Raw genomic sequence first — 64999 nt, 5'->3', positions numbered from 1 at the left:
TAGGAGAGATAAGGGTCCCACAAGTAGGCAAAAGTATCAGGGACAGCCCCTGTTGCCACTGTTAGGATTTTCCAAGATCAAGCTACTCAGCCATAACATATATGTAGAGAGGACCTAGATCCGACCCAATACAGACTCTCTGATCTCTGTGAGCCCCCATGAATCCCTGTCAGTTGATTCTGTGAGGAGAGAGGAGAAATTGTGATCAGGATGCAATATATAATAGAAGTACGAAAAGCAAAAGAAAATAAAATCTGTCTTAAAAAATAAAGCAGAAGAAAATGAGCATTTTAAAAAATGGTCAAAGTGTGGTATCTCAAAAATCTATAAACAGGTCTCAGTTCCACCTTAGATCAGTATGTGATATGGATAAACTATCATCTGGGCTTCAATGGCCTCAGCATAGAGCAAGGAGCTGCTTTCAAGGGTGGTTTTGAGAATGAAACAGGCAATGAGTAGAGAGACCTTGGCAGCACATACAGTTTAAAGAAACCCCACCCCCATGAACGGTAGTCATACCTGTTACCTTGTACATAACTTTCCCCTGTAGCTTTGGAATCTGTTATTTCAGATATTACTTTGCAGGCTTTGAAGCACAAGTAGATGGCTTAGAATTTAGGTTCTTCCATTCACTAAAGCCTGACTCACATACTCCCACAGTGGAATCTGGTATCCTTCCTTCTGTGCCAGTCAATGTCTGAGTTCTGGGGATAAAGAGATGGAATGACAAGGTCTTTATTCTTAGCATATGTCTTGGCATCCTAATAATACAGGCTGGCGATAAAAAAATTAAACAGAAAAAAAAAAATTAAACAGGATAAAGTAAAACAAATTGGAATGCTACTATAAAGAAAATAACAAGTCACTGCTTTGTGAGGGGGTGATTAGGAAGGAGGACAGTGTGGTTGGGGTGCAGACGAAGTATTTCTTGCAGGACTCAATCTATAGAAGTAAGTGAACATGCAAAGACCCGTGAAGAGCATCCCCCATCAAGAGAAGGGTCAGTGTCAAGTCCTAGAGTGGGGAATGCTTGGCTTGGTGGAGGGTAGATAGACCTGGAATGCGGTGAGCAAGGAGCTGCTGCTAGAAGGTGAGGGTCTGTAAAGGAACTAGGATGAGGGAGAGTCTGTTAACTGTGGAGAAGAGAAATTGAATAGAACCTTAAGAATAACAGGAAGCCTCTGGGGGAATTTTAATCGATAGGAGGATTTATTCTTCTGCATTTTCTTGTGGAAGCTGTTTCTTCCTGATTTTACACATAATCATTAAAAAAATGTATTCTTTATTCTTTCACAATTTCCCACATGACGTCACATGGCCTCTCCACTCTCTCCTCTTTTCCCAATTCTCAGTTATCCCTTCTCTTTTTTTTTTTTTTTTAAGATTTATTTATTTATTTATTATATGTAAGTACACTGTAGCTGTCTTCAGACACTCCAGAAGAGGGCACCAGATATCGTTAAGGATGGTTGTGAGCCACCATGTGGTTGCTGGGATTTGAACTCTGGACCTTCGGAAGAGCAGTCGGGTGCTCTTACCCACTGAGCCATCTCACCAGCCCTATCCCTTCTTTCCAACAAATCCCTTTCCACATTTCTGTCTTTGTGTGTGTGTCCTGCTGTGTTTAAATAAAGTTACTTGCCTGAGCATGATTTTGTGTGTGTGTGTGTGTGTGTGTGTGTAGTTACAACTTGGGCAAAAGAAACTTCCTAGTGGTTATACCTTTAAGGAATAAGACTTCCCCTCCCCCAGCCTCTCTAGTGCCTTAGGGAGGGGTGGGCTCTCAAGATCCCTACCCATTGTTGTGGGCCCAGTGTTGTGCAGTGGGACCTGTCTCTTGAGCATAGAAAGTAGTGCATAGCAGTAGGCACACCTGGTAGATGTGGGCAGAGTGAACGAGACATTCTGAGGAAAACACTAGCTTGTACAAATAATCACGAAACACAGGTCCTGATGTTGGTGTATACAGCTGCTATGGACAGAAAGTTGTGTCCCCCTCCTAAGTTCCTGTGTTGCAGCCTCAGTGTGACTGTGTTGGGAAGAAGGCCTTTAAAGGAGTAATGGAGGACAGAGAGGTGGTTAGCAGTAGGGCTGGCGACTTCTAAGAAGAGAACGAGACACCAGAGCTCTCTTTCCACCCGGCAGGAAGTAATGAGGAGAGTTGTTGTGACATGGGTGCTAATGGAGTCATATTTACATACTTTCTGTATTCATTTTATTTTAAAAAATGTGCGCAATGAAAGGAACAAATTAGGTAATAAAAGAAACAGGCTACAAAATAGACTAGGCACGGAGGAGATAAAGATAATTTATCTCAAGTGGGAATATGCACTCTTTTCAGAAATCAGAAAAGCAAAATTGTATCCTCCTGTTATGATCCACTGCCATGTCTGTGACAGACTAAGGTTCAGGCTAATAGCTAAGGACCCTCAAGTGGGCTAGGCTTGGCTGGGCAGAGAGAGCCGGGCTGTGCTGTCACACAAGAGCACCGTGAGGCCAGCCAGCAGGGGGGTAGATGGGATCCGAGAGCTTGGCACTGATCTGTAGCAGATGTCCTGGCTGGTTGGTTCGGGCTCTCGGGCTGGCAGCAGGCAGGCAGTGAGTGGCCAAGCAGGCAGGTGGTTGTGTGAAGAGGGCTCCTAGCAGGTAGTTCTCATGATGCTCCTGTAATAGGGCCTGACCTCCACATCGTGAGTGGAATAGGAGGAAATGAAATTCAGCTCCAGAGGAATTAGGACAAGGCAGGAAATCAGGCAGCCCCTGAGTTCTTACAAATGGTCTACAATGTGGAAGTTTGGTGGAAAGAATCTCTGAGCCTGAAGCTATTTTGAGTCTACAGGTGGGCGTGGGGTATTTATAGCTATGGAGCTTGGAGGCCAGAGAGAGGGCCAGGGAACTAGGCTGAAGTGTGACTTGCAGTGCCCAGGTAAAAAAAAGTACCAGAAAAAAAAACCCATAAAATGTTAGTATGGAAGAGAACCTTAAAAGTCATCCCATTCAATTCTTCCACTTTACAGGATGGGAAGCTGCTTGAATATTACCTGCGTGGAGCACCGGCAATTGCTTTTCCCACGCTAATCCATCCGATCCCCATAATAACCAGAGAGTTACACAGTTTTATTTTTATTTACAGGTGGATCAGAGATGTTAAGAGACTTCTTCGGTGTTAGACAGCACCTGCAGTATTTTCATCCAGATCTGTTCGGAGTGCAAACCCGTGATTAAACAGCGAGTTATGATAGAGCTGGCTATCAAATTCACCTTTCTCGACTTGTGGGTTTATTCTAACAAAACATAAATACCTGTACTTTTATTTATGTACTTTTTTTGTTCATTGCTTGGGCAAACTATCTGACAGAAGTAATTTAAGGGAAGGATTTATTTTTGGTTCATGGGTCAAGATGTGGGATGTAGTCCAATCTAGCAGGTAGGCATAGCAGCAAGATTGTGTTCAGTCAGAAGAAGGGCAATTAATGGTGATGGTTAAGTCCCCTGAGCCCCCAAATTCTCCCTATCTACCTTTACTTCAAGCCCTCTTGGGATGGTTGCTACCCACACTCATGGTGGGTCTTTATTATTAAAGTTCTCTGGATGTGACTTCGAGGTGATTCCAAATTCATTCAAGATGACAGTGAAGGTTATCCCATCACACAGGGATTGACTGACCATCAGAGAGTCTATGATTTCAATGTTTTTCCAATGGCTAGCTTTAGGGAAGGAAAATTGGAGCAGGCTAAAGTTAAAAAAAAAAAAAGCCAAAAAAAAAAAAATCCAATAGGAAAGTTCTAGCCAACTATTTTGAAGCTCTTCGTTGGCAAGAGATGAGCCGATAGAGTCAGGGAAGGCTAATGACACCCTTGTAGCCTGCTATCAGGGTACGATTAGCCCCACAGTAGGAGTGGAGAAGACAATGGGAGCGATATGCTAGGACTGGGGGAGGCATTTCCAATGCCACCTGAAAAGCTGAATAATTATAGAGAGGTACCTGAAATTTAGCCAGAAACAAGGCACGGGCAAATCATTTAACACCTTTATTCATCTTGTCTGAAACCTAGATAAAAGCTCTTCATCTGCTTACCTTATGGAGCGTAAGAAGACATGCAATTTTAGTCTTGGGAGTCTTAACAGCTACTTCACAGAGCATTCTCTCTAGAGACAATGTGTTGTTGGGACCCCCTTCTTTCTGCTTTCTGTGTAGGGACAGTTTTGAAGATGCGTTAAGTGGTTTGGGCGAGTCACGGATAATGTGGTCTCCATTTGCCAGGAGCGCGAAGTCTTTGTGGATGGTAGACCATTTCACTAGCACCTACTAGCAGCCGTGCTAGTGATCATGCATGTGTATGATATGAGCACACGTGTGTATGATACACAGAGAAAAGTTCATTGTTCTATTGCATGCTACCTTCCCTCTAGCCGGCAGATGGCTATTGTCATGTGTCGAGTTACAAGCTCTACTCTCATCTCCTTCCTGTCCATGCTGTACTTTCAGTTTAGAATGTCTGTATACCTGGGGGTGCTGCTGTACATTCAGTCACCTTTACTAACCACAACTTTTCCTTCATCTTATAAACCTGGCTTATACAGTCTTGAATTAGCCTTGTAGAGATATTATTTTCTAATTGTCTTATATTTTCTGTGACTCAATTTTCAGCCTTTAAAGGAGTCTTCATTTTCTACATTCAGTTTTGGTGTCCCATTGTGCCAAACACAGTTTCAGATGTGGGACAGCACTTCACAAAGGTTCATTTGCTTCCTGCTTCTTCTCTCCCTCCTCCTGCCCTCCCTCTTTGTCCTCCCCTTTCCCCTCCTCTCCTCTCTTCTCTTCTCTATCCATCTCTCCCTTTCATTCATCTCTTGCTTTGATAAATCAAGATGAAAAGCGAAAAAACATTTTTTTAATCATCAAAAAAGTTTTCCTTTTCTGTGCAATGCCAAGTAGTCAAACGTCGCTGAGCATCTAGCAGCTCTGAAGCACCTGTGTAGTGCATTATGGGAAATCAAAGATGCTGTTCATTCCAAGACAGCTTGGAGGATACAGTATAAGCCAAATGTCCCAGGGGGTAGGGAAAATGTGGCCATTTCCATCCAAGTTTTATTTTTTCCTGTAGTGAAGTAAACTTAGAAACATATTCACGATGTGACATGGAGAGAAAGGAGACCATGCATCCGAGGCTGAAGGATGATTGACAGAGATGCTGGAGAGAAGTCGGTCAAAATGTACAGGGCCTCAGCTACACAGGATCAGTTCTGGATATCTATATTAGAAAAAGAGTAGGCTTTAAGTGGTCTGTTAAAATTTCGAACAAATCAAGGTGGCAGGTAAGTTAATGAGCTTGATTTAGTCATTTTTATGTTTAACACATGTATCAAAGCCTCATGTCATATACTATAATTGTATGAAACGTCTTGTCAATTATATCTTAATGAAGCTGGGAAGAAAAGCACCCAAAACCCTTGGTTGCAAGACTCAGTTCTGGAAGAAAGAGGAGGAAATAGAGACCACGCAGTGTGGCTTATCACATGGAAGCACAGCTCTGGTGTTGACTGTTTTAAAAATTTCAGGAAAATTCAGAAATTTAAATTTTAATACAAAATCTATATTTTGTATATTTGATATACAATTATTAATATAATATATATTAATATATAATAAATAATTATATCTATCAATATAAATTTAAAATATAATTTGTTTTTTTCAAATGTTATTAATGCCTCCTACCGAGTTTGAAGGTTTGTGCCTAGTCTTATAACTTGTCATGCCGTGTTCAGTTGAAATCCCTGAGAAGCCAGGTCTTCTTTTTCTTCTTAAAGGGAAACAGAGGAGGAGTGAATATGGGGGAGAGGGGAGTTGGGGGAAGGAGCTTGGAGGACTGGAGGGAGGAGGGAGAACTGTTATCAGGATGAGAGAAGAATAAAACAGACAAACCAAACAACAAAAACTTTTGATGTAAATTTTGTTTTGAAGTTAGAATCAGCAAGGAAAGGGGAATGACCGAGGATGCCATGGGGATTGGGGGTTGACACAGCCGCGCAGATGGTGAAGAGGTGAGGGGACATTCAGAAGGAATTTCAGCTGCTTCTCAGCTTTCTCACAGCAGAAGTCATTGATTATTTCTTTTAAACTGGAAGCATCCTATTTTGGCTCCTCCAGATAGCTATTTCTAGTTCTTTCATTGGTTCTGTCCAATAGTCTACTATATTTCTCATTTGCTTTGTGACCCAATTTTTTTTTTTAGTAGACATTTTTAGGTATCTAAGAAGTTCTGATTTTTTTTTTAATTGCCTTCCTTGCACTGTGGTTAGAAAATAGGTCCTGGGATCTAGGGAAGGGACTTGGTGGGTAAAGTGCTTGATTGGCAATTGTGACTTTTCTGAGTTCGGATCCCCAGACCCCTGGAAAGATACAGAGAGATAGAGGATGAGGCCTAAGTCAATCTCTTCACACAGAAATGAGCACACTTTCACACACATGTATGTATCACACACACACTAAGAGTAAAACATAGTCTGTCCAAATTCTGATTTTATGTATCTACTAGTACTTCCCTTTTATCCAGTCCAAAAGTAGTTTTTTTAAAACCTGTTTTGTTCTCAATTTAACATTGCTACAACCTTCAGCGTCTTAGAAATCATACCAGAATGTCTTACTCAGATGTAATTCAAGAAAGAAGAATTATTATTTTTTAAACATAGCCGATTTGCTTTGTTCTTTTTTATTAGACATTTTCTTTATTTACATTTCTTTGTTCTTAAAACTGCATGTAACATAAAATTTAACATTTGGGGGTCATTTTTTAACCATCCTTTCCATATGCCTTTTCAAGGGAATAAACCAAAAATTTGCTAGGAACTATTTTACTTAGGCTTAAGTTGATTGTTATTGCTTCTATGTGGGCGTGCGCTGTAGGTGTTTGTGGCACAAGAGTAGGCTGCAGGATGACTGTTGGAATCTGTTCTCGTTTGCTTCCTTTCCCCGAGTGCTGGGGTCCAACCGAGGTCACCAGGCTTGCACTGCAAGCGCTGTGCCCAGTGAAGCCACCCCGAAGCTCCATATCCACTTTCCTTAACTTGGACTTTGACAAAAGCCAATGTCATTTTGGACCTTGTGGGAGGGAGTTAGACCTCTCCCGAAGGATTTAAACCATGAAGGCAAGAGCTTCATGCACAATTTTGGGGATGCTTTCTCAAAGCGTGCCACAATTCCAAACCCCCTGCTTAATCGGCTGGCCTTTCTGTCCCGCCCGTCTCTCTAAGGCGCTACAAGTTGTTTCTACAAGTTGTTTTTTTGTTTTTTGTTTTGTTTTGTTTTGATGCTGTCCAGGAAGTACTGAATTTTATGCACGTCAATTTCTTGATATTTCCCTTTCTCGTTATGTTTCCCTGCAGCTCATCCATGGAGTGAAGGTCACTTGCTATTAACCCCTTTACTGGTTCTTTTAATCTCTATTCCGGTAAGTGCTCACGCAGAGAAAATGCTTGACAACGGCCGGGTTTCAGTTGCAGTCACGTGACTTGTTTTGTTTGCCTGTTGATTTTTATATTTTACCTTTCTTTTCTCATTTTGCTCCCTACTTGAAACCTCCTGGGAAGAGTGGAGATTGTTTATTTTGTAAGCAAAGGTAATTCTTTTTCACTCATTATAACAAGGCATTCAACATCAAATCTGTTTATCCCCACGCGATCCTGGACTTCAGCTTACACATTATTATATTCTCTTTGTGAATGGCTAAACTCAATTTTCAAGAGAAAGAGAATATTGAAAAGAGTCTAATGAAGCCCACTTGCAGCCCGTAGCTCGCGGGGAAAGAACCCCTCTCTCATAGGGAAGAGTTTGAAGTATTACCAAACTAAAAGTTTTGCTCAGAGTGAGACAAGGTCAACGGTCTGCTTTCTCTCCCCACTGTTAGCCAATATTTCCAAGTGTGAACTGAAAAATGAGTAGTTTACCAGCTACTAAGTAGGCTCAAAGACATTATCATAGGCAAAAATTTATATGGGAGCTAAGTGCAGGCTCAGGAAGAGAGAAGCCTAGGCTTTACTCCTTGGCTCTGCGCCTCACTTCATTTCAGCTGGCTTCTGGAAGAAGCAATCAGCGGTGGTTTCCAGTGTTGCGGTGTTCCTGTGATGTGCACTCACCGAAAATCATTGATGTTTCTGCTTTAACTAGATTTAGCTGCTTTGGGTTGAAAGCTCTGTGCTGTTTGAAATCCCATTTTACTAAGCCAGACAGTGAGTAAAACCACCGAGTCCTTCAGGAAAATTCCATCTCACAGTTAGAGGAAGCTGTTAATTACAGTTACAATCGACTCTGAAGCACTACCTTAAAGGTACAGGACTTCTGCCTGCTCCAGCTGGTCTTTGTATCCAGCCCAGGTGGTGCCATTCAAGTGGTGTCTTGTGGCTTAGTTTCTTTTGATGTGTTTCCAGGGAGCCTAGGATTGCTGTGACCCTGTAGAATGCTTCGAGATTGAGGCCACAGATTTTTTTTTTCTGGCATCTTGTCCATTTTCCATTTCTGGGATTGCAGGCTTCTCTGTTCCCCTTATCCCTCTTTATAAAGTAGCTAATTCTTAAAAAATGAATCCAAACCAGCTCGACACTCAATTACTTGTATAACTGGTCCCTCTGCACAGAAAAAGCTACCTTGGGAACTGAGACAAACTGTAGGCTTATGGACTATGAAGGTTTTTTTTTTTTTTTTTTTTTTTTACCTTAATGAAAATTTAATTTGTTATGAATGGCTCATCATAACATATGCCAAGAAGAGCGTGCCAGAAATAACAATCTGAAGGAACACACGGGATCTAACGCTTCCATACTTCTCGGAGAGGAGAGGAGATCACTGAAACAACACATGTCAGGTTCTGTTACTGTCATTTGCTGAGGCCATCTGTTAAAGACCAAGATCAGGACCTGCTGCGTTCACTGAATCTGCAGTTCTGGGAAGGACAATGTCACATGAAATTAAATTGATTCTGTTAAGGGGACTGTACCTGAGGGATTAATTTTTTATTATTATTTTTTTTTATTTTAAAGGGTGAGCTCATGTTATTCTTCTACAGACTCACACAAATGTAGCAGCTTTCCAAAGGAGCACTCAAATCTGCCTCACGACGCCAGCTATTCGGTTTTTGAAACACAAATTGCGGAAATAATTTGTATATGTGGATAGATATTTGAATGTATGCATGTAAAGATGCTGAAACTATATACCTGGTAAAGTTGGTATTTAGAATACTTTGGCTTTTGGAATACATCAAGGATGACCATAATAGACTATCTGATAGTTCCTAAGTGAAAAATAGAGGACCGTTTCCTTTCATATTCTGATGAGGCTTAGAAGGCAGAATGGAAAAGTGGCTTTTAATGAGACGCCTGCTCACATCCCAGCCGTTCTTGCTTTTATATTGAAATATCAAGCTGTTTTTATTAAACAATAACGACACAGGCCTCCCAGTTTCCTAAAGCATTTCTTTGTGTGTGATTTCAAGTGTTGCTGTGAACATTCCATTTGCATGCTCTTCCTGTTTCCTTGCAATACACCCTCCCGTCACACAAGTAACAAAAGAGGATCACTTCCTTTTCCCTTCCTATTTCTTAGCTCTGTGATGCTTTTTCTTTGGTTCAATTGAGTCTTCATCGATGGCTAAAATTATTAGGCAACTGATGGAAAATACTTCAATTTTAGTTCCCTTATACGTGAAATGTCTAGAGTAGTTTTAATCAGTAATATTCCATCCATCTCTGAAGAGAGAACAATTCTGCCAGCACTAGCTAGCCGATTCACCTTGACGCTTCATAGATTGACAGAGGTCCAGAACTCATGAGGAAACATTATTTTATTTTTTTATATTTTAAAGGATTTACTTATTTTATTTATATGAGTACACTGTAGCTGCCAGACACACCAGAAGAGGGCATCAGATCCCATTACAGATGGCTGTGAGCCACAATGTGGTTGCTGGGAACTGAACTCAGGACCTCTGGAAGAGCAGTCAGTGCTCTTAACTGCTGAGCCATCTCTCCAGCCCCCGTCCCCCTTTTTAGCTATATATGTAGATGAGGAAGGCCTAGTTGGCTATCATTTGGAGGAGAGGCCCTTGGTCCTGTGAAGGTTCTATACCCCAGTATAGGGGAATGCCAGGACTGGGAATGGAAGTGGGTGGGTGGGAAGCAGGGGGAGGGGGGAGGGGATGGGGATTTTTGGAGGGGAAACTAGGAAAGGGGATAACATTTAAAATGCAAATAAAGAAAATATCTGATTAAAAAATGAATTATTTATTTATTTTATATATATGAGTACACTGTAGCTGTCTTCAGACACATCAGAAGAGGGCATCAGATTCAATTACAGATGGTTGTGAGTCACCATGTGGTTGCTGGGAATTGAACTCAAGACCTCTGGAAGAGCAGTCAGTGAGCCATCTCCAGCCCATGAGAAAACTTTGAACTGTTTATATATGTATGCATATACATTTATATACATATGTGCACAAATATTTGATTAAATTCAACAAAACCACTTTCAATTATATATAAAGATGGACGCAGAGTACAAGATAAAGTGTCTTTGTTGTTTTTTTTTTTTGTTCTTGAGGATATTAAAGGGTGAGAAAAAACAGCATATGTATTGGTTCCAAGATTCTTATGTTAAAATTCCTAAAACTGAAACTTCTCTTTTTCTAAAAACAATTTTTATTAGATATTTTCTTTAATTACATTTCAAATGTTATCTCCTTCCCCAGGTTCCCCTCCAAAAATCCCCTCCCCCTGCTCCCCAACCAACCCACTCCTGCTTCCTGGCCCTGGCATTTCCCTATACTGGGGCATAGAACCTTCACAGGAGCAAGGGCCTCTGCTCCCACTGATGACCAATTAGGCCATCCTCTGCTACATATGCAGCTAGAGCCATGAGTCCCACCATGCGTTTTCTCTGGTGGTTTAGTCCCAGGGAGCTCTGGAGGTACTGGTTAGTTTATATTGTTGTTCCTCCTATAGGGCTGCAAACCCCTTCAGCTTCTTGGATCCTTTCTCTAGCTCCTTCATTGGGGACCCTGTGCTCCGTCCAATGGATGGCTGTGAGCAGCCACTTCTGTATTTGTCAGGCACTGGCAGAGCCTCTCAGGAGACAGCTATATCAGGCTCCTGTCAACAAGCTCTTGTTGGCATCCACAAAAGTTTGGTGTTTGGTGGCTGTTTATGGGGTGGATCCTCAGGTGGGGCAGTCTCTGGATGGTCATTCTTTCATCTCTGCTCCACACTTTGTCTCTGTAACTCCTTCCATGGGTATTTTGTTCCTGCTTCTAAGAAGGATCAAAATATCCACACTTTGGTTTTCTTTCCTCTTGAGTTTCATGTGGTTTGCAAATTGTATCTTGGGTATTCCAAGCTTTTGGGCTAATAGCTACTTATCAGCGAGTGTATATCATGTGTGTTCTTTTGTGATTGGCTTACCTCACTTAGGATGATATCCTCCAGATACATCCATTTGTCTAAGAATTTCATAAATTCATTGTTTTTAATAACTGAGTAGTACTCCATTGTGTAAATGTACCATATTTTCTGTATCCATTCCTCTGTTGAGGGACATCTGGGTTCTTTCCAGCTTCTGGGTATAAATAAGGCTGCTATGAACATAGTGGAGCATGTGTCTTTATTACAAGTTGGAGTATCTTCTGGGTATATGCCCAGGAATGGATCTTCCAGTAGTATTATGTCCAGTTTTCTGAGGTACCACCAAGCAGATTTCCAGAGTAGTTGTACAAGCTTGCAATCCCACCAGCAATGGAGGAGTGTTCCTCTTTCTCCATATCCTTGCCAGCATCTGCTGTCACTCGAGTTTTTGATCTTAGCCATTTTGATTGGTATGAGGTGGAATCTCAGGGTTGTTTTGATTTGCATTTCCCCGATGATTAAGGATGTTGAACACTTTTTTAGGTGCTTCTCAGCCATTCGGTATTTCTCAGTTGAGAATTCTTTGTTTAGCTCTGTACCCCATTTTTAAAAAATAGGGTTATTTGGTTTTCTGGAGTCTAACTTTTTTAGTTTTTTTGTATATATTGGATATTAGCCCTCTATTGGATTTAGAATTGGTAAAGGTCTTTTCCCAATCTGTTGGTTGCCTTTTTGTCTTATTGACAGTGTTCTTTGCCTTACAGAAGCTTTGAAACTTCTCTATGACTGATGGATGATATAATCTGATTGGCAGAATTTAAATTTTCTTAATGGTGTATATATAACATTCTGTCTTATAGTTGATACCTTCCTATCCATGGATGTGTGGTAGCAGCAGAAAATAGAGGAAGCTGTAGTGCCATTCCAATTCAGTGTGCTAACAGTGATTTCAGGTTAAGGCACAGGATCCTGTATTCCTGTGAGTTGATCTGAGTGCCAGCTCCTACACACTTCCCATTTGTATCTCACCAGCTGGCAATGATTCAGGGCTTAAAGATTCATCTTTACATCATATCAGGCAGACCAAGTGCCTCATTTGGCATTCAGTAGATAAACTAGAAATCTCTTACCCCAGTGGAGGGAACAGTGTTTTAATTGAATAGAAAACAATATGAAGGACTTTAGCTTGTCCCATTTCCAAGAGACTCTGAAGCATAAATGAGACGGAGTATGAGTTTCATATATCATAACTCATATCAGGTATAATTTCCCTTCATTCTATGGAGCAAAATCGGATGTGATTTATTTTACATTGACATGAAGACTCTAGGCGGCCCACTCACTTCCCAACATTTGTGTTTTTGGAGAACTCATCACATTCTCATCTTATGGGCAGGGTTCTCACTTAGTCTGTAATAGGGAGATTCCAAGAGACAGCACTATAGATTTTTTCCTTTAAGGATGTTGTAGCATATACAAATATTTAAATGGATAAATATTTATCATCATTGATATTTTTAAATATTTTCATAGTTTAATGCTATTTGAACAGAATTTGAAATACAATGAGTGCTACATGGAAGTGCTAAAAGAAAGAAGAACCACTCAAAGCAAGGGAAAGCTATAGTATACACAATATGGAACACGTGACATTAGAATATTATTCAATAATACAAAGGGAATCAAAATACAGTGATGTACTTCAGTAGGTGTGATCCTACAGCTAAGGAAATACTTTTGAATCTCTTGTGTGCGAAATGGAAGGATTCCTTGAAGAGGCAGAAAATACAGCATTTCTGATCTAGAGACTGTCAGAAGCCAAGTATATGTAAGCTAGCTTGTTTTCACACATGGGAACATACTTACCTGCTGTAGAGAAGAGCCAGATTAGACATAAAGGCTCAGGACCCAGGACCACAGATGGCATCAAATGAAAAAGCATGACTTGAGAGAGGTAAGAGGTGATGGGCCCAGGACTTGGGCATGGGGGTAAAATCTTAAGTAACATCAGTGATGACTGTGTCTCTCAGACAGCAAGAAAGAAAGGAGTAGCTACAGGCATGGGTGAATTAAATTCAGGCATGAGGAATTTGGAAGGAGAGGAGTTTTCGTGTACAGGATTCTATTTTCTCTTTGAAATAGGAAGTAATCTGGTGATACCAAAAGGGATAGAGCCTGTGTTGGTCACGATGAATGAGCAAGGACTGACGATAACAACAGAGCCCTGGAATAACTGCTCAGGGAGTAGGAGAAGAAATTGAACAAAGACAGTAACAGAAAATATTGCTGAGCAACATGGAAGGCTCATTTTAGGTGGCAGTGCATAACTGGTAATAGTCTGTGCTGTTGTGTGATTCCCCCAACAACTCTTAACAGCTGAAGTATAGGATGGAAGGAGAGATGCAGAACTCCAGAGGCACCACAGAGTCAGTCACTTTGGTAATTGCAGCCCACCAGTGAAGGGAGAAAAGCCACATGGCTGTAGAAAGAGAAGGAAGTAGATGGGTCAGTATTCTGAGAGCCTGAAGAAGTTTAACACTACATGGGAGGAATGAGGGAGTGGGCTATGCTTACTGAGAGATTAAGTTTGCGGGGCACGGTGTTAGTTTCTCTAGTGCTAAGGTTGAATCAGGTCTCGGCAGTTCAAAGGCTTTGGTGCTACAATCACTTCAGTAGTGACTTTCGTGACAGACCTAGAAACCTGGACACAATCCTGAGGTGAAAAGTTCACGGAAACTTAGTCTCCTGGAACCGTGGCATCCTATATAATGAACACTCCAAATCTGTCCTTGCTTTAGTTGGGTGTATGATTCTGTGTGCTTTCTTTCAATATTGTTTTATTATAAGTGCCTTTAAGGGTTGATTTTGACATATAGCTAAGTTAGATAAACCTCCACCAGTGTTCCAATGTTCTAGGTAGTCCTTGAGCTGACCCTGAGCTTGGAATTCAGTAAGAATGTTAGCTATTCAGTATCATTCAGAATTACCTCTAGTATTGTAAGGGAGACAGTGAAAGAAATCAGGCATTAAAATTTACTTGAATAGAGCTAGTAATCTCAGGGCTAGTCTACATAGTAAATACTTAGAACAATAGCGGAATCATTCCCATACACAGGAATTTACTATGGCCTAGGAAGAAGGTGGGTTGTGGTTTCAGGAGGAGCTGTAGTATTATTCATGAGAGGGTTAGTAGAACAGAATTCCCCTGGTGCAGGTTTTTTACTAGGCCCAGAGGAATAGTATAATCAGGTATTTACTAAGGGACCCCTGGTGGCGGGTTTAACAATAGATTAGCATTGCATCAGACCACTCACCTGGCTCCTGTGTTTAGCTGATCTTAATTAAAGGCTGTTCCTATCTCAGTTGTAAACACTGCCTGGCTTCCCCTAGCTTTTTAGGTATGCATTTTCTTTGTTTTGTGTAAAGAACCATTACGCATCTCAATGTACCTTGGCGGAATACATCCTAGCTTTCTTGTTTTTCTTCTATATTATAAGACTGGTGCTCGCTTTTGAGAAATTACATTTCAGATACCATACTCCCTTGTGTCTGTGTCTGTTTGTCACCCTCTTTTTGCTGACTCCTGCCCATCTGGAACTGGAACCCTGATTTCTCCCGAGGATTGAGGGGGGCGGGGCGACTGAGGCTGGTCTGTGGCACTTTGGAATAGTTACCCATATTGATATAAAGTCAACCCACCTTCCAAATAGTCCGTGGCTCTTGGTAAGTGACCTGGAGGTCACAGATGATAACAGAAGATTAAAAAGTAATTATGAGAAGGCCAAATGTACTACAAAGTAGTGAAGGCACATAAAAATAATTGTGAGTATAGAAAATGAATGATGTCTCCAAGAAACAGAAAGAAAAATGTAATAATCCAGTGATTTTAGCCAGAAGTGCATGGGTTACATGCGAATGAGCGTTAGTGTGGTGTTGTAGTAGATACTTTTCCATTGTGGAGGCCCAAATCATGAGGTTCAGTTCAGAGTAGCAAGGAATGCATAGTGGGTGTGTGTGTGGTCCATAGTGTTGAGGATGTGAGCTGGCACTGTACACATAACATGGACCAAGACAGAGAACACGGCTAATATCTTAACTTAGGTCCTCATAATTGGCCAGCAACTACTTTAACCATGTGAGCCACTTTACCTCATCCCACCATTCCTTAATCGTGTCCTTTAAATGATCAACTGTTTAGGCACAATGCAATTCATTAATATAGCATGTTGATTCTTTTTTTTCCATCTTCCATGCAACCAATACTTAAAGAAGAGGGGTCTCTGTCTACTTTTATAAGAATCTCATATGGTACTTGAGAAGGGTAGGCACTCGAATATTTGTTAATGGGATGACCTAAGAAGTAAATGAATAATTATAGCTAATGTTCCTTATGGTGGCAATTGGGTCAAAAAACTTCATTAATGCCATCTGCTACTGTTCATGTTTTCCTTCAGCAGGGGGAGGGAATAATAAAGACTCCATCTTGAATAGGTTTGGGAAAAAAGGGATAGGAAGAAGAGATTTTAGGTTGACATACATTGGCAAGCAGATTATGACCTCAAAATAAGGCTCAGCAGGCTATTGGTTTCTCTGTAAGAGCTCTTTGGAAGGAGGTACCGTAAGGAGGGAAGAGGTAGGAAGTAGTTTACCCAGAGATAATTATTACTAACAGGAATGAACCTTTTCCCACTCTGACTCACTCAATGGAGACTACTTTTAAGTAATTATCTTCGTTTAATTTTTATTAATCTTTTGGCACCGAGTGAGATGGGGTACTTTAGTGAAGGATGCTGTTTACCATTATGGGAGCATCTGAATGAGAATAGAGTTTGATAGCAGGATTGATTTAGGAGTGGCTGCTCACGTTTTTTCCTTACTGTTGCTCTTTTTATATCTTGCATGTTTGAGCAATTAGTGACTTTAAGAGAGAATTGCAAATTTCCAGTACTAAGAATACAGGATTTTCTGATTAGTTTGAGAGATTTTATGCCTTTTGAATTTTGATGCTTTGCCTTCTTGTGCTACCTCTTGTGTTATTGAAAGCGTTTAATTGCTATACTGGACAGAAGAATTTTATGTCTGACTGAGGAATGAAGGTATTTTTAAAATTAACATTTTATATTACCGACATTACTCATTTTCATCATAGGAAACGTTAATAATGCAGAAAATGTACAAAGAAGATAACCAGCCTTGAACTTACTCAACCCTTGGAAAATCACCACTAGTCTCTTGATTACTGCACATATTTTACTCTAAGTCACTCTGACAACTGGACAGATATTTTTCCTGTGGGGCACGATCATTTGGTGTACAAATATCTTGAACTTCCACAGGGCAGAGATTTCTAATAAAATATACTAATAGATTTCTTACATATGAGAATCTAGTAAAATTATAGATCCCCTTCCCCCCAAATTACCATATGGTCATATATATATATTTACATATATATATAAATTCTATACTTACCATCAGTGATATAATGGCCATTCTTCATCTTATAATGGCCTGTGGATTCTAGGATGAAATTCTTCATGTTGAATAAAAGTCTTTTTCTTTTCTTCAGATTTTAAAAACTGAAAAGCACAGACTAGTGAGATGGCTCACAGGTAAAAGCATTTGCCACGCAAGCCTGAAAGCCTGAGTTCAATCCCTGAAATCTACAGAAATGTAGAAAGAGAGAACCAACTACACAATGTTGTCTTCTGAAATTCACACACACACACACACACACACACACACACACACACACACACACACACACACACATGCTGTGGCATCTTTGCAACTGCTTTTACATGCATCATATATACAGCACCCACTAACAACATGGTTTAAAGACGTAATAAAAACCTGATAAGTTATTAATATTAGAATTCTTATTTTAACATTTTAATTCCTTGACAATTGTATACATGCATATAAAAAATATGATCATATCTACTCCAACGTCTTTCCACCCCTGGCATCCCCAACAGCATCTTCCCAAATCTATGTGTTCTTTTATGTTGTTTTGATTACCCACTAAGTCCAATTAATGCTGTCTACATGTTCATAGGTGAGGTTGCTATGGTGTCAAGTTGAGCATGGACAACCCACCAGTGATGACACCCATAAGGAAGAATTATTCTACCTCCCCACTGGTGACTGCCAACAGCTCTTAAGTAAGGAACAGAGTCTAGAGAGCATGTCCCCCATCTAGGCCAGATTTTTGGCTGGCTTGTCCTTGTGTGGGTAACCACAATTGCTATTAGCTTATGATAGCGCTCTTCTCTGGGTCTTCTCTTACTCATTCTTTCTGTCTCCTTATTCTCTTTGTTCACTGAACCTTTGAAGAGAAGTAGGTCAGGTGTGGATACGGGATCAGTGGGTCAGTGGGCTAGCGCTGAACACTCACAAGCTTTTATTCTTGGCACGTTGACCAGCTATACATCTCTGCATTGACTGCTGTATACTGTGAAAATAAATTTCTGACCAATACTAAGAGCAAGCCAGGTCTGAGTGTAAGCATAAATATTTATGAGGCAATTTGATAACATGACCATTTAATGTAATAACAATAGTGAATTTTACCCTAGGACTTATGACTTCCGTATTCAAGGGATTTTGGCCAACATTACGTGAGTATGTATCAGGGAATGAGATTCTTTCTATATGACAGATCTCAATGTCAATTATAGTGTTTGATTACCCTACAGGATTACCCTTTTGTCTGGTGTGTCCGTACTGAAGTATGAAGGATCTAGAACTGGGTAAGACTGTGGATATTTTTTTTTTCTTCCCCAGCAACCTGCACAGAACTTCTGGTGTCATGAGAGCTAGCCCACATGCTGAAAGTTTCTCCATCATTTCACGATTGGGGTTTCTGTGTCTTGTGTCCAAAGTGTGTGATGTCTCTATTAATAGGTCTTTCCATGTATTTATGGTGCGTAAGCAGGGACAGTGACACTTGTTTTGGAGAGTGCTGGTGCTTCACAGGGAGGCAGCCCAAAAACATCATCTCAGGAAGCTCACATTTTCTCTTGGTAAGTATAGTAGACATACTACTTTTTTCTTCTTAGCGCTTATTTTATTTCTTTTTTAAAAAAAATGTAATGCTGGCCAGCCTTCATTCTGGATACATGAGGGTAGGCATGCAATCTAGGTTGTACCATAACAACATCTGACTTTACAATAGCTACAAAATAACTTTAAACTAAAAAGAAACAGACAAGTTTCCCAATATGCAAGGGCCTACCCATCTGAATGAGTGATTTCTTTCCCTGTGATCACCTTGGGAGATTTGGTTTGCATTAAAACATCTGAGTTACCCTCACAGAGTTAAAAAAAAATTCTGAGTTATATAGGAAAACCACAACATTAAGTCTTGGTAAAGGTTTTACTGTGCTGGAGAGATGGCTCAGCAGTTAAGAGCACTGGCTGTTCTTCCAGAGGTTCTGAGTTCAATTCCCAGCAACCACATGGTAACTTACAACCAACCATCTGTAATGGGATCTAATGCATTCTTCTGGTGTGTCTGAAGTGTACTAACATATATAAAATAAATATATACTATACTATAATATAGTATAATATAATAAAAAATAACTCTTTTAAAAACAGTTTTACCAAGTATAATCTTTAACCATATAAATTTAAAAAGGGAAAACGTCATTGCTCATATAACTACAACACATAGAGGTACACGATTTTATGCAGGTAGATAGAGAAATTCAAACAATACAATTAGCATCTATATAAAATAGTTAGGATCAATACAGTTATTCTCTTTATCTCTGGCTCTCCTACTTCTTGACTTCCAAGGTTATTATAGCATTCTTTTAGGCTGAAGCCTTGAAGAAGCAGAGAGTACCATTTCTGTAACTCCCAGAGAGATCCAGAGACTTAAACTGTGTTCAATGAGATCATTTCAGAGGTTGGGGGGCACAGTTGATTTTGGCTTTATTTCTGAGGCACATAGAACAAGAGGAATCTTGTCCTAAACACAGTAAATGGGTCAACAGTGAAAGATGAATCTCATTGTAATAGAGGCCGATTGCTTGAAAAAAATGCTAAAGGATATTGACCATTTTCTCCAATGTTTAGTGTGAGATACCAGTCTCTTCACTCTTGTTCAGCATATGCTTGAACTCATTGCAAGAATCCAAAAGAAAGATATAAAATGGAGAATGGTTAGAAAAAAAAATTTAAACTATCACATCTACAGATAGCATGACTCTATACTTGAACAATTCCACAAGTCTACCCCTTTTATTAAAATATCAGGGTATAAATTAGTAACTTCTATAGACATAATCAGCAAACTTGCTCAGAAAAAAATCAGCAAAAATATTCTATTAATAATAGCCTTAAAATATATATATATATAAGTGAACATTACTAAGGAGGTGAAAGACTTCTCTACAAGGGAAAAGAATTCTAAAAGGAGAGACTCTAGGTGATGGAGACATTTTCTATGCTCCTGGATTGCTAAAATTAATCTTGGAAAAGTGGCTATTATGTCAAAAGCAATCTGCAGACTCAATGTAATACCCATCAAAATGCTTGCAACATTCTTTACAAAACTAGAGAACAATATCAAAATTTGCATAGGAAGATTAAAGCCCACACATAGTCAAAAAGTCTCTAAGCACAAAGAACACAGCTGGAGGCATCAAATTATTTGACCTCAAACTACACTACAGAGCCAAAGTGATTGGGACAGAACAACATTGGCATAAAAATAGTTGTATAGAGCAATGCGGCACAGTGGGGACTCAGAGATAGACCTACAATGTGTGAACAGCTAATTCTGATAAATGTGTCAAAGGCATGAACCTAGGAAAAGGCCTTTGTTTGTTTAAAACGATGCTGCGTAACTCTTGACTACATACTTGCAAAATAATAAAAAAAATTCATCATGTGCAAAATTCAAACTTGATCAAGTTCTTAATCTACAACTAGAGATGCTGAAACCACAAAGGAGGAAAACATACAAAGGATACAAGGAAAACATTTCAGAACATAGGTAATGGTAGCAAATTTTAGAACAGAGCCTCAATAGCACACTAGACAGCTGCTGGAATTGATGGGTAGAACCTCATGGAATTCAAATCCTCTGTGTAGCAAAAGAAATTGTCAGCAGAGTGAGCAGACAGATTGTAGAATGAGAAAAAAAAATCTTATCCTGCCATAATCCAGACAAAAGTTAACATCTAAAATATATGGAATATATAAAGAATGGCAAAGGTTAAATATAAAAACCCTTAAAACTTAAAAGTGTGAATCCGTGCATTCGTCATAGAAAGCAGTGTGATGTTTCCCAAAACACCTAAAACAGGGCTACTATATGACCCGCTGTCCTTCTCATGAACAGTTTGACATCTTCTATAGAGACAGTCACACACCCATGTTTACCACTATTCTTTGATGTCTATCCAAAATACATTTAAAATGAAAATGTGGCGCACGCACACACACACACACACACACACACACACACACACACACACACACACACACACACAGACTTTTATTCACCTGGAAAGAAAAATAGAATTTGTCAAAAAAAATGGGCAGAACTGGAAAACATAAAGCAAAGTTACCCATTCTCATGAAGACAAATGCATGGGTTCACACTCCCGCCAACTGGGCATGTGGGTTCCCTCTTACCAGCTTCGCCTGTCATCTGGTGCCTCCATACTGTTGGGATAATGAGACAGTGACAGTTCCATGGATAGGAAATTTCAAATTGGTTTTATTTGCATTTAGCTGATGGCTAGAAATGCAGATCACAGCCTCTAAGTGTTGGATATGTCTTTCTAGGTAGGGGTATATATGGATGAAAGGGGGGAAACCAGAAAGCGGCTCATGAGGAAAAAAAAAAGCTTTAAGAGAGAGAAGTGAGGAGGAGAATAGAATAAAATAGAGCAAGTGAATACTGGAAGTGAAGGGCTCACAGGATCAGGAGCTGGGAGATGAGAATAGGGAAAGAAGAATCAACCAAAATAAAATAGGCAGGAAAATTTCCCATGAATTCAATTTGTAAGGTAATAAAGGAGTTAGGAAAAAAACCCGGATATTGAACAATTGGTACCAGGTCCATGTGAAGCAGGATTAGGTGATTAAAAAAATGCTAGCCTACACTTTATGATTATTCTATTTATTGGTTTACTTTTTGCTATTATATTTTTATATGCATTGCTACTTCCCGGGGTTTGTCTGCATCACACTTGTGTCCTGTGCCTGCAGAGGCTAGAAGATGCCACTGGATCTCTGGGACTGGAGTTACAGAGGGTTGTGAGCGACCAGCTGGGTGCTGGGCATCAAAACTGTTCCCCTGGAAGAGCTGCCAGTGCTCTTAACAGTGAACCATCTTCCTAGCCTTTATTTTTAATTATTTTGAAGTGTGTGTGTGTGTGTTTGTGTGTGCAAGCATGTGTTTGGGGTGCACACATGCCACAGTGTTCACACACAGAGGTCATATGACAATCTGAGGTTCTCTTGTACTATGTCATCGAACTCAGATTATCATGCTTCGTGTTGAAATGTTTTTCAAATTGAAAATGATTTATTTCTGTAATTCTCTCTCTTCCTCCCCCTGTCTCTCATAGACCCTCTATTGGGACAATGCAGCATTTTCTTGTATTTCAAAGGCTAATATTTCATCTGTGTTCGTCTGCTCTGCTCCTCATGCAGCAGGGTCAATACTCGATGCTTATTTTCTCCTGTTGGTTAGCATCTCTCTCTTTTACTGAAAAGTTTAAAAACCTCAGCACATTCTGGCTTTCTTCACTTCAGTCTAGTCTCTTCTTCCAAGTTTCATTATCCCACAGTTTCATTTATATAAATCTAATTAGTTAATATATATCTTAGTTATCTATATCATTCATTTCATGATCATATCATTTATAATTTCTCCTTCATTTTCTTGAATAGCAGAACATTATTTTGACTCCACCATTACTTACCAATCTTTTATTGTTTTCTCCTGGATTTTGGCTTTGCAACAAAACACCTTTTAAGAATTCTTCAAAAAAAAAAAAAAAGCTCCTTCAAATGGTGTCTATGTATGACAATGTTTTTACCTCTTAAATCTGCCTTCTTTGCAATATGTTAATTCATTTCTTTGATGACTTGTTTTGAGTCACTTATCTGTATATTTTGTAATATTTGCTAGAGGTCTTTTCCTTTGTGGTTACCACGAGTCTTACAATAAAACAGTCTCTTCTAGAACCGATTATAACTTAATTGTGTGGTTAATTGTTTTACACACAAGAATTCATACTTTTAATTTTTTCTCTTTCTCTTATTTTATCTTGCTTATGTTTTACTTTTCATATATTGTAACAAAATTTTAAACCCTTTTGCCTTTCAACTTTTTGCCAGAGTTGGGTGACTTGTATACCACTATTATGATAGAGTCCTCTGTGTTTACCTTTACCAGTGGTTTTTTTAATTTAATATACCTTCATTTTATTAATTTGCATCTTCATCTTTAATTTCAACCCGAATAATTTCCACTAGCTTTTTTTGTAAGGCAGGTTCAGCAATGATGAATTTCCTTAGCTGTTTTATTTTGGACTGGCAGTATCTTGATCTTTCATTTTTAAAGGACAGTTTTTTTTTTTTTATGTATAGGAGACTTAATTGGCAGATTTTTTCCCTTTGAAAAATTTTGACTATCTTTGTCTATTTCGTCTTGGTCTGCAAGGTTTCTGCTTAGGAATTTACTGATACCCGTATGGAAGGTTCATTGTATGTAGTGAGTTTCTTCTCTCTTGTTGCATTGAAGATTTTCTTTGTCGTTTTTGACAACTTGATTATAATCATTGTTCTTATAGAGTTATTTTGGGAAGATCTTTCTTGGGGTCCTTTGAGATTCATGAATCTAGATGTTTATAACTCTTGTGCAGGTTGGTTTTTGTCTTCTAAATATACCTGGGAAGATGAAATCTTGAGAAAAGCTTTCAAAGATTGGCCTGTAGGTTAGTTCTGGAGTATTGTCTTGATTAATGATTGATGGGAAGGGCCCAGCCCATGGTGGGTGCATTTCTGGGTTGTATATAAAAGCAGGCTGAGCAAGCAGTGGGGAGCAACCCAGTAAGCAGTGCTCCTCCAGGGCTTTTGCTTCAGTTCCTGGCTACAGGATCTTTCTCTGTTTGAGCTGCTGACTTGACTCCCTCAGTGATGGACTGTTTCCTGGAAGTATACGATGAAATAAACCCTTAAGTTGTTTTCAGCTGTGGTGTTTTATCACAGCACTAGAAACTCAAACTAAGATATCTCCCAAGATCTGAAAAGTTTTCTGCCATTATTTCTATGAATAATCATTAATTCTTCCCTGTCCTCTTCTGTGTGGGTGGAGTCCCAAAGATGATAAATTTGTATGCTGGGTCGTAGTTCTCCCTGTCTCTTCTGCTTCTCCGTGTCTCCTCATTCATTTTCTTCTCCTTTATTCTTCCAATTTGTTGTTAAAATGATCTAGCTTGAGTTTGCTAATACTTCTGCATTGTTAGTTTTGCTACTGAATTTTCCTGTTATTTTCTGTCCTATACCACAATTATTCAATTCTAGAATTTTTGATTGGCTCTTTTTAAAAACAATTATCGGTTATTATTTGAAAGTTTCATACACTACACTCTAATCATATCTTCTCCCCTCTGACAATGCCTTCCACATCTTTCCCCATCTCCCTACCCACTAAACGTCATGTTTATTATTTCATAAAGTAACAACACAAAAGAATATGAAGTCTGATTTGCATTGGCCAACTCCTCCTGAGCAGGACAGGGCCTCTGTCTTGGAGTGCAGTTGTTATATCCAGTGAGACTTTATTGGGGGGAAACCTGATTTTCTCTCTTCAAGCAGAGAAACCTGATTTTCCTCATGGCTTGCTCAGCCTGATTTTACATACAAACCAGGACCCAACCCATAGTGAATGGGCCCTTTCCATCGCTCATTAATCAAGGCATTTGTCAATAACTAGGGATTGTTACTAGGTTCTTGACTAGCAGATGGAGTTTGAACCTATGCCCCCTTTTACTAAATTTATTGCCTCCAATTCTTTCCTGTTTGTCTTAAAATACCTTTTAATTTTGATTAGATAACTCCCAAGAACCTGTTTGTCCAATGAAAAGGAGTATATACTTTTGTCATCACTCCTGTCTTTGGGACCCAAATTATCGTGTCTTGGGAATGCAAACATTTTCCCCTCTATAGCTGAGAAAATCTGTCAGTGTGGTTCAGGGTTACTTTGGCCAGACACTTTGGCTGCTGACACTGAGGGTCCCCACCATTACCATTATTTGAAGCACATGTACCACTTTTAAGCTGATAACAGATACTACACTTGATCTTAGCCAAATGAATGAGAAGAGATACATGTCCCACTTGTAAAAGCAGTAAGATGAAGGATGTAACTGGAAAGAGAATTTGAAACGAGCACAATCTACTATCCAATATCCAATTTGGCATTTTAAATGAGTGTAACTATGGACTGGAATATAGGTCCAAGGAAGGAGGGCCATTGCTGTTCTTTGATGAGGGAGATTGTATCTGAAGTTAGAGGGTAACTCAGAGGTCGTTTGTTTTACATTCAATCCTCTCGAATTTCAGAAACTGAAGTGCACCTCTGTTAAAGAATTTGGGTACACTAGAATCCAGACATGCAATTAGATTCCAGGTCTTCTTAACCCTGAAACAGTGTTCCGTCTATTCACATACAGCTTTGTTTTTCATGTATTTTAGACTCAGAAGTCAATGATAACATGCTGTTAGGTATTTTCCAGGGGATAAGGAATTTGTAAGCCAGAAAAGAAAGTTGACATGGCTAAGACCTGCTGTTCCTCCATTAAATGTGATGGTTAAGTTTTTGTGTCAATTTGGCTAGGTCACAGGCTCACATGTGTAGCCAACATTATTCTGAATGTTTCTGTGAAGGTGTTTTCGTATGAAACTAACATTTAAACTAGGAGTCTTTGTACCAAAAAAATTGCCTTTAATAATGTGTGTGGGCCTCATTGAAAACTGAAAGCTGGAACAAACCAGATTGACCCAGTCTGAGCTAGGAGAAGTTCTGCCAGGGGACTCTGTTTGGACTTGGAGTGTAGCACTGAAGTTTTCCTGGTTTCAGTGTGATGGCCAGTCTGCAGATGTTGGGCTTGCCTACCTCCAGTGTCATGTGAACCTGTGCCTTAACACTTCTCTTTGTCTGTTTGTCTCAGTCCTCGGTTTCTGTTCCTCTCTTCTCTCATATACAGTATTGTCCCATTTATTCTATTTCCATATGGAGCTAAACATAATACACTGAGGGGAAACATTTGTTTCTCTCATTCAGCATTTGGATCTTAAATATCTGTACCCAGAGAATATTTTGTCTGATGTTTTGAATAATTACATGTTATTATCTTTCTCTTTACTGTTCTGTAACTACAAAGATTTTCTTTTTTTTTTTCCTTTGGTTCTAAAAACAAATTTTGGAACCATGCTTTGCTGGCTTTCATAGTGCCAGGAGATTCTGTGCAAGCTGTAGGGGAAGAAAAAAGTCAGTGGTCTTATCCAGAACTGGATGCTTAGTACCTGCTTGCCTGGCAAGATGCACCCAATTGTTCAACAGTTGAATGACTGTTATGAAGTAACCAACTGCTTTCTCATTTAATTTGAGGCCTACTCTGCAGGAACAAATTTCATGCCTGGTACTGCAAAATGGTCGTGTTGTCAAATTTCCCTCTAAATATTTATGCTTATACACATAGACCAGCTACTCTTAACCTTGGTCAGAAAAGCTTCTTTTTTTTGAGATTATATTATAATTACATTTCTTCCTTCCCTTTCCTCACCCTAAACCTTCTCTCATACCTCTTCTTACTCTCTTTCTAATTCCTGACTTCTTTTTATCATGAAATCTTATTACATGCATATATGTTTATATGCACACATATATAATGCATACATACATATATTTGTATATGTTCACATATAATATATACATACATTTATATAGGTCCATATATATATGCATATGCATGTGCAGACAGATGCACATATATATGAACATATACAAATGTGTGTATATACATTATATATACATATATACATATATGAACAAATACAAATATGTGCATATATACATTATACATGTTCATATACATTATACATGTTCACATATATTATACATGTATATGTATATATGTGTATATACATATGTATGTATGAACAGATGTACATATATATGAACATATATAAATGCATACATTATACTAATTATAATCTTCTCAGTCTATATAATGTTACTTGTATGCATGTTTTCAGGGCTGACCACTTAGTATAGGATAACCAATTGGTGTATTCTTTGCTGGAGAAGACTCTTTCTCTCTCTCTCTCTCTCTCTCTCTCTCTCTCTCTCTCTCTCTCTCTCTCTCAGTATTCCTCACTTGGCTGTAGTTCTTTGTATATGGATGAAGCCTCATGGGCTTGCTTTCCCCTGTCCTCTTGAGCATGTCTATTGGTATTGTCCTTGCTCTGCATATATTTTCGTGGTTATCTTGGTGAGGCTTTATGAGTGTAGCTTCTGACATTATGAGAACACAACATTTCACAGTGAACCCCCTAATCCTCTGGTTCTTGCAATTTTTTTGTTCCCCTTCCCACAATGTTCCCTGAACCTTAGGTGCAGGACTATCTTGCAGATGCACCCACTGGAGCTGAGATCTACAACTCTGCCCTTGTATCCGTTTTGCTCTTTTTGTAATGGTGCCAGTCATTGCAACGGCTTCGATGGGGGGTTAGGACTTCACTTATCTGTGGGCATAAGAGCACAAGTTTAAGTTTTTGATTAGGGGTTATTCTGGTTTAGTAGAGTAGTGGTTGTATATTGTCTTCCAATAACCATGACTTCAGTGGAACTTTGTCGTTGGTTAGGTTTCCAGGCATAGTTGCTGTTGAGTGGGCTTAAGTCCAGCTAGAGAAGTGCCTAGTATATTACACACTTGGGGTTATTATGCCAGGATGATCATTGATGTGATTTTTTTGGGGGTATTTTCTTTACTTACATTTCAAATGTTATTCCCTTTCACAGTTTCCCTCCCTCCCAGAAACACCCAATCACACCCTCCCTCCCACTGTGCAGGACTGTTTGCAGTAGATAGTGGTCAAAGCAGAGACTCAAAAAAACCGGTCAATCTGCTGAGAATAAGTGACTATGATTGCTTAGCCCTAAATTGATATCTTTATTAATTTCTCTGCCCCTGGTGCTTCTGCAGCTCATGAAACATTGTGAAAGAGGAGGCAGAAGAAAAAAAAGCCGGAGACAGAGTACGGGAGGAGCGCAGTGAAGTGCCTTTCGAACATGTGGTTATTGTATATATGAATCCACAGGAACTGTAGTTACTTGTATAAAATCTGTGTGGGAGCTGCCAACCAATGTCTGGTATGGATGGGGAGGTGGTCTCTAGGCTACTTTCTTGACTGAGGGGCTAGTGTCAGTTTATAGTTTCTTTTTTTTAATGGCAATACAACTGACCTTTATTCTTGCAGCTTTGATATAAAAAAAATTAATGTTTTTCTGAAGTTGCATAAATTAGAAAATTTATATTGTTTCAAATGTATGTCTCCAACACAGCAATATCCAACATTTCTCTAAGAGGACATCTTCTTAGGCAGGAAAAGCATTACTGTAGCACAAATCTAAGCGAATAAAGTAATTTTATTAAATGAACAGCTACTCATGTTCTGGGTCTCTTCAGATAATTCTTTTTTTAAAATGTGTTTTGCTTACATGTATGTGTGTGTGTTGGTATTAAATCCTCTGGAACCAGAGTGACAGAGAGATATGAGCTGCCATGTGTGTGCTGGGAATTGAACCAGGGTTCTCTGGAAGAGCAGTCAGTGTTCTTAACCCCTGAGCCACCTCTTCAGCCTCTTGGGTCTCTTCTGAATTAACATTTGGGACCACAGACCAAATAAAAAATGAGATTTTTGGTTATTGGATAGACAAAATGACTCTAAATAGGTCCTCAATTCACTGTTAAACATTCCTGTTACCAACAAAGGCAAGAAAAGAATGACAGAAGAATCATGAATTAGAACCAGGCCAAAATTAATTTAATTAGGCAAGGAAATAAATTGACTTACACAGTCTTTGCCAGGCATGGTATAACACACATTTGATGAAAAATGTGGAATGCTTCATGAATTTTCGTGTTATCCTTGCACAGGGGCCATGCTAATCTTCTCTGTATCATTCCAATTTTAGTATATGTCCTGCCGAAGCGAGCACAGTTTGTAGTTTCTGTGGGAAGGAGAAATCCTTCTTATTCATTGGTATGGCTGCTAGAAGGCTTCCTGGGCTCCAGTAGATGTCACTGTACCTTTGTACCTATTAGCAGTCCCAATTTGTCTTAATGAGCTATTAAAAAAGAAAAGTGTGGAGGTATTGGAAGGGGGATGTTTTAGGCAGAAAAAGGAATAGTTTGTTGGTGTGAAATGGGCGTAGATGAAATCATATTTCATTATGTATATGTATGAAGTTCCCAAAGAATAAATAAAATAATACCCTGTAGTTAGTCATACAATTTTATTCATTTTTTTCAAAGATAACCGTTGCATGTCTTTATCAAACTATGAGATCAGTCTTTAGCCATTGAAGGGTTGGGTACGTTTTTTGTTCAAGTTACAGAGAAGGCCAGCAAGCACACATGAGTACACCTGTTTGGATCCTTCCTCTGAAATGCTGGTAGCCATTCTGCTGTTAAGTCTGCCGTCTTATTTCCCAAGCTTACATGTAGCCTCCTATTTGGGTTCAAGAGAGGTCATAACTTTGGGTTTGAGCCAGACTTGACTTTTATATGGCGAAGGTCACGTTGTATGAGCCCTTTAGACATTTTTGTACCTTGTACTTTCTTGTTATCTACTTTCCTTAAATTCCTTTGTATAGAAATGGGTTAGTACCCTAGAGAATAAAAGAGCCCAAGGAAGTTGACTCTGAAGTTTTATTAATAACTAGAGTCAACTGCCACACTTGGATATAGGGACATCTTGGTTCCTTTAGTCCTGTTTGTGTCATCTTGATGGATAAATGTCCCAGAAAGAACATGCCATTTCCAGTCCATAGACAAATAAGAAATAAAGAATGTTCTCTATAAAATAATTAACTTTTAATAATATTATTGAATATATTTACATAGTAAAGGTAACTGAGGTAGCATCTGACAATGAGAACCCTTAGGAAGACTCAGATTTTGCTCTTTGATTATGTCATGGTAATTGACAATCAACAATTGATTACATGCAGTTTGAATCATTTTCCTTTAAATATATGACTTGTCAATTCATCTTTTTTCTTTTTCTGTATATCATCAGTCTTTTCAGAAAAATCTTAGTTTCAAATATCCTTAGACTCTCTTTTATCAACATGTGAAAATGTTAATATAATTGGAAAAATTTAATGGCTTGATAAAGATATGGGTACATTTTTGACTTCTCATGTTATTATTTATGTAGACTCACATCTAACCAAACAAAAGTTGCAGTTGGGGGAAAAATAGATATTAGCATCTTCTAAGATTGTTTTAAAAAACTATGAAAATGCAGCACTGAAGATCAGGAGGCAGTTCAATGCCTTTATTTCTGAAAAATGTTCAGTATTATCATTTTGATGTTCATGGTGATATTTACTTTTTAACACCATTGGCCACTCTCTAACTGGATATATCCTAAAACATGCTCATTGCTTTAGAAATCCTGGGAAAGAATTTGACATGGAGGTTTCCACAGATAAGGAAGATGTGAAGATTAATCAAATTACTGTGAGCAGCTCTTAACTTACAGCAGTGATTAAGAAATCGGTCTTTGGATTTAGACTTGGAAGTTAACATCTACTTCTGCCACTTATCGATGGTAGAGCCCTAGGCAGGTCTGTAAACCTCATGGTCTCTCAGTTCCCACAACTGTAAAGCAAGAATGAAAAAAAAAAGCATTTTCAGTTTCATTTCTGTGAAGATTAAGTGGGCAATTAAAACCTTTATCGAATAGTAATCACTCAGTTGCTGCTTAATACCACACCACTCTATTTTTGTTTGTTTGTTTGTTTGTTTTTTTGAGACAGGGTTTCTCTGTGTAGCCCTGGCTGTCCTGGAACTCACTCTGTAGACCAAGCTGGCCTCGAACTCAGAAATCCACCTGCCTCTGCCTCCCAAGTGCTGGGATTAAAGGCATGCGCCACCACCATTTGGCTGCTACACCACTCTTAATACTATGTCATCTCTGATGTTATTATTCTTCGGACTCCTTGGCTAGCCATTGAGATGAGTGAGCCTTCTTATTTTTAGCTGATTTCGAAACTCTAGGACTTTGAATAACAAATAGGAAGCCAAAGACTCATGGTTAAGCATTTGGTTATTATAGACTGTAGATGTCCAAGATGAGATCCAACACTGTAGCATGAAAGGGGGTTCTCACTACACTTACCATTGCACCAATGTGTGGTCTTTATAGTTATTTATGTCTCTGAACATTTCTTCTATTTTTCTCTGAGAGAGAAGATACATGGAGGGACCTATGGCTCCAGCCACAGCTGTAGCAGAGGATGGCCTTGTCAGACATCAATGGGAGGAGAGGCCCTTGGTCCTGAGGTGACTCGATGACCCAGTGTAGGGGAATGCCCAGACAGGGAAGCAGGAGTGGGTGAGTTGGTGAGCAGGGGGAGAAGGGGTGAGAGAGGGGGTTTTAGGAGGGGAAACCAGGAAAGGAGGTAACATTTGAAATGTAAATAAAGAAAACATGTAATTAAAAAGATTAAAAAAAAAGAAGATTTCTGAAAATCATTGCCTCCTTTGGGTTATCAGGTGAAGAATCGGCCCTCTTGCAATAGAAAAGACGTCTCTTGGTTCTACTTAATTGTCCAAGACATATTGTGATCATGATCCAGCCAGTCTGCCAAAGTGTTCGTTGTACTTTCATTTTTGAATCACTGGCTGTGCTGATGACCCTTCCCACGATGATAGGTTACGTCACTCTGGAAGCCGGTGGTAGCTCACCTCTTAACAAGATTCCTCATACTTCCCTCAAATGGCCTTGATTCGTTTTGGCTGTTAAGTTCATTACAAAGTCCATTCTGGGTCTTCTGGCTGCCTGTGATGTATCCAAATTCAGAAGTGAATGCAGGGTAAAGTGGTAGACTAGTGTGACTGCAGGCTGACTAAATTGAACCTATTCGCCCTCCATCAATTCTGTGTCAGCATCGTTATACCAAAGTGGATTCCGTGAGGCTGATTGAATCACCGAATCTGGAAGCTTAATAAGCTGCTGAAAATGTAAATACTGACCTGGGGAATTTTGCACGGCTCATGAAGGCAAGGCTTCGGACTCTGTGATTGTACTGCATAGCTTTACCAAAACAGCCAGTAAATGTTTACAAATCCATTTGATCCACTCAGTTTGCCTGCACACAATGTAGATGGGCTGAAAGTATTTCAGTAACAAATTAACTCTTTCAGGGAGAGGGGCAGGAAAAGAAGGAAGCAATGCCTTCAGGATGCATGTCTCCTCTGAGCACCGGTTTTAAGGATGGCTAATGCACAGTCTTCTAAGTGTTTTCTTTAGTGATTATAGTATCAGTTCAAAAAAATGAGGAGCTTTCTGTCGACAAGTCTTGTAAATAGTTTGGGTTGGGAGGGAATTGAGGGGAGAGTGGAGAAAAAAGAATATGAGCACTTTGTGCTACGAATGCTGTGTCTTTCCACCTGGAATCTGTAAATACAATATGGATTTTCCTGGCGTTGAGTTAGATTTGGCAGATTCTTCATTTCATTGATCTTGAGGGTAATAATATTTATCATAGTGTAATCCTAGTAGAAGCAAAAATACTGACTGAGGAGACATTCCCATTATTCATGTCCTTTTGTTATTGTGCTATTATCTTCATGTTTGTTTTGTCTGACTGTTTCGACAAAGAGAGAGCTCGGACGGAGGGGAAAAAATGTAGAATTCAAAATGGTGAGTGGGGTATGTGCTCTAGAAAATGATGAATGCATGTGCAATTTTTCACTTTGGATTAGAGGCAAAGTTCACATTCAAACCAAAAATATAATTAGTTATAATGACAGCCTATTTTTGTTTAGATCACTTTAAATTTCAAAGTGTGCTGTTAAATGCACAAATTCTTTCTTTTCATCTCTTCTTCTGTGTGTATCTTGGCTTCAAGAAAGGACCTCCAGGATGGAACAGAGGGAATCTTTATAAAGCAGTAATCAAGCATAATGAGCATAATTTGGAGGGTAGATCTGGTTTGAGATATGCTTTTTGTAGTCCTCAGGTGTACCTTTAGTATCTGGGGATGCTCAGCCCACACCCTGTGTGCCTGGCAGTCTGAATGCCTTCTTACTTTCTCATCCTTCCTTCCAGACAATAGCAGACCGCTGAGTAGGACATTAGGAGGGGTCAGAGTGACACACTTAAACACGAACCACTTCAAAGGGAGACACTCATCAGATTTATACCAGTTCACTCATCCAGAAATTTCTCCGAAGTTGGAAGCAGGACTTGGAACGAGTATGAACTGATAGGTCCACTGGTCACTTCAATAACATCTGTCTAGATGACCTGGGTCCATTTGCTAGACCTGAATCTAGGAGACCACCATCTAATTCCATGTCTGTCCCTCACTTTAACCTCAATCTTGCTGATGCTGACCTACTTTGCAGTGTGGCTTCTTTCTCTGCCCAGCCCTACATCCCAAGAGTATTATCTGTACACAACATTCCCCTTCAGAGCCAGTTTCCCAAATAGCCTCGCCCAGAGACACATTTAATAGCTGGTTGAATTCAGTCAGGTATTGGTAATATGCACCAATTTGAAAGGTGAAGAAGGCACAGATTTAGACCTTCTGTTTATAGACCCTGTGCCTCTTTAGTTGCATCAAATCTAGCTTTTAAAGTATCTTGTTTTAGAGGAGTAGCATGATAGAGTTGTTGTTAAATATTATTTAATAAATTCCACAAAAGTCTATACTTAAAAGATGTTATCTTTAGGGGTCACAGTTAAGAAGGCCTTGTGCTGGGGCGATGGCCTAATGGGTCAAAGTATTTACTGTGCAAACGCAAGGAACTGCATTTAGCTATTCAGTACTCACACAAAAGTTAGGTATGGCCATATATACCTGTGACTCTAGCTCTGTCCTTGGCAGAGACAGGGGGATCTCAGGGGCTTGCTGCCCATCCATCTAAGCCAAAAATCATGAGCTCTAGATTCAGTGAGAGACCCTGCCCTGAGACTGATAGAGAACCACACCCAATGTCCTGTACTCTCATCACATTGTATGTATCCATCATGTGCCTATACTTCAGAGACACACAAAGAGAGGGAAGCAGATTTAACCTGCTTGCAAGGAAAAGAGATGAACATGACAGAAGGTAGCCAGAATAGCAGTCTAGACACCAGCAATAGTATATCTTGTATAACGTAATTATTTACAGATAGAGAAAAAAGATATTAGAGATAAGGATAATGGAAATTCCCCCCACCCCTGTGTGTGTATGAATATTTGTGTATGTACACATGGAGGCCAGACATTGATGTCCAGTATCCTCAATCCCTCCCTACCTTATTTTTTGAAGGAAGGTTTCTCCCTGAATGTGGAATTTGCCAGTTAGTTATATTGGCTACCTAGCGAGCTCCAGGAACCCAACTGCCATTGCCTTCTCATATAACCATTACAATTAGGTGCTGCTGTACCAAGCTTCTACATGGGTGCTGGGGATCTGGCAAGGACTTTACCAAGAGAGTCATCTCTCCAGCCCCAGGAACATTTGTTTTTGTTTTTGTTTTTGTGTTTTTAATAAAATGTATTCACAATCTGGCTTTATTTGTTAAACAGCTACCATTTGCAGATTGGTTTTCCTAAGTAGAATGTGAGTTCTTTAACAGCATTGTCTTAGTTTGGAAACATTGAAACAAAGATGTCAATGCACGGATACTTCCGATTTGTTTTCAAGGAAGCACACAGAGAAAGGAACAACAGAGAAGGGACAACAGAGAAGGCATAAAGGAAAGGTTAAAACATTGCTCATTTATTTGGTTCTTTAAGTGGCCACTCCTCTGTCTCAGTCCTGTCTCTCAACTTCAGAGGATCTGGGGAGTCTTTATAAAGACTTTTCTAGAAGTCACTATTTGAGGGCTGTGGTGCTATAGCACCTGTGGTATAGCAGGGTGCATAGGCAACAGGGGTTCGTTACTTCCTGGCATTTCCAGACTGCTATGCTCTGGTCAAGTTGACTTGTAGAATACTTCCCCAGGCTCAGAGATGCATGCAGTTGCAGGTAGTGGTTGGAACACAACTGGGGAGATTCAAAACACGTGGGTGTGAGGAGCGGCATCGTCATTGGCCACTGCAGCCTGGATTGTTTTATTCTTGTTTCCTTGCTCCGCATCAGGCATGATAAATTGCATGTACGGATTCATATTCACCGTGTCCTGACTTCCTTAAATATGAGCCAAGCTGTCCTAAGTGGTTCTTGTATTCGAGGGTCCCAGACTTGGAGGCTGGAGAAGATAAATGTGCAGGCTCAGGTCATCTCTTGTTTCTGGAGGAGAGAGAAAGGACAGAAGGTGAAGCACACTTAGGCTCAATTCTTCAAGATTAATTTAATACTCTGTTTTTCTGATAAGCTCCAAATTAAAGCTGGAAATTGCCTTGTGCAGTTCAGCAAGGTGCATACACAAGAAGGGAGAGCAAGACTCTGATGAAGGTTTTATTTGCTGACACTTCTTAACAATTTATGTTCAAGTGCTATTTTGCTAATTAATGGCTGCTCAAGAAAATGCCATGTGTCAGCAATGAATCACTTACTTTAGTTGCTCTTCAATGGTCCTATGGATAATGAACAAGGACAAGTCATATAATTAAAGCTGAAAATAGCTTGGCGTTGGGACCAAGACCTGTCAATAGGGGAAGGATGTATTTGTCAGTATCCATGCCAGACTGTGAACAGTTAAACTAGCCAAAGGCATAAGGAAGGACTTCCCTGACACATATCAGTACATCTGGGTAATGGAGCTGGGAGGCCTAGCATCAGGAACCTTTAAAACCAGGGAGGAAAATCAGGCTTTTTAATCTCTCCTCTGAATCGCTCCTTTGCTTCTCTTATTCTGCCACTCTGTCTTTTCCGTGGGACTGGGCTGTGGATACTGGCTTCTTCCGGAGCACAGCAAACATTACACCTCTGTGCTAGAGAGCAGGGAAATCATCTTTTTCAGTCCAGTTTGCAGTAGAGGAGCCCACTGCATCGGTAGGCATTTGCATCTGCAAGCTGACCAACTGTGAATAAAAAGCTATTGGGAAAAGATTGTTACCTTGTTAAACATGCACACCTTTTTTTCCCCCTTGTCATTATTTCCTGAAATATAGTACGGCAGTGGTTGATGTATGCTGCATTAAGTATTACGACTGATGTAGATATGAATTAAAGTGTACAGGAGGATGTGTAAAGGTTACAGTCAAACACTAGGGCACTTCATAGGAGGGGCCTGTGCATCTATTGTGTTTGTTATTACTAAAGAACATTTAAACAAAGCCCTGGGTGATGCAGAGGGAGAATTGTACTTGAAGGGAACATTACCTAGACTTGGGAATGATAGGATGGAAGAGGGGCCCAGGTTTCAGAGACACATGGTCCTGAGGGAACAGTTCTCAGAATGGGCAGATGCCATTGTAGGCAAACAGGACAAAGGATGGGCAAATATATGCCAAGTGAGCAGTCTTGACTGAAACTGCCATTGTCATTCTGGAAGAGAGAAAGCCAGGTAAACAAGGCTAGGCAGGATGGCCTTGAACATACATTTGACCAGTGGTTACACAGAGGGGAAGGGGTGGTCCAGACAAGCGCAGAGTGAATAAGGTGCTGATTCTAAGTCAAGGTACTGGGAAGACTAGAACAGGGCTCTTTTGTCTGGAAGCTGAATGAGAATAGAGGGGAAAAAAGAAGAATATGTTTAGCTATAAATGCCAAGCATGGGAATAACAAGGTGAGTTAGAGAATAAATTGAGTCAATAATAATGGTAACAGTAACAAATATTTATTATAGCATGTATTCTCAGACAAGGGCTAAATACTGTAAGTGGTTTATATAATTCTAATTCATTTAGCCCTCACACCTACTCTGCAAGTATAACCATCTCTGCGTGTGTATGTTTGTGTGTGTGTGTGTGTATGCGTGTGTATATGTATTCATGCTACAAACACATGTGTGCATCCTTGCATAAGCACAGAGGCCAGAGGAGGGTTCCTATTTTCTATTATTCTTCGCTTTATTGTCTTGAGAGGGGATCTATCACTGAACCTGAAACTCACTCTTTATTTTTTAAGCTGGAGGCCAGTGAACTGCAGGCATCTTCCTGCATCTAACCTGCCTCCCCCTTTAGAGTTAGAGACTTGTGTGAGCATGGGCACACCCAGGGTTTTAGGTGTACGCTGGGAGCAGAAGTCAGACTCACACCTGGCACAGCAAGTGCTTCCGTGCACAGAGCCTCCTTCCCAGTCCCTAAAAGAGAAGGAAACAGAACCCAGGCTGTACACAGTAAAGGTCACGCAGGTGAAGGCAGCAATCTAGTTCGAAAGCCTGTGCCTTCCATCTCTCTGATAACAGCTCAAGATGCTGTGTCCTGGGCTTTAACTTCAGTTAACTTCTGACATGTAAATTCTGCACACTACAAACACCTATTTATACTACATTGAGCTTCATAACAACCTTGTTAAAAAAAATAAAGAAGTTGTTTATTTCTGTCCATATATTATTTGGGGAGCCAATAAGGTTCACATTTCTATTTCTCACCATCAGCAGTTTTTATTAATTCATATGGCTGGAGGGAGGCTCGAGCTTAGGCCAGGGTTCAGAGTTCCTAAATCTGGTTGGTGTTTCGGCCTCATTGCCTGACCAATAACATTGCTGGGGCAGCTACCATCATGGTGCTGGCTTGTGAAAATAGTATACAGGTGGTTCAGGAGGCTGTGAGGTGCAGGAGGGAGGGAGAGAGGGACAGGGAGACACACACACACACACACACACACACAGAGTTAGAATAGTGCTCTTTACTTTTCAAACCAGAGCTTCCCGCCCCGCCCCCCCCCCTTTTAATTTGAGAAATTGTCTTAGTCAGGGTTTCTATTCCTGCACAAAACATCATGACCAATAAGCAAGTTGGGGAGGAAAGGGTTTATTCAGCTTACACTTCCACATTGCTGTTCATCACCAAAGGAAGTCAGGACCGGAATTCACATAGGGCAGGAACTTGGAGGCAGGAGCTGATGCAGAGGCCATGGAGAGGTGCTGCTTACTGGCTTGCTTCCCCCGGCTTGCTCAGCCTGCTTTCTTATAGAACCCAGGACCACCAGCCCAGGAATGCCACCACCCACAATGAACTGGGCCCTCCTACCCTTGATTACTAATTGAGAAAATGCCTTACAACTGGATCTCGTGGAGGCATTTTCTCAAGGGAGGCTCCTTTCTCTGTGATAACTCCAGCTTGTGTCAAGTTGACATACAAAACTAGCCAGTACAGAAATGGAAAAAAAAAAAACCTAACTAAATCATGGTCAGATTTTTTCCCCCTAAGGAAAAAATCATATGAAATATTGAAATTACCTGCTTTTAAAAAATTAAACACTTTTCAATGCATTTTTGTTTGGAAAGCTTGAAGTAAATACGTGTATAGTGTTGACCTTCAGGGATCTCTGTCTGTTTCAAATGTGACTCTGTTAACTCTATTTTTGTTTTAGATTGGGTTTTACTGTGTGACCTAGGCTGGTTTTGACCTGACAGTTCTCTCTCAGCCTGCCAAGTGCCTACATTATAGGCATGTTTGTACCACTGAGTCTGGCTTATACAGCACACTCTTACTGGGATAAGCGGAAGATCCAATATAGTGGACATTTCCATATTGTAAAAATATCAATAATTTATATGTTTGTCCCATTAATTAGTGAATTCAACAGACAGCCATTGAATATTTTCAATTTTCTGTACCGTAACTTAGGTTGTCCTGGGCATTTCAGTGAAACAGAGAGAAAAGTATTATTTCTCTATATTATGGTGTTGTCTCATCAACAACAAACAGGGCACTCTCTCTTCTCCAAACAATGGGTGGTGGATCTGAAATTTATGAATCAACTGTGACCTGAACTTCTGAATATATGAATAGAAGAACATCAATGCCGAGACTATGTGGAATGAAGCCAAACCCTGGAACTAGGCTTACATTTATAGATACTTGATGTATATTCTAAGTTTAGTCTAATTATGGCATCTCTATTATAATTTTTTTCTGTCACTAGTCTAAGATCAGATCCATGAAAACTCATGAACCTTAAGCAATGAGCAAGAATAAAATTTAATGTCATCTATTATACAATACTCTAGCAGTATACTTTCCCAGAGCATTTCCAAGAAACACGTTGAAACCTAGACTCTATTTTAAATAATAGCTATTTTTAGACTATATTTTAAATAATAGCTATTTTTAGATAGGTTTTTCTGTGTAACTGAAACTGGTCTTGAACTGGCAATGCCATTTCCAATTATGCAGACCCTGCTTGTTGTTGATAAAAGTCTATCTTATGCCATGAAATCTCTGGTGCCCGTAGAGTTAATTTTCTATAAAAATTTGAGAAGCAGAATTCGATAATCTAAGTATATACCGAAGTGCTTGCGTTTTGTCTGACTCCCTGAGGGAGATGTGAATAATTCTTTAGTTACCCCAAATAGGGCATTGACCACAGGCCAAAAAAAATTATTCTAGATTGGTGAGCCAATGAGCTTACTTGGTTGGGCTACTTACAGGAGCATCAGCCAGGGCTTGTTTAGAGTAACAAGGTAAGCGCGGCATCAACAATTCCACCTTAATGTAAATCCCTGAAACATCTTGCCTGGCTTGCAGAAAGCTTCATCAGGGAGTTTCCCATCCACCAGCAACTCTTTAGTGCTTTTGATCACCTCGGGGAGGGGTGTCCCAAGTCTTGTTTCATGGGACTCCTCAGTCTTATGAACCTTCATCCTCCTTCCAAGAGGGAATCTTTCAATTTAGAGGAGATAGCCACACAACTAGGGAGCAGAGAAATTGTGAGATCCCCAGGCTATCGCTGTAACTGTGACTTCATTCCCTGGACTTGATTTTGGACTAGATTTTTTTTTTTAATTAAATGTAGGGAGTCAGATGAATGCTCTCTCACTGAAGCCTCCAGAGGCAACAAATTGCACCACCCTCTGCTTCCTATCTTCTATATTGGTTTTGCCTGCAGCTAAGTCCTAAAGGTGCCTGTGGCATTTGAAAATGCCAAATTTTCAACCTTCAAAGCTACCGTGGCTCTTGAATAGCTTACTAAAGTACAGGACACCATGGAGCGGTTCTGCAGGACTGACACATGCCAGTGACTTTGATCATAAAGAAGCTAAAATGAATCTACTATTACAAGATCTATTTAAACAATTTCTTCGAAATATGTTATATGAATTGATTTAAACTTATTGACGATGTATTGCTACGTTATTTGTTAATTTAAAGGACTATCTACTTACCTCTCTGAAACCAGGTACTTACATATTTCAATGAGATGACCTTTTGCTCTGGCTGTTCTCCTCTGGCAGCAGCTCAGAGTTCAAGTACAAGGAAGTGCTAGTATTCAAAATCACACGGTTATGATGGCTTCCTAGTGAAATTCCTGGCTTAGCCCAGAGACGGCATAGCACTAATATTCAACTTATCTGACTCTGGTTAAATGTCTTGTCTCATGTCAGTTAACAGAAAAACAAATATGATTTTTCTGGGAAAATAAAATTCATTAGAAATGGAATTGATTTTCACTTCTCCCATGATTACTTCAGCCATTATGGAAAGCATTAAGGTGGCTACTCCAAAACTTGAAAATAGAATTACCACATGACCCAAATATACCACTCCTGGGCATGCATATATCCAAAGACTTCAAGCCCCATCACAGAGATACTTGCATATCTGTCCTTACTGCTGTTCTATGTCCATTAGAGCTGTACCTGGGACTGGTTTATATGTGTGAGAGCAGATGAATGGATAAAGAAAATGTATATATGCACAATGGAATTTTATTCATCTGTAAAGAAAGATGAAATTACAAAAATTTCAAGAAAATACACAGATCTAGGATGTATAATATTAAAAAAATCTGACTACAACCGAGAAATAAAAAACCTTTCTTTTATATGATATCTTTTATATATGTATCCTCTATGTACAATATTCTCTCTCTCTCCCTCCCTCTCTCTCTCTCTCCCTCTCTCTCTTTCACACACACACACCCTGTATTTTTTGAAAAGCCCAAGATTGCTTGTATGTTTGTTTTTCAGTCTGTTGATTGTAGACTTTGATAACGTTGCCAATCTCTATCTGGTACTGTCAAACTTCATTTTAGATTTCCTCCTTCTTTCAATCATTTTAGGGGCAGTGAAGTGCTAATCACCACAGACTTAATGACAGTTTTGAACTGCACCAGAACACCGGGGTCTCACAAACACCCGTCAGCAAAGGAGTGTTCAATGACCATGATTCCTGTCCTAACATGCCTAGGTCAGTCCATATCTGTATGTAGATACAATTGGAGTAAAGCCTAAAAAAAAAAAAAATTAGACCATAGACCAAGGGACGGTGACAACAGAGTGTTGAGGAAGTGTAAAAGATCACGCACTGCAGGACAGTGGAAAGACTGGAGGGGACAGACTCTATTAACCTGCACTTTTTTTTTTAAATTTTGAAAATGCCATACTGATACATACTGCTTTGTGTGCTGATTAAAAATAAATCAATTAATTGATTAAAAGGTGGGGTTGATGATTGCAAACTACAAGTATGTTTTATTGAAATAGATGGATTTGTAAGAACAAAGTCAGTTAAGGATCTTTCTCATGGGGGGGGGGGTAACTGCTCATGGCAATCAGAAGAGTTGAGCTTCTGATTCATTCGGAATCGGAGAGGAAGGAAGCCATGGCGACCTTTCATCTGCACAGGTGTTTACAGAATAATCACTATATGATATGATAGCTCTTACGAACTCAGAGCGCTGAGGCATATTTTTTCCCAGACTATCATCATCCTATTTGCAAAATGGACAGACACTGTTTATTTATTTATTTTTTGCAAGAAGTCAACTAAGCTAATGTGGGTGCCAGCTTCTTTGATTTTTTTTTTTTTTTTGCTTTAAGAAAGTTGCATTAATGGAGGGCAATTATGGTAATTTGAATTAGGAATGGAATTATGGTAATTGAAAACTTCTGCACTGACAGGTATTTGTGAGACCCCTGTGTTCTGGTGCAGTTCAAAACTGCTATTAAGCCTGTGGTAATTAGCATTTTCCCCCCTAAAATGGTTGAAAGAATGAGGGAATATAAAACAAAATTTGACAGTTTGAGAAGGGAACTGGCAACATTATCAAATCCTACAGTCAACAGAAAGAAACACAAACATACACGCCGTCTTGAGCTTTTCAAAAATAGAGAGGCAAAGGAAAATCAGCTTTGTTTGGGGCCGTGGGGAGGCTGAGCATTTATGTTGCGGACTTGCAGTACAGAACCATTTGCAACAGAAAAGTGCAGCATAGAAAGCCATTCTTGTTTTCTGGCTTTGGTTCCAAATCAAATAGCTGCTGAGAGGTCTGTAGGCCCTTATAGTATAAAGGATGAGGAAGTTGCTAAGACAAAATGAGATGGCTCATTTCACTGTGTTCATATCGTCATTCAACAAATGCTCATGGAGTCACTATGAATCAGGTGGTTTCCACACGCTTGAAATAGAAGAATAAGATAAAGTTATTTTTTTAAATTAGATATTATCTTTATAACATTTCAAATGTTATCCCCTTTTTTGGTTTCCCCTCCGAAGGGCCCCATCCCATTCCCCCTACCCCTGCTCACCCACCCACCCGCCCACCCACTCCTGCTTCCCTGTCCTGACATTCCCTATACTGGGGTATCGAGCTCTCCCAGGACCAAGGGCTTCTCCTCCCATTGATGTCCAACAAGGCGATCCTCTGCTACATATGCGGCTGGAGCCATGGGTCCCTCCATGTGTATTATTTGGTTCGTAGTTTTGTCCCTGGGATCTCTGGGGGTACTGGTTGGTTCATATTGTTGTTCCTCCTATGGAGCTACAAACTCCTTCAGCTCTTTGGGTCTTTTCTCTAGTTCCTCCATTGGGGACCCTGTGCTCAGTTGAATGGTTGACTGAGAGCATCCACTTCTGTAGTTGTCAGGTACTGGCAGAGTCTCTCAGTAGACAGCTATATCAGGCTCCTGTCAACAAGCACTTCTTGGCATCCACAAAAGTGTCTGCATTTGGTGACTGTATATGGGATGGATCCCCAGGTGGGGCAGTCTCTGGATGGTCTTTCCTTTAGTCTCTGTTCCACACGATAAAGTTATTCTTTAAGGGTCGAGTGTAGGAATCAAGATCTATCTGATCCCATATTTTTTTCTCCTCTTCTTCTTCTTCTTCTTCTTCTTCTTCTTCTTCTTCTTCTTCTTCTTCTTCTTCTTCTTCTTCTTCTTCTTCTTCTTCTTCTTCTTCTTCTTCTTTTTTTTTTTTTTGAGACAGGGTTTCTCTGTATAGCTCTGGCTGTCCTGGAACTCACTTTGTATACCAGGCTGGCCTTGAACTCAGAAATCCACCTGCCTCTGCCTCTCAAGTGCTGGCATAAAAGGTGTGTGCCACCACACCAGGGTCTTTTTTTTTTTTTGTGATCCCATCTTTTTATCTTTTAAACAAATGTATTTTTCCTTTGAACCTAGTATTTCTCTATTACTATATTTCCTTATTTTTTTCATATTATATTAGAGTCATATCATGTTTTCCCTTCCTCTTTCTCCCTCCAAACTCTCCCATGTACACTTAACCTTGTTACCTTTCAAATTCATGCTCTTCTTTTTCTCAAATTTGTTATCACACACACACACACACACACACACACACACACACACACACACACACACACACACGTGTGTGTGTGTGTGTGTGTGTATGCGTGCATATGCAAGCATGAATGTTTGCTTTTGTGCACCTACATGTGGAGGCTTCGTATCTTATTTTTATATTTTTATTGTCTTCGAGAACCTCATGTATTGTTTTTTGATCATATTCATCCATCCTTTGTCTTCTGCCACATCTATCCCCTGCCTCCTTACCCAGTGAGCTTTGTGTCTTATGCCACTTAAAAAAAAATCCCATCCAATCCAATTACTGTTGCCTATATGTTCCCAGGTGTGGGGCCATTCACTGAAGCATATTAATGCTATCAGCAGGCTACACGTTTAAGGAAAACTATCTCTCCCTCTTCCAGCAACTATGAATTACCAAGAGCTTACTCAGGTAATCGTGGGACTTTCTTATGCCCACCGCCTCCCTTCCAGGTTGGGGGTTTGTCTGGCTGGCACTTGTGCACATCTTGTCTGTGCTGACACAGCTGCTGAGTTCATATGGGAAACTGCCCTATTATGGCAAAGATTTAATATTGACTGGGGGCTTCTTCCGTGCCATGGATCATTTGGTTCCCAGATAAGACACACAAAACCTTTACGTTTAGTATAAGCCTTTCAAGCACTCAGGCTCGGCAGATGTCTATACTCTAAGCTATTCGTATCTATTTTCCTATCAGTAACCCTGAGTTATAGCGTACAGTGTTCCATCTGGGACACACTTACTCCAACTGGCCAGACTTCATGACCATGTTTTCATGACCTCCTATCCCATGGCATCTTCTCTTCTTCCCATTTCCTCTTTCTTCTCTTCAGATTCCAAGCCCCAGGGACCGGAGCTCTACCTACACCACGTCTGCTCAGCTACAGGCTGTAGGCATCTTTATTCAACCAATAGTTTTCAATTAAGCAGCAAGGATCCATAGCATCAGTTGGTGTATGTGAGGATTGTCTTATCCCTGAGGCAACTAGATCTTAGGGGTCATTGCAATACATAGCAAAAGACCAAATCCCAACGCCCTGTTATGTAACCTCCCCCCCAAAAAACCCCAAATTGTTTCCTTTATGGTCACCCACTGCTTCTGGCTCTCACAGTCTTTCTGCCCCTGTTCTGCAAAGATCGTTGGGCCTTGAGAGGAGGGGATGTGCCTCACTTAAAGCTGAGGATTCCATAACCACTTAGTATCTGCATCTTGACTAATTTGGGGACTCTTTGTTAGTCATACTGCTAAAAGAAGTTTGAGAGATGCACTGATCTGTAGATATACTGAAACATTATTAGGAATAAGCTTAATATTATGTTCAATTAGCATAGTACTAGTATTGTATTCTTCTCTAACCTATGACCCGTTTAGTGATAGGTTCTTGGTCACAGTAGCTGTGCCAGATAAGCATTCCATCTTGTGGAATAGATCTTAAATTCAATCAAACAGCTGTTGGTTACTTCCAGAACATTCAGGCTATTATTAGACCAGTAGGAGTATCTTGCCAGGTAGGACATTATTGTAGCCTTCAGGGTTCACAAGTGAGTAAGACTGGTAATTTCTTTTCTCCTCTAGTAGCATACATAGCTATGAAAGCTAGCCAGTAGGGATGACGCTTTCAGATCAATACCAGCTTAATTTCTCCATGTACTATGATTCAAGTATGTGGTTTCTTTAGTAATAAACTCTTGTAGTGAAGTTCTGCAGGGTAACCAACAGCAAGTAATTTGTCATGTTGGATGTCTATGGGATATCATTTGTGAACAATTCCAATAAAGTGACTCATTCCTGGTACTGTGGGTTTTTTTTTGTTTGTTTTTTTTTAAGTCTGTGGTATCTATTTACCCAGTTATAGGGTTAACTAAATTTGAACTTTTTATTATGTCAGGTTTTATTTTAGGAAGCTTCTGCAGTAGTAGTTTTTCATGTGATGTTTTCAGGAAGTCTTTAGTGTTATTTATTGTATTCCCTCCTAACCCTTGCTTTCCCAGCCAGTCATATTTAACCTTTCTCTTTCCCCACTTTGTGTCACTCTGTTCTACTTTCCTCTCTCTTGAAATAACCCCTTCCACATGGCCTCTTACTAATTTCCTAATCACTGTGTATTACAAATAGAAACACATATATGTAAAAATTCACAAGGAACATCCACAAAGTGAAAGCATAGGACGCCTGTCTTTCTGAGTCTGGGTCACCTCAATCAGAGTGGTTATCTCTGGCTCCATTCCTTCATCTGGGCATTCTATAATTTCATCTTTCTTATTCTGGTTAACATTCCCCTATGAACATGTATCATAGATATGTAATACATATGATTAATCATATATCATATATGGGATATATGATGTAGATATATAAATATGATTTACCAGTTGATGGACATATCTTAGCTGTTTCTATCTCCTGACTACTATGAATAGAGCAACAATGAATGTGGATGAGCAAGTGTCTCCATAGTAGCCTGTAGAGTCTTTTGGGTATATGCCTAAGAATGGCATTATAGCTGGATCATAAGGTAGATCTATTTCTAGCCTGTTGAGGGACAGCCACACTGGTTTCCATCCTTGGTGCACCAGTTTATATTATTACCAGCCATGAGCAGGTGTTCTTTCCTCACATCCACACCAGCATCTGCTGCCATTTGTGGTTTTGGTCTTGGCCATCTGACTGGGGTAGGTTGAAATCTCAAATTAGTTTTAATTTGCATTCTCTTGATGACTAAGGAGGTTGAGCTTATTTTCAAAGTATTTCTCAGTCACTTGGATTTCATCTTTTGAGAACTCTCTGTGTCGTTCCATGCCCCATTTTTAAACTGGGTTGTTTGATTTATTGCAAGAATGTTCACTCTCTCCCTTCCTGTTCAGGATAATGCCTGCTGTCTTAGCTAAGACAATCACACAAGAGAAGTAAGTGAAGGGGATCCAAAGAGGAAAGAAGTTGTTCAAGTATCTTTATTTGCAGATTATAAATTATATATATAAAAGATACTCAAGACTACTGGAAAATTTTAACAGTTGACAAACGCATTGAACAAAGTAGGGCGGTGCAGAATCAGTGCACAGCAGTCAGTAGCTTTTCCATATGCAAATGACAAACTTATGGAAACAGAAATCGGACAAACAATTCTATCTCTGATAGTCAAAAAAAATCTCAGCAGTGATCTAACAAAGGATGTTACAGACAGTGGAATGGAAATTGAAGAAGACCCTTGAAGATGGAAAGATCTCCCATGCTCGTGGATGGAGATACACATTGCTAGTGATATACAGATTCAGTGGATTACTCATGGAAATCTCAGCACATTCTTTTAAAAGAACTTGAAAATCAGCCTTAGCTTTAATCTAGAAATACGAAAGACCCAAGATAGCCAAACGAATCCTGAACAATAAAACACTACTGGAGATCTCACCATCTCAGATTTCAAGTTAGACCACAGAGCTATAGTAATAAAAACAGTGCTATTGGTGTAAATGCAGAACAGACCCATTGACCAACGAAATAGAACCGAGGGTCCACAACATAAGCAAGCACCCATTCCTACAGTCATCTGATTTCTGACAAAAAGCCTTCTTTACATATATTGGACACACATTTGAGAAATGACAACATCCTCAATGTGCTGGTCAAAGTGGATAGCAACAAGTAGAAGAATGAAGCTGGATCTTTGTCTCTCAGATGGTCAAGGACCTCAGCATAAGAAGTGGTATTCTGAATCCGACAGAAGGGAAAACAGGATGTGCTTGAACTTGTAGACGCGGGGAAGGACTTTCTGTACATCACTTCATCACAGCAGGCCTAAAGACAAACAACTGATAACTGGTGCCTTATGAATCTTAAGTTTCCACACAGTAAAGGACATCATTACTTGAGTGAAGAGGCAGCCCACACAAAGGGAAAAATATTTATAGCTATACAGATGACAGAGGGCTAGTGTCTTGTCATATAGAGTATTCTTTTTCTGTTTCTTTTTTCTTTTTTGGAGACAGGGTCTCTTGCACAACACAAAACACTGTTTCAGCTAGACTGGATGTTTGGTGAGCTCTCAAGATCTGTTCATCTCTACTCCTCAGGGTTGACATTAATAGCATGTGCAGTCCTGCCTGGTGTCAGATTTGAACTCAGGACTTACTGAGTTTCTCAGAAAGGACTCTTTCTCAGCCATCTTCTGAGCCTTCTAGCTTAACTTTTAAATCATTAGACTTGATTTTTGTTTTGGTGATTTCATTTTGTGGTTGCTAGGGATAATCAAAAATTAGAGTACTTACAAGTAAGCAATGCTTGGCTTGCAAATTAGTACCTGACAAATACCTGACACACACACACACACACACACACACACACACACACACACACGCACGCCCATACATGCATACACATGTTTGCGTGTGACTTGATATACATACCCAGCAATTTCCTATGCTTCTGTAGCAGCTCCTTTCTTTTCCTTGCAACCCAGTCTCTTGCTCCTTCTGATCTTCATTTCCACTGTCCCCCTATTTCCTTTCAAATTCAGCTTAGAAGTAAGATCACTTGAATCTGAGGAAAAGGCTGTCAGGGGTTTTCTATGTGCTGTGAATTTATTTGTTATTTGATGTTAAGTTCTGTGTAGTATGCCTCTAGTCTGGCAAGAGTACAATCACTGGAAGGGAAATTAAAAACTCTGTCTATCAAATATAATTAATTAAATAGCTTGGGTTCTTTGATAAACAATATCCATCTGGGCCTTAGGGGATATCATCACTGTTGGTATAAAATAATGTATTCCATATGAACTGTATATGATTTGCATCTACAAATGGGAAAGAAATAATGATCTATACCTATAGTAAGACCCGATGTCTTCTAGTGAGCCCAACTGCCCAGTAAAGATTCATGTCTCTGTTTTAGCGTGTGTGTGTGCCTGATGTCCTGTAAATGGTCCTAAATGGCCAGTAAAGATTTATGTCATTGTTTTGGGGGGGGTGAATGATGGAGAATAAAGTGAAATTCCAATTTGCTCAAATGAGACTGTGTCCTATTATGTTGGCGAGTTTAGTATGTCTGTTTTCCCACCACTCCCGAGCAATCTGTTTCTGTGGGATGCTTTGCGCAGACCTCAGTTCAGCAGAAGGTAATTGACCAAGTCAACTTTGCCAGTCAGTGCTTGTCATTGCCAGCCATTCTCTGTCCTCTATGAGGAATCTGAGGCACAGTTCAGTTCTCAGTGTCCCCCTTTCCAGACGACAATTGTTTTCTGCTTGTTGAGCTTTAACTTCCATTACGGATGTGCTTGGAAGAAGCAGTGCATCTCAGAGAACATGGTGACTGCTTCTATTGATAACCTGGCTTCCATGCTCTGACGACTTATGCTATATGATAGATATATGATTATGAACACAGCTCTTTCATGAGACAAAAAAAAGTAAGCTAAAGGCAGGTGCTCTAGGTCATAACTGTCTCTGTTCAGTTTCTCCTACTATTTAATGAGAAATAAAACATTAAAAAAGTCATTCTTCAGTTTTCAGAGAAGCTATGCATGTATATTCTCCTTGTAAGTAGAAGTCGGGGTGACATAGCTTACTGCATTGGGAAGAGACCGTCATTCAGGAGCACCAAAGAACCCGTGATGATCATCTCCATAGTTCTAAGGTCTGTGGAAGAGAAATGACAACATTTCCTTATGACGCACCTTTAATTAAGTAATTAGAAGCAAGAATTCGAGGACGGGCTGGAAGACTGTCAGCAGGAAAATGGATTTCTCATCAAATTTGCTGAGAAATTGGTGGCTCCTGATGAACTTTTGAGATAATAAATAACATAGTACTTTGGCAGCATATTCAGCCATACCAGAGATTATTCTCTACCTCATTCTTCTTTTGGATGAAATGATAATATTTAGCAATTATTCGGCACCTTTTGTTCCAGCAAGTCCTCGGGGTTTTAAACAGTTTTTCTATTTCCACATGTGTAAATATGTGTCTCACAGAGTCATTTCAGCAGTACCACTGGTAGTACACTGCAGCTATTCAGAATAAGCTTATACAGTGTTGGGGAGCAGAGTATAAAATTATGAAAAAAAATGAAAGGCCTGTGTTAATGCTCTAGGACAAATCTGGAAGGCATGAATGTGTGTGTATACCAAAGCATTCGCTCAGCTTAGACCTATTCTGGCTTCTAATATATAAGGCACAGTATATCTGGAAGCCCAGAGGGGATTGTGAAATCAGTCTTAAAATATCTTTTGAAATACATTGCTGTCAGCAGCAGGGCTTCCCGATGCCGCACTGGGGCATCCATTCAACAAGGATGTAAAGCCCTGTAAACCACTTTATCAAATTGGCAATATGTCTTATGTAGCATGATGTTTTCCATAGAGACCCCACACAAGGACTGGCCATGTCTGCCATTTACATTTTAGGAGCTGATAAGTAACTGTGATTAGCCATTAAGATTTTATTCACAGAGGAACAAAATTATTTGTTTGCTTTAAAAAGAGATGGGCATCACAGCATTGGGATAAATGGAATTTAAAAACAGATGACAGCTTCCCCCAACAAGCAGAGCTGTGCTGGACACACAGTAGGTACTATTAAATGAGGAAAATGAAAGTTTTGAATTCCTGATAACAGCCCTCATATTTTTATGGGAGAAAATTCTTTGCAATGCACTTTCAGAGGTGCTGACTTAAAAAAGAAATCTCATCCATACTGTAATACACTTAATTTGATGTTGTTGATGTTGGAAGAATCCAGAGTTAGGAATTCATTGTATGGAGAGCATTTTCATCCACTCTTGGCAAGCTGATTCTTACTCTCAAGGCTGCTTCACCACAGTGTGTTTCTTACACAACTGTATTTTAACTGAACTCTATGTTCTTTCCCCATTCTGTTGCATTTTAATCAGTTTTTTGATCTATATGGCCTCAAGGATAATAATAACTCGTACAGGTTGTTCTTATACAAATAGCCAAGAATGTATGGCTCATTTGTTTGTTCCAAAGAGAAGTTGGACCAGGTAAATTTTGAAGTGAGACTGGCCATTGTGGCCCATGCTTGGAACTCCAGCACCAAAGAGATGGAGGTGTGAGCATTGCTTTGAGGACTACACTGTGAGCTTCGGGCAGCATGGGATACATAGTGTCTTAGGGTTTCACTGCTCTGAACAGACACCATGACCAAGAAAGGCTTATAAAGGATAATATTTTCTTGGGGCTGGCTTACAGGTTCAGAGGTTCAGTCCATTATCATGAAGGTGGGAGCAGGGCAGCATCCAGGCAGGCATGGTGCAGGTGGAGCTGAGAGTTCTACATCTTCATCTGAAGGCTGCTAGCAGAAGACTGACTTCCAGGCAGTATAACAGAAACGTGATGGAGAACTTCTAGCTATGAGGGAAACTGAAAAGGAAAAGAGAGCATAAGTTAAATGTTGGCTGTAGCCAGTCAAAGCTGTGATCAAATAATGATGGATCTTAAGAGACAGACTCCAATGATAAGGCTGCTAGAATAATTTAGGAAATCCAAGAAATTACCTTCTCTGCTATTACAAATGTATTGTAAAGGTTACAAATGAACAGCCAGATGAAGAGGCACATTGAATGAGACCGTGAAGGGTTCCAGCCATAGAAGAATATGGACTTGGTGTGCTCCACCCATCTAGGTGTCAGGGGAAGTGTGTTAGAGTGTATGTCAATAGACCCATAAGTGTGTTTGACAAGATGGATGTGTTCACAATCTCATTCTTTAGTGGATTTTAAAGGTTTCATTCTGTAGGTAAGATTGACCACCAATGATTAACCCATTCTCTAGATCCTGCTGCCCAATCTCAGAGGTTAAGGAAGGGGCTGAAAATTTCATCCTTTGACCACAAGGTTGGTTCCTCTGATAAAGAACCGCCATATTGAAGCTACTTAGAAGCCAATCAGGAGTCCCCCAAGGTAACATAACTTATGTGAATTTGAATGGGGCTTAGTCTGAATGACATTCTTTTATAATATAGACTGTGCTGTGATCCCAGGAAGTAAGAATCTCTCTCTCTCTCTGTTATTATATATGAATTATATATTCATTGCATATAGTTATAAAAACATAATTATATTATTATAACTATATAATAATATAATTAACACATGTATTTTAATTACATCACAGTATTTAACGATTGATATTTTGGTGTTTCATTGAAAGAAAACATTGACTTTCTAATGACCTGGGCTCATTCTGAGACACTACAGTGCTCTATTGTTGGAAACGGGGCCACGGCTAACATAAACTGGGTTACACCTGAGAGGCAAACCAGGGCAGAAAAGAGAGGGGAAACTAGGCAGATGAGAGAGAAATGGAGCCAAGACAATGTTCTGATCAAGGCTCAAATGTTTAATAAAAGTCTGTGCTTATAAAGAGGGAAACCCATCCCCTGTCATTGATGTCGAGATGTTAAGTTGTCAGCACAGCCTTTTAGCAGAAAGTCGCCAAATTCACAGGTTGTAGTTAACTCTGGAAAATCTTGGAGAACTGGTTTGGCCTCGTGGCAGGTGGCACACAGTGTCACATCAAAGGAAACTAGTTGAGTTGGAGAAGCAGTACCGCAGGTGGCCCAGCCTCAGTGGCTTATGGTCTGAACCAGCCTGCCTAGGCTGAAGGAGTTTACACTCTATTACTGCTCAGAATATGGGGTTCACTAGGTCCTCTGAGCTTTTAAAATTTATAATCCAAAGCAGATTGTTGGTTGTGAATGTCTTACCTTTGAGGATTGGGGCCAGGATCTCCCCTGGCTTTCCTAGTCTTGGTGGTTAGCTGTACCTCTTGTGTTTGAAGAAGTTAGAAGCCAAGAGTGATGCTTTCTTTACAGTTTTGTTATAGGCACTTCTGGAGCTATTGCTTTGTAGGATGAAGAACAAAACAGGAGCATGTTGTGGCACTAACTGTGCTGATCTTATCTCCTCCTCTTCAGGCTCATCCCAACTGTAATCCTAAAATAACTGGGGGTTGGGATGGGGGGGTAGGTGTGGGGGTGGGGAGTCAAATCTACAGTCACTAACCCTCACTGCAAGTGTTTGTAAAATGTAGGAAATGGTTTTTGTCTATCTCACAGTAATGTCATGAGATTCATCTCTGCCAGAAAATACTCGTTAGTGAGCCCTGGAATAGAGATACGTGTTTTATCCTGAAGAACAGAGCATTTCCTCTTTCCTGTTTCTATGTATCTCACAAGGGTAATCTTGAAGACTCGTATGTCTCTTCTTGGGTACACATCCTTCCTGGGCAAGCTCATTGCTGTGTTCACAGAGAATGATCTCATCTCTGTGGATGCTTCCAAGTTGTTCCCTGTGTATTTTTGTACATTTAATTCCAACATTAAACTTTGTATCAAATATTTTATGGGCACATCAAGACATTCTAAATGAATATAGATTAAATTTAGAGGTCCTAAGTAGAACAAGATGTGGAGACAGTAAGGAATGTAAGAAGCAAGGAGGACAAAGAGACCCAGTGTGTATGTCTCTGCTCATGTCTCCTGAAGGTGGGGTATGTTTCTTTGACTTCTTTTGGTGACATATTCCTGCAGTGTTAGGGTTAATACAAGAAAAACTTGACAAGCTCTACAAGGTAGAATTGTGGCAGTAGCCAGATGTCAGGAAGGACAGATGTTGGTTCATGTCTTGCTAGCTGACCTGGCTGGTATGGGGCAGAATCCAAGTCAGCAGCAAGCCTCCTTTCCCATTTCCTTGATTAATCTTTCTATAGAGTCTCTAGAACTAAGCTTTGGCTCTGTGCTGAATAATACATATATTATATATGTCGCCCACACTTACCGTGTGGGTAGAAATGCTGAGAGAAATTAGGGCTCCAGTTTGTCCTTCATTTCACCTTCAGAAGTTCCACTTCACAGCCATGCTTTCCTCTGGACCATTGATCCTGTGTAGTTTAGACCTAATCACAGATGCAGAACCCACAGCTCCTAGAGCTTACTTTTTATGATCAATTCTTTATTTATTATATGTTTATCATATATCAGGTGAAATATTTGATGAGATATGCATATGTGCCACTGAGACTACCATTAAAATCAGAATATTGAAGATTTTTTTTACTACCTTCAAAGTTTTGTTGTGTCTTGATACAATCATTCTTCCTCAAGCAACCATTGATTTATTTTATACCATTGTGCATTGTTTCATGAATTTCATAGGATAGAAATACACACACACACACACACACACACACACCACACCACACACACACACACACACACACACACACCCCTTTTGTCTGGCCCTTTTCACTAAGCATGAAGCATTTCAGACTCATCAGGATGTTCATGTATCAGTGGTTGGTTCCTTTTTTTTTTTTTTAAATCACAGGTAATATAGACTACTGTATACCACGTACTATTACACACAAACATGTGAAGAATAACAAACCACTGAGATGTAGATGGTAAGGGATCTCCTATGTATTAGCCTTCAGTACATCTGATATCCAGTCCCAGAGAATCAATTTGGTGCCTCAACATCCTGTGGGTTTGTATCATTGGAGATTATTACCAGACAATCCCGGCTGTTCATTCATTCATTTGAAGTACAAGAAAGTTTCTAGGGTCTGTTGAAGGCTCTTGAGATATAACCCAAGACTATACATTTTCTTGCTGAGATCATATTGTAAAAAGATGATAGGAAATTCTGGTTATAAGAAGCAGTAAATATGGACATATATATCACCTGGATTGTTAGGCAAAGATACATGTTAAATAAACAGGAAGACTAGATCTAGGTAAGGCAGATCAAGGAAGAGGTTATTCGTACATACAAGTAGGTGGGGAATGTTAACTCTGAGGATCGTGAGGAAAAAAGAAATCAGTTTCAGAATCTTTGAGCCAAATTTGAAGCAAGCTTTTATTAACTACTGGCCAGGATGATGGACTCTGGCCAGCACCGTTCTAGGGTTCCCAGAAAATGGTGATGAGTCACATTTTGCAGAGTCTTAAAAAAGGCAAAATTCATCAGGCATTCCCCATCATGTCCAATCAGGACCAAGGATATATCCTGGCCTACTTCCTGCCCACGTACTCCCCACCTATATCCATTCAAGCACATGCAGTGCAATTGGGTCAAGCAAACATGTTTAGGGGAGTGGAAACATGCGACTTGTCATCTCACAAGAACTACAACCCCCAGTATTCCAGGAAGTTATCTCTCCTTGGGCAAGTGGGGCTTGCGGGTTAACTTTAGTCCTTAGAGAGAGGGTAAATAGAATCACCAGGTTAGGCCTCACTGGGGTTTACAGCTTAAAATTTGAACAGGCCATGGATGTATTCATCATAGAATTTTCAATGTAAACCATTGTAAACCACATTACTTACACCCAACTGAGAAATTATATATATGTATATGTATATGTATTCTTATTATAGTCATCACAAAACGTTCAGTTAAATCCTAATTATTGCTATATGTAGCAGTGTGGTGACTCTTACGAGGAAAGATTTTGAAGAGTCTAATGTTTAATTAGGATAATAGAATTTTGGGAGAAGAATAGGTAGGGTTTTAATATATATTTAATCCAGGCTGAACTCAACCTCATAATCCTCGTGAATTTGCCTTCCAAGTGTTGACATTATAGAAGTATACCACTACATCCAGTTACTTAGGATAGATAGCCCTGGCTGTCCTGGAACTCACTTTGTAGACCAGGCTGGCCTCAAACTCAGAAATCCGCCTGCTTCTGCCACCCAAGTGCTGGGATTAAAGGCGTGCACCACCACACCCGGCTAAGGATAGGAATTTTAAGTTTTTAAGGTTTTCAAATGTTGAATCATGATGGCACACTTGATATAAATCTTCCTTGGAAACATTATTTTTCCTAAAATACTGCTTTTCAGCTTGTTAATATTTTATTTAGGACTTCACATATATTTTTAAAATGATATAATTTACTTTCTAGTGCTTCATATTTTTTTTTAATGACTGAAATTACAGTTACTGCCTCAGAATGCACAAGTAGCTTATTTATTTTTATGTTTTCTGGACAGTTTTGGCTAGAGAGTTTTGCTCCTCTGAAAGTATGGAAACATTTTGTCTCTAAATCCCTTGTCTTCCAAGTCATTATGGTGGAAGAGACTTCTTCAATATCATTTCTATTTATTATTATTAATTTTGGTGATAACTTCTTACAGTTGTTTCTGTTGCTTTTCTAATTACTTGAGATAAATGCTTAACTCATGTAAAAAATATTGCATACTGGGAATCCATCATGGAGCTGATCACATTCTTGGGATTAAATCAAGACAGCAGCACCAAGGGAGAATTTTATCCAGTGAATCATGTGTTCTCAATCCACTGTCTTCAACCCTCTCTTACCCTCTGTCATCTATCTCTATGCATTTATTATAAGATCTTCCACTCATTATCCATGGATCTATGTATAGTCAGTCACCTCATGGTAACATTTCAGTCAGTGACGGGTGATATATACGATGCTAGCTGTATAAAATTTTATTGCCTACTGATGTCATTGTCTTCTTGGCTCATGTAGCAACCCTCTGATAGTCACATAATAAATGCACCTCTGTCATTAAATAACAAGTGACTATAATTTTATGCCTGGAGATTATGTAGTATTTTTTTATACTTTTGAAATTTATATAAATGACTTTGGAGCAAAGTAGAGCTCTAGGAGAGAGGGCCTGAAACAAACAAGCCAAGACAGACAACATATTTATCCAATGGCTTTCAATATAGTGAGCATCGGATAAGAATAGGCTGACCCTGGAGAGACAGGAAACAAATGAGATGATCCCTATAATTTTCTCAACTTGCTGGGGTACAAGGCACCAGGAACCTGTGCAGAAACACTCTGCGGTTAGGAGCCAGGAAAGAGAATCCAGGGAGAACACCTGGTGGAGAGAAAACTCTAATGCCTGGGAACAAGTTCTATGATGTGAATCAGCATGGTAATCAATAAGTGAATGTCCAGGATTAGCTGGGCTCCTGGGAAGAACACTCAGAGATAATAAGGAGAGCAAGCACCTTTACTCTTTTTGGCATGGCAATAGTGTCTGTTTCTACCGACCCAACGGGAAAGCTTTGTAATCCATGGCACACCGAGAAAGGACTTTTCTCAGCAGTGGAGAATAGTAGCCCTGGAAATATCATGGTCCTGTTGTTTTCTAACACCACACAGGCTACAATCACCTAAGTGCAACCTTACTGCATTCCAGGACAAATGCAACAGTCATAATAATACAGAAGACCCAACAGGGTAAAATGAAACAGATCTTTGATCCAGTCAAAGGTCACCAGGAGTTCACAGATGCTTAATAATATAAATGACAATTATTCAATTGAAAGTGGACAAATTTTTATGTCATGTTAAAATTTCCACATCAGGACTTTGAAACAGGTATTAAATTATGTCATATGTTTTAAAAGTTAAATAGAGATGTAGATAATAGTTTTTTTTAAAGGAAAAATGATTTGTGTGGTCCATAGAGAAATCAGATTGCAGGTTATATTGAAGTTTTAGAGTTTAAAACTCTAAAATGTGTGAGAACAATTTCACTGCCTTGAATTAATGTCTAATGAGACACCACAAAGGGAAAAAAAAGTAGTGAATTTCAAAGCATTTCTACAGAAACTAAAAAAAAAAAAAAAAAACCCGAGAAAGCATCTGTTATCTGCAGGATACTTTTAAATAACCCAATAAGCATGCAATTGGAATCGGTAACACAGCGAGAAATAGAAGAAATATCTAAGGAAATAATGGACGAAGAATTTCCAAACTCAATGTGTAGTCGCTATCCACAGGATTTCAAAGACCAACCAGCAATGGGGATGGAAAGCAAAACAAGTTCAAGGTGCATCACAATCAAATTGCCTTAAACAAGTGTTAAGGACGAGATACTAAAGGCAGGCAGAGAAAATGCCACAGTGTGTATGAAGGAAGAAAGACAAGTGTGACAGCCGATTTCTCTTAAGAAACATCTTTAAAATATGAAACCAAAAAAAATGCCCACTTGGAGCTCTCTACTCAGCTAATATGACTTTTCCAAAACAAAGAAAGTCTTTTTGCAGACACACAAACCCAAAAGATTTTCTCCACTAGCACACCTGCAGTAAGTGAAACATTGTAGAAATTCCTTTAGGAAAACAGGAACAGATGGAAACACAGATATACGAGAAGGAATGAAGAACACTAGGGAGATAGGAGCTTGGTAGATATGAGCTTTACTATTAAACACCATTGAACGATGCTTACATAGCCATCGTTAAAGTGCTGAGCTCTTAAGTGATCTTCAGCATGTTACCAGCAATGGAAATTGTAAAAATCTCCTGCACATCCCCTGTGCATCTGTGCAGTATTTCCCAAGGATAGTTACTAACTGGCATTAAAAGAGTATTTTTGTATGACAAAACCTTTCCCAAGAAGTGTAATATTTCAGAAAGAGACTTTGATTTCTTTAAGTTAAGAAAAGACAGGATTGACCACAGTTGATGGCTGATGTTCAAAATAGTATTCCAAATCCTATATATGGGAAATAAGTAAATGGTGAGTATACTTTTTAACTAGGCAAATTTTTTTTAACTTACAGACAAAGTAATTATTTTATAAGAAACCCAGGAGAGGTCTGTAAGACTGTGTGATGCAAAAGTCAATAGTATTTCCATATAGATCTGTAAAAACAAATTGGAATAGATATTATTCACAATAGAACAAAGATTGTAAGGTACTTAATGCATCTCAAATAGAGGAAACATGTAGCTTTGGTGGAGAAATGTCTTAAAACTTTTATCAAGGGAATTAAAATGACAAATGCAGACATATGTCATAGTCACTGTTAGAATAAACAATTCTAATAAGTATATTAAAGAGTAAGTTTTACTTCAAATTCTGAATGTGATGGCAGTTCTGAAGAAAATAGATAATTCTGAATATTAAGATGTTCTGTAAAGTCATATTGACTATCATGTGGTACTGGTATTGAGACCAATAAAAAGGCTAATATTAAAAGGGAAATTATGATTATTTAGCATACAGTCTCCAGGTAAATGAAACAAACATGTCTTTGTGGGAGAATATCACGGTTTCCTTGGGATATGGACTTGCTAACTGAGGTAAAGCAAGCAAGCATACAAACATCATAAGCAATCCCAATAGCTTTGTCTATATTAAAATCAGTTCTATGTCTATTGAACAGCATAAAAAATGAATAGCTGAGTTACAGAGTGGGAGAAAATGGTTGTAAAATAATGCAAAAAGCCAGAGAAAGGCTATGACAAATGGATAGAGCACTTACCAGTTAGTATATAAAATATTTCAATGTTCCTATTAACTGAAAGGTATAAACTTATATGAGAAAAAAACTTAACGCCAGTAGCAAGAACATAAAAAGCAAGACAAAAACAAGTGTTGGGGAAGGTAAGGAGAGAGTGCAGCCTTTATGCACTACTACTTAATATATGTGTTTTAAATTTACCAAAATTATATTATACTCATTTAATGTTTAAGTTGATAGCAAAGCTGAATATTTTATAACTTATTAGTTAATAGATTTCCTCCTTTGGAAGTTTTCTTCTTCTTTACTATATCCTACAAGATATAAATCCTGTGGGTACATAGCTCGTCCTTTACAGATTCAAATCACCATGCACATAAAGCGTTTTTCATACATTTGCATAGAAATGTTTAGGTTGCTTTTGTGTCAACTGCCCATGTTACAGTTACAAATGACCTTTAAGCATCATTTATACATTGGCTGTTGGTAACTTCTCTCCTGGAGTATACTTGTTCTAATCCTTCCAGGGTCCGAATTCAGGCCTGGTGGAACTTTATAATGACTTTTAAAGCTTCTAAGTTACCAGCAGCAAAATAAGGAGGAAAAATACCCCATCCCTGAGAGGATGCTCAACAGGTTACACATCAATGGGCGAACAGATGATCCTGTCCCTGAGAATAGAGTCCTGGATCATCAAGAAGAACAATACAGCCGACCACAGGGCTTATTTGCAGATCATTTTTGTAAAAAGGAATTTGACTCCTTTTATTGTTACCCTGTGATGATATAGAATCAGTGTCTCAGGGAAGGGTAATTTAACAATAAGAATAATCCTCCGGGAAGTGCTCTGTTGGAACTTTTCCAGCTTGCAGTTTCCAGCTAGCTGGGACTGTCTAATTGAAAGGGGGAATATGGTAAACCTGCTGGCTTGCCTGCTGGAGACTGGTGCAGCTAGCTGCCTTTCTGTAGTAGTTCCTGGTAATTAAGAATACCTGAAGGAAAGAGCTGGCATGGCACTGCCAACAAGGGCTCTGACAGCTGATAGCATCTCCTAACTCTGAAAGACAGAGCATCCTCCAAACCCCAGGAGACATGGTTTTGCTTTGTTTTTTTAAAGATATTTTGCATACCCAACAGGACATACAAAGTGAAAGTGGGGTCAGGGAATTCAGGACTTAAAAAACCTCCCCAACCCCCAACAAACACAATTACTACAGTCTCCTTGATAAAAGCACTTCCCATTTCTGGGGCTCTGGAAAGTTTATGTGTGAATCTGGCCTCCCCATAGACTCTTGTATACCAGTCAGTATTCTAAAAGTTGTTGTGGCAGGAGAATTAAATAAATAAGGAGTGAACTCTCAGCTCTGAGTCTGTTTTTGCTCCAATATTTTATGTTGGAGGGGTTATTTATTTCCAGTTTTCATGAAATGCATTGGCATGTCGGATCTCTGCTGGGTGCTAGAGAGATAGAGATGAATAAACCCTAATGAGCAGAGATGAGAACATCAATAATTTTATTTTAAGGAGACTGAAAGTTTCACAACAGAGCCTCAAGGAAGAAAATAGCCATTCAGCCCAGAGGAGGGTGAGTCAGAGGAAATTTCGTGGGAAAAAAAAATGACATTTGAACTGAATCTTCCCTCCCTCCCTCCCTCCCTCCCTCCCTCCCTCCCTCCCTGTTTCACTTCTTCTCTCCTCCCTCTCTCTAGAGACAGGGTCCCAAAATATCCCAGGCTGGCCTCGAACTTGTGGAGCTGAAGTTTATCTTGCACATATGATTTTCTTGCCTCTAACTTTCTAGGGCTGGGCTTACAGGCATTGTACCAGAACACTCAGTATTTGTGGTGTATGCCAGGTAAGCATGTGACCCACTGAGCTACACCCCCAACCTCTTGAACTCGATATTGATGACAAAACCAGGTTTCCAAGCAGATAGTATGTGGGCAAGGCCCGAAGTAAACCGGAAAGAGTCTCATATGACTGGAGTAGAGAGGACCAGGGACAGGCTGGTAGAAGATGGGTCTCCATGGAGGTGGGGACCACAAGAAAGAGAGTGGAATTTTTTTCTTTTTATCTTTTATTTTTATGGAATGGGGAGATCGTGAAAGTTTTTATAATATACAGTAGCAACAAAAATAGACTTGTACTTCAGGAACCAGATCTTGAGAATTTGAAGGTGGATTAGAGATGTGACTGGGAGGCTAATGACATAAACTAGAGAGAAGTGAACTGAAGGAGCCCTAATAAAAGCAGTGTCACGGAAGTAGGAAGGAGAGGGCAGACTTAGGGAAATTTCAGAGGGAAAGCCGACATGGTCTGACAACTTGGGGACTGTGGGTAAGCAGGAATTAACAGGGGGCGAGGAAGCACTGGGTGACAGGCTTGGGAAAGTGGAAGGCAGTTGAGGAGGGTGCAAGGAGCCTGGGAGGGCTAATTTAGGCTACTTGCACTAGAACATCAAACAACTCCCCAGTTTCCCACTATACTAGGTTATTTTAGCATCTGTTGGTTGAATTTTAATGTGTGCTAAAATTGTATTGACATCATAGCTTTTATGCCGAACTTGTGATGTAGATGTTTTTATAGAGAAGGCCAGAGCTGAGCCACTAGGGGCTCCTTGCTATATTTCAAAAAGCTGGTATCTCCCCACCTATACTGAAATGAGTGTAGATTTTCAAAAATTTTTATGAGAACCTTATGAGCCTAGGTTTAATATATATGTATATATATATATATATACACATATGTTTATACATATATATGTATTCACTTATATGTATGCATATGTGTATACATTTATACATATTTAAACATATATACATGCGTACATATAAATATGTACATATATGCATATGTATATATATTAAACCTACACTCATAAGTTTCTTGTAATATATATATATATATATATATATATATATATATATATATATGTGTGTGTGTGTGTGTGTGTGTGTGTGTGTGTTTAATGCAGTAGTGAACTACCTTCCTGCCTTGGTTGGCCCTGGTCTAGGATCACTGCTCAGACTGCTAAAACTGCAGTATCCTTTTGTTGGCAGTAGCTGTGTCTTCCTCCACCTCCTCCTCCTCCACTGTCCCTGGGTGTCTGTTCTATATGCAGAGAGATAGCACACACTGGAGATAGGTGATATTGCTGACTGTGAGATCAAGTGAGGTTTCTCTGGGCCTTTGTTTGTGCTGGCAACTAGAGTTGTTAATTCACCTCTTGCTCTAATTAAAATTAAAGTTTCTTAGGTCCTTGGTCAGATCTTTCTTAGGAATAAACACGAATACCTTGTGACAGAACTGACAGCTTTCTTTAACTGTTCCTGGGCCTGCTGATCTCTGATTTTTTTTTTTTTCCCTGTGGGATTGGAAGAATAAGCCAAATCTGAGAATTTAGACCAAGCAAAAAATTTTATTGTCTTTGGTCTTTCTTGCTCCCAGTTCTGGGGTGTGTATCTTAGGATTTTCTGGAGAGGACTAGTTCCTGTTAGGAATGTCCCCCAAACTGTGTCTTCTGAGATATTTCCAGAATTTATGTATTGTCCAAGCTTAAGGAAAAGACTGTGGGAAGCAAGCACTAGAGGATTATGGGAAATAGGCAAGATCTCTAGGAGGATTATGGAAAATAGACTAGTTCCTGTTAGGAATGTCCCCCAAACTGTGTTTTCTGAGATATTTTCAGAATTTATGTATTGTCCAAGCTTAAGGAAAAGATCGTGGGAAGAAAGCACTAGAGGATTATGGGAAATAGACAAGATCTCTAGGAGAAAAAAAGCAATCAGGGTGTCCGTGTGACATAGGAAGAAGGGTAGCCTTTCTTTAAGCATCATGTCATCTTACTTTCAAGGATTCTACCTACATTCTGAGAGGGGTCCTACATAGCATAGTGATACCATGAATATAAATTCTGGGGAAAAATTGTCTATCTTTATCTTCAAAAGAGCTCTTGAGTTGCATAAACTATAGACTCCACCAATTTTGGTTCTATTCTTATGCCCATAAAATAGAAAAGAAAGAAAACCTCGAATATGAAGATTTTTGTGTACCCTTTCTGTTCAGCGTCGGTTTTATCTGGCCCATTCACATCCTGCACTTCTAAATCCAGCTATCTTCAAAGTTTGGGGGGTGGTGTAGGGGTGGGTGTAGAGGAGAAGGTGGGAGACTGATTTCTGCTGTCCAGTTCCATTCTGTTGCATGATTTGCATAATTCCAGATAAACACCCGAGGAAAGGGATGACTAATCGTTATTGTGATGAAGCCTTAATGGCTTCAAGCCACCACAATGGCGATATGTCATTCAACACTAGGATGGCTATGCTCGCTCTACGTTGGATACATATGTGAGCTTTAAAATTAGTCACCGCAACATGCAAACTAGCATAAAAAGGAAAAGAAAAGGAAAGAAAAGAAAAGAAAAGAAAAGAAAAGAAAAGAAAAGAAAAGAAGGATGTGAACACGAGAGCAAAAACACACGAAACCCCAGGATAAACCAGATGAAGACTGGCAGTGAGCCCAAGGCTTGTGGGGTTTTGGACCTTACTTCAGTTACTTGAAATTGGCACCGGAGTGCCGTTTTCCAGAGGCATAATCAGAGAGGCCAGGTCTCCGTGGGCTCTTCAGCTTTGTTGATTCTCTTCTGTTTATTATTAAATTGTCATGTTGTTGCCAGTGCCGCGGCACAGTCCCCTTGTTTGAAGCACACTTCAGTTCATTATGAGTTCTGCAGGACCCCCATGAGGTATGATGCCGGCTTCTGCAGCCTGCTCTCCCCATTGGTGACACTGACAGAACGAGATGAAGCTGGCCCTAGGTCTCATCTTCGATCAATACCAGGGATAAGGCTCTGTTGTGATTGGCAGCCTTGTTCACCCTGTACCTGTTTTCTCAGTCCCTCTGCTTCTCTGGTTTCCTCACTATGTGTATTGCTTCCACCTACAAATTATTTTTTAAATAAAAAGAGTGGAGGAAAATGTGCTCTTATCTCTGCTGCCCCGAATCCCGAAAAGACTCACAAGGGCTATTTACTGGTGATAAAACGCAAGTGCCTTGTTGTGAGATGAGATCAATAAGTAGTGTTCTCTAGACTTAGTGCCGAACTCCAAGGAGATTAAGTTTGTGCTGCGCCCACGGAGTATTCGTCTCCCTTTAGGAGCAAGCTGTCAGGCTCCCATCCAGGTCTCAGGCTGAGTTATGCTACTGGGACAGATGTGCGGCCCCTGTGGCTCTGACTTTTTACAACCCCTCTTTTTGCGATCACCACTGAAACGCCGACACTGGGCAGTTCAGTAATGGTGATCTTGGGGCTCATTCTTTCCGGAGACATCTGTTCTGCTTTTGCTCCTTGACTCGGTGATGCTGTAGGCATGCTGTTCATTTGCATGGACAGGACTTCCCGATCTCATCTTTCATCTGGATCATGAATATGTACTGATGGAGCCGGGTTTCAATTAATTCAGATAATTCTGAATTGCAACTGGCTTCAGGAGACAGGATGTCTCGGCGTATTTTCTGCGCAGGCTATAAGCAGCACTGTGCTGTGAGGCTGTATGAACATCTGCAAAATGGGCTCTTTATGCTTTTTTAAAAAACGTGCACTGTAGCGGAACAGAAGCATAATACAACCATTAGCATTAGTGTCAGCATAACAGCCTCTGAATGGCATATTGGTGGGAAAATATTGATAGCAAAATGTAAACAACTGCAAATGGGAAACGCGATAAAGCTCTCTTCCTAGAACTCGTAATTTACAATTAAATAGGCTCCTTTGAAATGATAAGAAATAGAGGTAGGTGTGCTCAAAGTTTCAGGGAATGGAGTGAGTGATTCCACTATTTCATTGACCCCAAGAATGGATAAAAGCTGAGAAGAAAGAAATAAAATGACTTCATGGACTATGTTCCCAGCACATGACTGATTGTGGTACAAATACTCTTTTAGTCATAGCCCCAGTGCATGGAAAAATTTCAAAGGTTAGCATTCAATATGCTCTAGACAAGCAGCTTAGCAATAAGAGTTCTTGGTACCTTCACACTCTCCTGTCAGGGGATGTCTGTGCGAAGGAAAATTTTCTTACAGATGTGCAGATGTATATTTAGATAAGGGGTGACATTTAGCTTGGTGAATTTTCTCCCACTCTTACGGAGTCCCTAGCTCCAATTTTCTATATTTAAAAGGGGTTGAACAAGGTCAGTCTCTCTCCATTCTTCATTTTAGGGGGTCATTAATATGACACACATGACGACCATAATAACTGTGAGGAATTTACTAATGTGGATCTTGTAAAGAAAACAGATAGATGTTTTAACATGATTCTTTGTTGAGCTCTTGTTACTACAAGTTTCATCGTTCTGGGGCAAAAATGGCGAGCCACAGCTGGGAGGGAGATTGATAGCAGCA

At 39.6% G+C, this 64999-nt stretch overlaps 1 long non-coding RNA gene, 1 other non-coding gene and 1 pseudogene across 2 annotated transcripts; all 3 read right to left on the bottom strand.

The window, feature by feature from the left end:
* Positions 1-4947: 4947 nt before the first annotated feature.
* Positions 4948-8645, bottom strand: LOC110303938 (uncharacterized). Its single transcript, XR_002378982.1, has 3 exons — positions 8140-8645; positions 5723-5807; positions 4948-5255 (listed from the first exon to the last, which is right to left on the bottom strand). It is a non-coding gene; the product is annotated as an uncharacterized LOC110303938 (long non-coding RNA).
* Positions 8646-24661: 16016 nt separating this feature from the next.
* On the bottom strand, positions 24662-24760 carry LOC147002764 (U2 spliceosomal RNA; annotated as a pseudogene).
* Positions 24761-28550: 3790 nt separating this feature from the next.
* LOC115032289 (U6 spliceosomal RNA) lies at positions 28551-28657 on the bottom strand. The gene has a single exon (XR_003837929.1). It is a non-coding gene; the product is annotated as a U6 spliceosomal RNA (small nuclear RNA).
* Positions 28658-64999: the final 36342 nt, after the last annotated feature.

This window comes from Mus caroli, unplaced genomic scaffold (assembly GCF_978045245.1).
Source record: "Mus caroli unplaced genomic scaffold, Mus_caroli_1 scaffold_9, whole genome shotgun sequence".
Lineage (NCBI taxonomy): Eukaryota > Metazoa > Chordata > Mammalia > Rodentia > Muridae > Mus > Mus caroli.
This window is presented reverse-complemented; position numbering and strand designations above follow the sequence as displayed.